This window comes from Oncorhynchus mykiss, chromosome 13 (genome assembly GCF_013265735.2).
Source record: "Oncorhynchus mykiss isolate Arlee chromosome 13, USDA_OmykA_1.1, whole genome shotgun sequence".
Taxonomy (NCBI): Eukaryota; Metazoa; Chordata; class Actinopteri; order Salmoniformes; family Salmonidae; genus Oncorhynchus; species Oncorhynchus mykiss.
Genome location: NC_048577.1, coordinates 40,430,623 through 40,502,457, shown reverse-complemented (window position 1 = coordinate 40,502,457; position 71,835 = coordinate 40,430,623). Strand labels below are relative to the sequence as shown.

General features: G+C 45.6%; 2 protein-coding genes across 3 annotated transcripts; one reads left to right on the top strand and one right to left on the bottom strand.

Annotated features, from left to right (window-relative positions):
- The first annotated feature begins 17,672 nt into the window (after window positions 1-17,672).
- Window positions 17,673-63,120, top strand: LOC110486347 (inactive rhomboid protein 1). 2 transcript variants are annotated; one of them, XM_036941055.1, is made up of 19 exons: window positions 17,673-18,019; window positions 43,576-43,720; window positions 44,182-44,321; window positions 48,134-48,241; window positions 54,712-54,931; window positions 55,141-55,347; window positions 56,028-56,153; window positions 56,430-56,599; window positions 56,836-57,087; window positions 57,210-57,321; window positions 58,142-58,216; window positions 58,397-58,558; window positions 58,688-58,788; window positions 58,929-58,992; window positions 59,094-59,188; window positions 59,533-59,608; window positions 60,276-60,376; window positions 61,533-61,686; window positions 61,940-63,120. In XM_036941055.1, the coding sequence occupies exons 2-19, from the start codon at window positions 43,604-43,606 to the stop codon at window positions 62,357-62,359; spliced, it is 2,700 nt and encodes an 899-aa protein (XP_036796950.1). In that variant the 5' UTR covers window positions 17,673-18,019; window positions 43,576-43,603; the 3' UTR covers window positions 62,360-63,120. The 2 variants fall into 2 exon arrangements, with proteins under 2 accessions (XP_036796950.1, XP_036796951.1); XM_036941056.1 differs by lacking the exon at window positions 48,134-48,241 and having other exon boundaries at window positions 17,674-18,019.
- Window positions 63,121-63,600: 480 nt separating this feature from the next.
- Window positions 63,601-66,222, bottom strand: aanat-2 (arylalkylamine N-acetyltransferase; the record flags this gene model as incomplete). Its single annotated transcript, NM_001124257.1, is given in 4 exon segments — window positions 63,601-64,837; window positions 65,015-65,169; window positions 65,528-65,768; window positions 66,021-66,222. Coding segments are annotated over 3 exon segments (627 nt in total). The 3' UTR covers window positions 63,601-64,531.
- Window positions 66,223-71,835: the final 5,613 nt, after the last annotated feature.

Here is a 71,835-nt window from a genome sequence, read left to right as displayed (position 1 = left end):
CTGTAGCTATATCAGAGGTAGACATTAGTCCACAAAGAGCCCCCTTCCCATCACAGGGGCTGCCCTAGTCATAGGCCTACCTAATGTGTTATAATCTGTATCTGATCAAGGGTTTTTCAACAGTGGTTTGGGTTAAAATTATGTTTGATTCTAGGGAACGTACCTTGCCCAGGAATGCTTTAGCAAACTTATACAGGGCTGGTTGAAGAACTCTTCTCCAAGCCTTTGTTGGTCCCCCTCCTTGGAGAAGTACTGACTCTTCACTGTCCCTGGTCTGACATCATCAACATCACTGCTCTCATGGTCATGGACGGTAGACCTCACCTGCCTCAGTGACACGCCCCTTTTTACTTGGCTCTCAGCTCACTGGTCACCATAGCAGCACCCACTCGTAGCACGTGCTCCAGCAGGTATATCTCACTGGTCACCCCCAAAGCCAATTCCTCCTTTGGTCGTCTTTCCTTCCAGTTCTCTGCTGCCCATGACTGGAACAAATTGCAAAAATCTCTGAAGCTGGAGACTCACATCTCCCTCACTAGCTTTAAGCACCAGCTGTCAGAGCAGCTTACAGATCACTGCACCTGTACATAGCCCATCTGTAAACAGCACATCTATCTACCTACCTCTGTGTTGTTGTATGTGTCGAATTGCTACGCTTTATCTTGACCAGGTCGCAGTTGCAAATGAGAACTTGTTCTCAACTAGCCTACCTGGTTAAATAAGGGTGAAATAAATAAACGGATACTTGTGTCCTCTTTCGCCCTGACATGCTACATTGCTTGATGTACCTGAGCTTGTAATCGAGTAAAAATAGCTACCTAGCCAGAGATAATTATAACTCTTTCATCTGTGACCTAGCTTGTTAAACTAGACATGTTTTTTGCCTATAAGGTTAAAAGCATTTTTGTTTTGTTGCAACGATGTAGGTTTGTTGAGGCACATTTATGTTAACCAGTATGCAACATCAATCATGTCCGTTTCCTATGTATTAATCTGAAATTGGGTTTGCACCCACAAATGATTTGATATAGGAAATATTTGTCAAAAACCGGTTTGGCTTGCTAGTTAGCTAGCTGTATAGCGTGTGATGCTGGGGCTTCTGCTGAGTTGATAACTAAATGGGAAGGTGGTAATTACCAGTTGTGAACTCTTAAATTCTAGTTAAATTCAACTTCTTGAGAAACGCCGATTGGCTCATGTCAACCATCGACAAAAAGTCCAGCTATCACGCTCGCAAGCAAATTATAGTGTTAAAAAAACACATTAATAGATTACTTTCTATAAATACTATTTTGTTGTTGCATTTTACTGCCGAAAATGCTGTTATTGAGACCGTTTCCTTAATATGACGTCAGAGTTCAGCATGTGTGAGAAATCGGAGCTCGGGGATGGTACACGAGTTTTCCGCTGGTAGACTCGTTGGAGGTTCGTTCAACTGGATTTTTACCAGTGTGGTAAATACCAGATGCCCACTTGGTTATAAACGCAGCATTTTCTTTTGACTCCTGTTAAAGATACCACACACATCAGATTAACAAATTCAATCCAAAAATGTATTTATAAAATGTGCTCTCTTATATAGAGAATTTAATTTATGTGAAGTAAATTATGTGATTGAATGGAGGGGGAAAATATGTTCTAATTTCCACTTATTTTTCCCATTCTACTTCTTCATTTTCTTTTTGTTTCTCACATCAACTCACAAAAGAAAATCATTATTTAGGCTACCTTAGCTACATTAACAAGTGGTTGTGCAATTTTACATTGTAAATCTTTGCTCACAGGCACAGCAGATCATCGTTACTTACAGGGGACCTATAGGGGATGTTTCAAATTAGTGACTTGACTTTTGTCAAGGATGATTGTTGAGTTTCCCTTCACAATTTCTCTTTGTTCACAGTGAATACCTTCCAGCTGTGTTGCTTGGACTGCCAGCGAGACTCAAAGCAGGTGACTGGGGCGATGGATTCACAATAACATCAGATTGTGTCAGCTTCCTGTTATTTTATGAATATTTTGTCTTGGCCATGTCTGAATGAGAATATGTCTGTTAGCTGATCCTGATAAGGTAATGGCCTTTGTCTGGTTACGTTCATAACATTCATAGTTATTGACCCATGCCAAAGTTATTTAAACTTTTTTTGTGGTTTGCTGAACACATTCCATGGATTTCACTTCACATTGCACACATTTAGAGCATCTGGATGGCTCCCTAGAGATGGCATTTCACTTTGCTACTCTCAATTTGTTTTTGTTTTGTATTATCTCAATCGAAACATTACAAAACATTAAGAAAAACCTCCTAATATTGAGTTGTACAATCTCAAAGGGGAATTTCGTACTGCATGTAGTAGACCTGGATCCACTCTTTCCTCTTTCTGCCTTCTCATTTGACACAACTTCATTGGGAAAACAGTGCTGGTTTAATAAGCGGATATAAATAGTTCTGATGTCCTCGTGCCTGCCCGCCCGTGCCCAGGAAGAGGGCTGTCTGCACCAGGCAGCTTGGCCCCAGGCTGTGTTGACCAATGTGCCAGTCTGGCCGTCTATAACAGAATGTGACACGAGCTTGAACACAGCATGGCACACTGGGAATGAAGTACAGTACAGAAGTCTGTCCATTATCCTCGTGTTTAAAATGTTTTTGTGACACAACAGTTTAGGAAGCCTTTCAGAGGTAGTGATATGAAATGAGCTATTATTTTTGAATATGCCATGGCATTTCATAGTCAGGCGGTATGGTCCGGTATGGCGTCCCAGCAAAATAAATAGTGGAGGTACACCATACTGCTACAACATGAGCCTGTGACATAATTAAAACCAAATGTCAACAGAACTGTATGCTGTTACACCCCTTTTTTATCACGGAAGTCAGAGGCATGAAAAATGAGGGAATGGACTTGAAAACGTGTGGTAGCCTAAAGCTTACGCTCCAAAATGCGATGTGGTTCGATGAGAACACGGACATTTTGGCAAGGCAGAGATGAGTGGGCGACACCGACACACGCACGGACAGCAGTGGAGGCATAAATTCTGGCCTAATGACAATCACCAAAATATCATCACACTTTTTGGTCTTTTATGTAATAGATGTCTCTTTCCTTTCACCGCTGTTTGGAGGCTGGAAATATGTTGCAAGTGAATGAACGTGCGCTGGTAGCCTAGTAAAGGAGCCCTTTGAAGTGATGATTCGACAATCAGATGAAAACACCATTTATGCCACAATAAAAGGTTTATACATTTGAAATGATTCATCTTTATGAATAGGCCCACAGAGATCCTATTGAATTAATAGGGATTCTATATGTAATTCTATGATTAGCTCCATAAAATGTTTGGTACAGGCCTATGAGTTCCAGTACTGGGAAGAAATGAATTCTACTTTCAGCCTACCTCCCACTTTCAGTATTACTCACTGAAAACTGCCTGCAATAACAACAATTCTAGAAAATAGAAACAGCAGATGATTTGAGAAAGATGTGGTGCTTCAGTATTATGATGCAGGGTCACTTTCCACTCCCTTTTTGGATTTCACATTCTTCTAGGACTTAACTTTGCAGGATGAGAGTGGGCCCCATGTTGGCCAGGTTTGCTTGACATTGTGTGATGGTTAGTAACTCTGATGGGATTGACAGACTTTGGGGTTTCTAGCTTGGTCCCCCATGCCTCTGCCCTGCTGTACGGTTCTGTCATCAGCACCAGCCAGACCCTGCTCCCAGCCGCCTGGTCTACCACCTTCTCCTCCTGCTCCCCGAAGACAGCCTGCTCAGCTGCTCTAAACCAGCACAGGAACACAGGAGTAGAGGGGAACATGGTGGAGCCTGTGTCCCATGGTTCAGTGACAGGCCCGTCTGAAGCCTTTCCAAGGCAGGCCTCTTGCACTTAAGGGAGAGGGAAGTGGTCGCAGTCTGTTACCAAGCAACAGGCTGCTAGGATCAAGCTGGAGAAGAGGGAGAGAAGACCCAGAGCTGAAGGCGGTTACTGCACCTCCTAGAAAACAAGTCCATTTAAATCAGTTGTCAGTCAACTGTCAGGCCCATCATCTGTAGTGAGGCTGATAGACTGGGAGATGTGGAGATGTGTGGCCTTAAGGACTAGGTTTATTTACGCTAGCCCATATCGTAGTTGATCAAATTATGGGAGTTAAGTGATCTTGGACTAGCAGTGTATGTTCTTTATTACATCTTTCCTCATATTAAGGCTGGCCTTTCTCTCTAGTTTTGGTCTGTTGCCACTCCTGAGAAAAGATGATACTGTATATTTCAATCGGAGAAATGCAATGCATGGTTGAGTGGTGATGTACTAACTGCTGATCTCTGCACCCCAGCAGTGCCTCCCTGTGTGGATCAGTCAGTCAGTCAAACGTTTTGGAGGCCTGCCAGAGACAGCAGTGTGCTTGTGGAGTGGTGGTCTTATGTGTAAGCATGGCAGAAATAGGTGAAGGGCATACAGGAAGTTGCCAGTGGGGGTAAGTTGATATCAGTAACTTAAGGATGGCATAAACATTCCCAGATCTAATATTTGCATGGCTCGTTTTTATGATGTCATGGCAGCTGTCCTGTAGTACTTTTATCACTTGCTCTTGTGTGACCAAGTGATCAAATTGTCCCGAGTTAGAAGATATGTGGAGATCTGATTGGTTTTATTGAAGATATCATCGTTATCAAGAACTTTGATTTTATTCTCTCTCAATAATTTGGGAATGTATACTGGGCTATTCCACGGTAATGGAATAACAGAATGAGACTTTGATTATTCACTTTAATAGTACGCCAAACAAAAAACATTGATTGCGAAGTTAAACAAACCATACAACTCTATGCACAAGGACTAGTTTGAACAATTTCCACTGAAAATTGTACAAAAACAGACTTACCAAACTTTACATCTGAACTGTTTGAGTAACAGAATGACGACACAATTTCCCTCAGTTCATGTGACGTTTTCCAAACTCCCTGTTAAATGTTTACTCTGAATTAGGATTTAAAGATGTCTGCAGAAAGAATAGGGTGTCAGCTATGATAAAACACATTTTGGTTATTGAACTACAGTAAATTAAGTTGATTAACATCTGGTTAGAGAATGATGGCAGGGGTCTTTACTTCAACATTGTTGTGTTTTAATGTACTTCTTACTACCTTTTAAGACTTGTTCTGCCAGATGTTTCCTAAGACCCCTTCAAAAGCCTTGGCTTATTCCTAATTCGTTAGAATGACAATGGTTGAAAAATGTATATACAGTGCATTCAAAAAGTAATCAGACCCCTTGGCTTTTTCACATTTTTGTTACGTTACAGCCTTATTCTAAAATGAATTAAATCGTTTTTTCCCCTCATTAATCTACACACAATACCCCGTAATGACAAAGCAAAAACAGGTTTAGACATTTCTGCACATCTATTAAAAATAAAAACTGAAATATGACATTTACATAAGTATTCAGACCCATTACTCAGTACTTTGCTGAAGCACCTTTGGCATCGATTACAGGCTCGAGTCTTCTTGGGTTTGACGCTACAAGCTTGGCACACCCATTCTTCTCTGCAGATCCTATCAAGCTCTGTCATGTTGGATGGGGAGCGTTGCTGTATAGCTATTTTCAGGTCTCTCCAGAGATGTTTGATCGGGTTCAAGTCTGGACTCTGGCTGTGCCACTCAAGGACTTTCAGAGCTGAAGCCACTACTGCGTTGTCTTGGCTGTGTTCTTAGGGTCGTTGTCCTGTTGGAAGGTGAACCTTCTCCCCAGTCTGAGGTCCTGAGCACTCTGGAGCAGGTTTTCATCAAGGATCTCTCTGTTCTTTGCTCTGTTCATCTTTCCCCCAATCCTGACTAGTCTCCCAGTCCCTACCGCTGAAAAACAGCCCCACAGCATGATGCTCCACCACAATGCTTCACCGTAGAGATGGTGACAGGTTTCCTCTAGACGTGACGTTTGGCATTCAGGCCAAAGAGTTCAATACTGGTTTCATCAGACCAGAGAGTCTTGTTTCTCATGGTCTGAGAGTCCTTTAGGTGCCTTTTGGCAAACTCCAAGCGTGCTCTCATGTGCCTTTTACCGAGGAGTGGCTTCCGTCTGGCCACTCAACCATAAAGGCCTGATTGGTGGAATGCTGCAGAGATGGTTGTCCTTCTAGAAGGTTCTCCCATCCCCACAGAGGAACTCTGGAGCTCTGTCAGGGTGATCATCGGGTTCTTGGTCACCTCCCTGACCAAGGCCCTTCTCCCCCGATTGCTCAGTTTGGCCGCGTGGCCAGCTATAGGAAGAGTCTTGGTGTTTCTAAACTTCTTCCATTTTGGCACCCTTCCCCAGATCTATGCTTCGACACAATCCTGTCTTGGAGTTCTGCAGACAATTCCTTTGACCTCATGACTTGGTTTTTGCTCTGACATGCACTGTCAACTGTGGGACCTTATATAGATAGGTGTGTGCAAATCATGTCCAATCAATTGAATTTACCACAGGTGGACTCCAATCAAGTTGTAGAAACATCTCAAGGATGATCAATGGAAACAGGATGCACCTGAGCTCAATTTCGAGTCTCATAGCAAAGGGTCTGAATGCGTATGTAAATAAGGTATTTCTGTTTTATAATTTTTTTTATACATTTGCAAAAAATTCTAAAAACCTGTTTTCACTTTGTCATTATGGGGTAATGTGTGTATATTGATGAGGAAAATTTTTTCTTTAATCCATTTTAGAATAAGGCTGTAACGTAACAAAATGTGGAAATAGGGAAGGGGTCTGAATACTTTCCGAATGCACTGTATGCCTTAATTTCTAAAACACAGACTATTAGCTTTCATTTGACACCAAATTTGATATGCTCATATGAACTTCACTTATTAGTGCTCATAGTTTTCGGGGGGGTTACATGGAAATGCCTTACGTTTTTATGTGGCGATAGAGAAAAGGGTAGCTGGTCATTATCCAAAAATAACAGAGAGCGCAATCATTTTGAGTACGTCAATTCCTTGCCTTACTTTAGTACTTTGACTACATCAACATTGCAAATCAAACACTTCTATGCCTTGAGGGCAGCATGTTGAAGTTATTGGAACATCATGTGTGGCCAATGTGGAGACCAGGTGTCATTTAATTCCTATTGGCGACAAGTCTGTGACTGACTGATGGTGAGCTGAGGTGGGAGCCAGACACAAACCCCCAGGGCAGCTCTGGTAGTAGAGGCCAGGGATGGTTGGATGACTCTGTCATATATCTGATCTGATGGTCTGGCTGAGGCCATCGTTGCCATGCTCTGGCTCTATCTGTTGGCTCGGTTATCTGTGTTTCCTGTGACTGTCAGCAGTGTGGATGGGCTCTGGGCCGGTCCTGGCAGCTTGGCAGTGCCACTGATGAGTTAAATGGGCTGGGTGGGTAGTGGTGGGTAGAGCTTGGCTGTCCTTTTGAATTCTGGCCTTCTTTCATCTCTGAAGTGAACATAGCTATGACGATGCTTCTTTGCAGGGATGCCAATGACCTGTCTGTGATGCACAGATGGTTGGTCTCCGTACAACAACTAGAATGTATCACCCAGCGCAAGTCAGCACAGGCTGTCTAAATATCTAATAGCACTGTGACTCATAGCCCCCTAATTGCACTGAACAAACATATAAATGCAACATGTAAAGTGCTGGTCCCATGTTTCATGAGCTGAAATAAAAGATCCCAGAAATGTTTCATACTGTATGCACAAAAATATTCCCCTTCACAAGGTTCACCTGTGTAATGATCATGCTGTTTAATCAGCTTCTAGATATGCCACACCTGTCAGGTGGATGGATTATCTTGGCAAAGGAGAAATGCTCACTGCCAGGGATGTGAACACATGGGATGGGATGAGATCTTTTATTTCAGCTCATGAAACATGGGACCAACACTTTAGATGTTGCGTTTATATTTTTGTTCAGTATACTTAGGATTTACTCAAGCATATTTGAAGCCACTAACCAATCATAAAGCCATAACATGAGGGTTGTATTCTAGTCCATTAAGAATACAGAATACAAATAAATTTTTGTTTTTCATTGAAAAAGGTTTTGCTACGGTGTTCCCTACTGAACATGACCCAATAGGAATTCACTCTGACCCACCAGTGACTTTTGCTGTTTGTAAAAGGTGTTTGGAAGATGTATTGCTCTCATAGAAATCCCCTGAAGCTGTCGATGCAGGCATCTCTGTAAGACAACATATTAACTGTGCTTTCACATGGTGCGATATGTAATGATTTACCTATTAAATGTTTTAAACAGACAGATGGCAACCCTCTCATGTTTCAGTGGAGCACCTGCTTGGCTTAGTGTGCTCAGTGTACCACACCAAGGAGAAGGAGCAAAGCCATACTGTTTGGGAGTATTAAATCCTGCATGCTTTTCATTAGGCTTCCCCCTATGCCAAATGTATATTATATTCATACTACACTGAACAAAAATATAAATACAACATGTAAAGTGTTGTTTCATGAGCTCAAACATTTTCCATACGCACAAAAAGCTTATTTATCTCTTATTTATCTCAAATTGGGCAGAAACTTGTTTACATCCCTGTTAGTGAGCATTTCTCCTTTGGCAAGATAATATATCCACCTGACAGGTGTGGCATATCAAGAAGCTGATTAAACACCATGATCATTACACATGTGCAACTTGTGCTGGGGACAATGAAAGGCCACTAAAAATGTGCAGTTTTGTCACACAACACAATGCCACAGATGTCTCATGTTTTGAGGTAGTGTGCAATTGGCATGCTGACTCCAGAGATGTTTCCAGAAAATTGAATGTCAATTTCTCTACCATAAGCCACCTCCAATGTCATTTTAGAGATTTTAGCAGTCCGTCCAACCAGCCTCACAACTGCAGACCACACGTAACCAAGCCAGCCCAGGACCTCCACATCCAGCTTCTTCACCTCCGGGATCGTCTGAGTCCAGCCACCCAGACGGCTGATAAAACGGTGGGTTTGTACAACGGAAGAATTGCTGCACAAACTGTCAGAAGCCGTCTCAGGGAAGCTCATCGGCATGCTCGTTGTCCTCACCTTGGCCTGACTGTAACGACTTCAGTGGGCAAATGCTCACCTTCGATGTCGAACTGACACGCTGGAGAAGTGTGCTCTTTACAGATGTATCCTGGTTTAAACTGTACTAGGCAGATGGCGTTGTGTGGGTGAGTGGTTTGCTGATGTCAACATTGTGAACAGAGTGCCCCATGGTGGCAGTGGGGTTATGGTATGGGCAGGCATAAACTACGGACAATGAACATTATTGCATTTTATCGATGGCAATTTGAATGCACAGAGATACCGTGACGAGATTCCGAGGCCCATTGTTGTGCCATTCATCCGCCGCCATCACCTCATGTTTCAGCATGATAATACACAGCCCCATGTCGGAAGGATCTGTACACAAATCCTCGAAGATGAAAATCTCCCAGTTCTTCCATGGCCTGCATCCTCACACATTAAGCATGTTTGGGATGCCCTGGATCGATGTGTGTTCCAGTTCCCGCCAATATCCAGCAACTTTGCACAGGCATTGAAGAGGACTGTTACAACATTCCACAGGCCACAATCAATAGCTTGATCAACTCTATGCGAAGGAGGTTAACTCTTTTGTTTTTATGCAAAGGCTATTGGCTGGTGGTTTTCTGATGCATTCCCCAACCTTTTTAAAAATGGTATCTGTGACCAATTCATGTGAAATCCAAAGATTAGGGCCTAATGCATTTATTTTAATTGACTGATTTCCTTACATTAAATATTCTAAATGGTTGCATTTATATTTGGTTCAGTGTATTAACTCTCTCCACAGCAGGTCATCATCCCTCACATTACTCTTTACGGACAAACACCATGAATTAAGCACGGCCATAACCCATTTAGAAGAGCAGAGAGCCGACAACTAACAGTATACAGACTTGAGTCCAACGTTAGACTCAAAGGAACTATGATGAAAATAGCTGCTGCAGTACCACACAATGTAAATAAATCATAACTAAACCCCAACATGAAGTTTTAAGGCAAGTAGCCACAACTTTAGAACACAGTGTTTTCTGACACTGCCCCTTCTGTTCGCCTCACTGAACTTTTGCTAAATTTAACCTATCTCTGTCAGCTGACAAGCAGTTCCAAGCGTTACTAATCAGAGGCTCCATAGTCCTGCACTACTGTACTCTAGTTTTCCCTCCTCTCTCTCTCGTGCGAGCTGTCTCGCTCTCGCGCGCTGCCTCTCTTTGAATATTGTGAATCACAGAGTATTGGTGGTTTCATTCAGTTAGTAGTGGCTTAAAAATGGTATTTTGCTACAGTGGCAGGTCAATGGCATGCTTGCTGCTTCTTCTTGGTTGGATAGACTTGCATTTTTCAGAGGACAAAACTGCAGCTGAGTGAATCAGTGCTTCAGAGAGAAATGCTAGAAACATTTAATTGAATTCACTTGAGCAGTAATGTATTTAGGTTTCTCTCCATTAAATAGGTACATTGATTCTACATTGAACGGGTGGTGTCATGTTTTACTGAATTAAACTACTACTTCCAAAAAACGCTGTATGTCTTTCACAAATGCTGTTTGTTTAGGATCATAGTCTGTTTTCTGTGTTTGAAGTGGTTCTCCATGCTGTTATTCATCAGCTACAGAAGCAGTTGCGGCTACCCAAGTGATTTTGGCACATAATCATATCAACAGAGCTACCTGTTTGTTTCAGTTGGCATCAGACTTCTTCTTCAGAACATTCCATGGATTCTAGCCCAGGTGTTCTCTACAGCGCTCAATCACCTTCATCAGCAATCCAGCCATGTGTTGATCTTTCACCTGTTAATTAAAAACAGTCACTGAGGTCTCTTGTTACTAATTGATGAGAAGAAGCCGTGTGCGAGGCCTTTGGATGACGGCAGAGCCTAATCTTCATCTGCCTCCTTTCTGTTTGATGGGATTAATATTTAATAGAGGATCATGAATGTTTCACGCGACTCCTTTCTTGTGTGATGCAACAGAGGTGTCAGGTGGGTGCAGGTCCTCAGTGGGAGGGAGAGGCAGGATTACTGCTCAACAAGAGTCTCCGAGAGGCCCCCGGCTGGCTCCGCCTAACTGTCAGAGACAAGCTTGATCAGAAACATCTGTCCAACCTGCTCACATTTAGTCACTCAACTTTGTGTGGTTCTCAAGAAAGCGGCCTATTCTGATCAAACTAGAGATACAGAAACTGGGAAGTGGGAGGTATTTTCAGTCTCATCAAGAGGCTGAGTGGGAATCGAGAAGTTGAAAGAGTTGTAATGAAAGAGGAGAAAAAGACAAAGGAAATGACTAAAGACCCTATGCTGTCACTGTAGCTGCATAATACTGACCCTTAGTCACTGTTTAACATGTGGTTGTGGTTTTACAACTTAGCTGTATGTGCAGATATGGCTTAAATCAGGTTTATTTGCCTACCGGGCTCAATAACAACAAAATATTAACATCACCTCGCAAGCTTCTCAAACAATATTATAAGCAAAGCACACACGTATCTGTTGCTCAGGGATAATAGCAATTGTATGTGTCATTGATTGAGCGAGCGAGGCCATAGTTTTACAAGGAGGATGTTTTCACACAAAGGGGCCTCTCCCCCTTAGCATTGAGTTTCTTGGTGTAGCCTGATAACAGCGTCCTTGTCTCCAGTCACACCTGTAGCCCTCCTGTTTAAACAACAGCCATTAGGCCAGGCAGGCAGGTGGGGGAAGCAAGGCTGTCTGCAGCCCACAGTCGGCTGCTAATGCTCTGATCATAGCTAGGGAATCGTCACATTCTGTGTGTCTGCAGCCAAAACTGTTTTTTGTTTGTTCTTTATTTTACCTTTTGGAGGCCTCACTCTGCTCTACTTATCCAGCTGCTCAATGTGGGAATGGGATGGATGGTTTTCTCCTTGTTTGGTTGTTTGATCTGAATGCAACCTGTGGCTGCTTAGTTTGTGTTCTTTAGGTCTATTATTAATGTGTTATAAACTGTGAGAATGTGAGATTTCATTGGGTTGGAATTCAATATACAGTATAAAGTACCAGTCAAAAGTTAATTCAACGGTTTTTCTTTATTTGTACTATTTTCTACATTGTAGAATAATATTGAAGACATCAAATCTATGAAATAACACATATGGAATCATGTAGTAACAGTCTTGAAGGGGTTCCCACATATGCAGAGCACTTGTTGGCTCCTTTTCCTTCACTCTGCCGTCCAACTCATCCCAAACCATCTCAATCGGTTTGAGGTCGGGTGATTGCGGAGGCCATGTCATTTGATGCAGGACTCCATCATTCTTCTTGGTCAAATAGCCCTTACACAGGCTGGAGGTGTGTTTTGGGTCATTGTCTTGTGGAAAAACAAATGATAGTCCCATTATGTGCAAACCAGATGGGATGGCGTATCGCTGCAGAATTCTGTGGTAGCCAAGCTGGTTAAGTGTGCCTTGAATTCTAAATAAATCCCAGACAGTCACCAGAAAAGCACCATCACACCTCCTCCTCCATGCTTCAAGGTGGGCACCACACATGCAGAGATCATCTGTTCACGTACTCTGCGTCTCACAAAGACAAGGCGGTTGGAACCAAAAATCTCAAATTTGGACTCATCAGACCAAAGGACAGATTTCCACCAGTCTAATGTCCATTGCTCATGTTTCTTGGCCCAAGCAAGTCTCTTCTTATTATTGGTGTCCTTTTAGTAGTGATTCACGCAGTGTCTTCTAAACAGTTGATGTTAAGATGTGTTTGTTATCTGAACTCTGTGAAGCATTTATTTGGGCTGCATTCTGAGGTGCAGTTAACTAATGAACTTAATGAACATATCCTCTGCAGCAGAGATAACTCTGCGTCTTCCTTTCCTGTGGCGGTCCTCATGAGAGCCAGTTTCATAATAACGCTTGATGGTTTTTGCGACTGCACTTGAAGAAACTTTCAAAGTTGTTTAAATTTTCCGTATTGACTGACCTTCATGTCTTAAAGTAATGATGAACTGTCGTTTCTCTTTGCTTATTTGAGCTGTTCTTACCATAATATGGACCTGGTCTTTTACCAAATAGGGTGATCTTCTAAATACCACCCCTAATCGCCACAACACAACTGATTGGCTCAAACGCATTAAGAAGGAAAGAAAATCCACAAATTCACTTTTAACAAGGCACACCTGTTAATTGAAATGCATTCCAGGTGACAACCTCGTGAAGCTGGTTGAGAGAATGCCAAGAGTGTGCAAAGCTGTCATCAAGGCAAAGGGTGGCTATTTTGAAGAATCTCAAATAAAAAATATATTTGGATTTGTATACATTTTTTTTGGTTACTACATGATTCCATATGTGTTAGTTCATAGTTTTGATGTCTTCACTATTATTCTATAATGTAGAAAATTGTTAAATTAAGATAAACCCTGGAATGAGTAGGTGTGTCCAAGCGTTTGACTGGTACTGTATATACAAAAGTCAACTTTGCCGAGTATCACTGTATTGGGTACTTGTTGAGATGTCTCAGTGGCAGCTGGTGTATGGGTTACAGGGCAGGGCGTATGGAGGGTGAAACATTTGACAAGTGAGCTGACTTTGGGACTTGATGGAGCAGAGGCTGTGGCTTTACATTGAACGTCACAGCCACTGAGAGTTGATTGTCGATAAGTCATTTTGACAGGCTCTACCCTCAAATCAAATGTTAATGCGAGTGAAGCGAAATGCTTGTGCTTCGAGTTCCGACCATGCAGTAATATCTAACAAGTAATCTAACAATTTCACAACAACTACCTTATACACACAAGTGTGAAGGAATGAATAAGAATATGTACATATAAATACATGAATGAGCGATGGCCGTGCGGCATAGGCAAGATGCAGTAGATGGTATAGAGTACAGTATACACATATGAGATGAGTAATGCAGGGTATGTTAACATTATATAAAGTGGCATTGTTTAAAGTGACCAGTGATAAATTTATTGCATCCAATTTTGTTGTCCTTGATGATCTTCTTGACCTTCCTGTGACATCGGGTGGTGTAGGTGCTTTGAAGACTGTCAGCCTGCCAGTCTCTCCGATGCCTCCACTCCCCCAGCCTGTTTTATGTATCCGTTTTCCCTACCTGAATGAGAATGGCTTTAACCCATGAATGAACCATATCTTCACTGTACTGCTTGCGTAGCCCAGGAATTATTCTCTCTCTCGCTGCTTTAGCTTAGCCTCAGAAACGATGGTCCTTCCCTCCATTTCTGTGGTTGGCTGACACAGGAGGAAATAGTTGTGTTATCCGTCTGACAGTGTTCCTTTGCTTAAACATGGCCTTTGTAGCTCAACCCTTTTATCTGTGTGTGATTGATGGAGCTTCAGGGGAGCTGGAGTGCTCTTAGAGGTCTGGCGTTGGCTGTCTAATCGCTAGTTGCCTATGCCCTGGCCTGGCCTCACCTCTTTCGCACTTCCCCCTTCTCCTCGACCCCGGTGAGAGTTCACCGTTAGTCACAGCTACTTCATGGTATATCAATCAGAAACTCCCTACGCTACCTCACAGGCCTTTAATGTATGTATTGAAGAGAGTTCTGTCATTTGTATTTTACTTACTCACAAGGTATATCAGAACACATACAGTGGGAAAGGGGATACCTAGTCAGTAGCACAACTAAATGCATTCAATTGAAATGTGTCTTCCGCATTTCACCCAAACCCTCTGAATCAGAGAGGTGTGGTGGGCTGTCTTAATCGAGGTCCACGTCATCCGCGCCCAGGGAGTAGTTAGTGTTGGGGGTTAACTTCCTTGATCAAGGGCAGAACGGCAAATTTTCCCAAGGATTCGATTCAGCGACCTTTCGGTGTCTGGCCCAACGCTCTTAACCGCTAGGCTACCTGCCGGCACAAAGCTAATAGAGGCTCAGAAGCATACATTAGGTTTGCCAATGTTTCTGACATTTTTCTTTATAGGCGGAAAAGGGCAAAAATGTTCAGTAGTCGTGCCACTTTCGAGGTGTTGCAAGGTTACATTGCCACTCTCCTGGCGTGACACCAGCCATGTGTGTCTTGTGGTCAGTTCTAGGAGCTAGTGAGTCAGTGTTTTTACAGGGGAGGGAAGACACTGCTAGGCAACCTGTTGCTTTTCATGAATATGTGTCGACTTCAGCCAGGGACAGCCTCAGGGCTTCCAGACTCTCTGGTCGAGAGAGAGTGTTTGGATGGAGAAGTGGAGCCAGAAAGCCATGAGGGACGGGATCCCAGGCTGAGGTAACCCCTGCCAGGAGAGGAACTTGCGGCTACTGTACCCAGCAGTCTCAATCTAGAGAAACCTGCTAGCGCTGTCATTATCTCTGGAACCTCCTGCCCCCGTATCAGACTCCCCACTCTAAAGGCCCAGAGTGGATATGAGCTTTCACTGAGAACATGGAATTGAATGGTCTTTACATTAGAACCAACAGACTTTGTTCTCTGAGGAGCACTTAGAAGCTCCAAACAACTATTCCAGGACAAAAACCTCCCTTGGATTGAATTAAAGAACAGAGAGTACTTTGAATATCAAATTGTTCATTTGATCCACACTGTAATTGTAGGTGATCGTCTGCTACAGATTGTTAATAGCTGACATGAAAAACAAATCCGACCTGGAAACAGGGAAAACACATGGCTGCTTAAAAGAGGTTGGGTCTACATAAGAGTTTCAGCCACTCTTGGAGGAAAATGGAAGTATCTCTATAAACAAATGCATTCATGAGACAGCGTATAGGGAGGAGGTCAAAGACATGGCAGTGTGGTGCCAGCGCAACAACCTCTTCCTCAACGTGATCAAGACAAAGGACATGATCATGTACTACAAGAAAAGGAGGGCCGAGCACGCCCCCATTCTCATCGACGGGGCTGCAGTGGAGCAGGTTGAGAGCTTCAAGTTCCTTGGTATCCACATCACCAACAAACTATCATGGTCCAAACACACCAAGACATTTGTGAAGAGGGCACGACAAAACCTATTCCCCCTCAGGAGACTGAAAAGATTTGGCATGGGTCAGCAGATCCTCAAAAGGATTTGTACATCTACACCTTCGAGAACTGCCTGGTATGGCTACTGCTCGGCCTCCGGCCTCAATGCTCTACAGAGGGTAGTTTGTACGGCCAAGTACATGACTGGGGCCAAGCCTCCTGCCATGCAGGACCTCTACACCAGGCGGTGTCAGAGAAAGGCACTAAAAATCCCCAAAGACTCCAGCCATAGACTGTTCTCTCTGCTACCGCATGGCAAGTGGTACCAGAGCACCAAGTCTAGGTCCAAAAGGCTTCATAACAGATTCTATCCCCAAGCCATAAGACTGCTGAACATCTAATCAAATGGCTACCTGGATTATTTGCATTGACCCCCCCCCCCCTTTTTTATGGTGCTGCTACTCACTGTTTATTATCTATGCATAGTCACTTCACCCCTACCTACATGTAGATATTACCCCAATTACCTCGACTAACCTGTACATTGGCACATTGACTCGGTACCCCCTGTATATAGCCTCGTTATTGTTATTTTATTGTTGCTCTTTAATTTTTTTTACTTAAGTTTATTTTAGGAAATATTTTCTAAACTCTTATTTTTCTTAAAACTGCATTGTTGGTTAAGGGCCTGTAAGTAAGCATTTCACTGTAAGGTCTACCTACACCTGTTGTATTCGGCGCATCTGACAAATACAATTTGATTTGATTTGAATCAGGGCTGTAAAAATATGAAAGAACAAGACCAATTTTGTCTAACAAACCTGTGTGTTTTTCTGGTTTTCATGTGTCTCTCTCAGGAGTAAAATGGAGTGGCGTATGGGAACAGGGTCCGTGGGTTGGGAAAGGAAGGCACATGAGGCTTGGAGAGTAGAGTGAGTAATCATGAAGACATGCTCGTATGTAGCGCCTGCTCGTATGCCCATCAATGCCTAACTAAAACTCAAGTGATAGAATACTTTAGAACCGTACGCAGTCGACAGTACAGATGTTATTCTATACAATTACCGTGGGAATTCATTAGGCTACAGTAGGTCATTATAGGACAAGCTGCCTAAGATAGTAATTTATGTATCTATTTTTAGAGGTGTCTAGGCACTTGTCCATGGAATTTACCAAACACAGATAGGATGTGGTTTGAGTTACGTCAGCTTCTAGGTTCAGTTATCGAAAAGGATGTGAAACAATGTCACATGACTGCTCTCACAACAGAGACCCTTGAGACAAGGGACCATTGCATGTCTATGCAGAGTCATTCTGTCCACATCTGTTATTCATTAACATGTTATAGGACCATTGTTTTATTTCAGTTTGATTAAGGCTTGAAACATGCTTTACAAATAAAGATGTTGTGACTGGGATATAAAGAACAGATATTGAACAGATCTGTTGAAATGATCATGGCTTTACTTTAACTACAAAATCACTAGCCTACAAAGGTATGAAGAGGGGTGTACTAATAAGTGTGCTAATAACCTTCAGTTTCAGTTGACACATGATTCAACTATTTATTGATCACTGCTGGTCAGGTATGTCCTATGATGTCATGTCATATGATTTCTCTGGATGGGCCAATGTCTGGGTAGTGCCAAATGAGAGCGTACATGATTTGTTACGATCCTGTCTCTTTAATATTTTTAAACTTGATCTCTTCTTAGTCACGCCCGTCAGCCGGTTAGCGCCGAGCGCGGCAGTGGCTGCCCATGTAAACCGATTGGCTGGTGGGTTTGACAGTCTTGTCCTATGCTCAAGGGCGGGGTTCTCGGTCGGTGAAACTGAATTACCGGCCGAAGAAAACTTACCCTTGTTGAGCCTTGCGGTGTGGGAATGCGCTGGACACTGCCTGTGAAAATAGGATCCCCATAGACATATCTGGACATGTTTGAACGTTTTGTCTCTAGTTCCAGGATATAGAAAAGGACTATTGTTTGACTCGAAATAAATTATTATTTTTCCTTCTCAGAATGAAGTGACATCACATTTCAGTAACTGAGATCTGAAATCTTTACAACCAGATTTTTTCTCCGCAACGGGAAACATAGGATTTGATTTTGATAAGGGTAAGTGTATTTGTACACTACATGAATATGCTGGGTTTAGAGTGCTAGGCTATATAGGATTTAAAACATCAGAAATAGAATGTTAAGAAGACGATCCGGAATAGGCAATCTGTCCCTCAGTCTCGTGTACGCACAGTATGATCGATAGCCTACACCGGGATCGATAGCCTACTCACACGATCCAAAGGGAATGTATCGAACGAATTGTACTATTTGATATTGGAACCTGTTTTGAATTTCCTGGTTCACATGCATCTGTGCTGTAGGTTGCAAAGATCTACGTGTATCGCTATACAATATAAGACCTGTCATACGTTTTGCATATTTGTGATTGTGAATGACAGCTTGTCATCACCTCAATACCAGTGCTTCTATTCTATAAATGTTTGTCATTTCCGCGAGCGCCTATAGGCTTCACGACAGTCCGGCATGTTCATTTGTAGCATAGTAGCACGCCCGGTCTGTAAAGGAGCACATAGCAATGTATTACTACATAATATGACCGCTATTACGCAGGCTTACACCTGAGGTATTTTGTCAGGTGATGAATGTAACAGTTCTCCTCTGATAATGTTTCTCCTGGAATAAGTGGGTTCAGGTGTTTTCTAAGCAAAATCATTGGAATACAATTATTATGGCCGTACTCTTTCACCTTGTACTCCAACGATTGTTCATGCCGCCCATTATCAATATTCTGTTATGAACTATTGATAGCTATTGTTAGGTAATTGATTGCTTTGTTAACATTTTCATACACGTCATGAATGCAATGCCACTGTTTAGACTCCACAATATAGCACAGGCGTCTGCCTCCACTGTGCTACCAGATCAATGGACACTGTACTATAGCCCCCTGTCTGCAACAGGAATGAGAGATGTATTCAAATGTGCTGAGTTATTTTGGCAAAGTGAGAGGAGCAGCAGGCCAGGCAGGCAGCACATGGCCACCCAGAGGATCATCATGAGGGCTGATGTCATGACACAGATACAGCAGGCAGGGCCATGATGTGTGATAGTGACGATCATGTTCATCCTCTCTTACCGGTCCAACTGGACTGGAGGTACAGGGAATGTTTCTACTGAGAAAGAGACTGTGTGTGTGTACAGTATGTAGCATGTGTGGAGGAAGGTGTGTGACATTTTCTGTGCCGTACAATCGAGAGAGAGTATTCCTTGGAAAAACCGAGGGGTTCTGGAGCTGGCATTGAAGGGAGCAGGTGGGAATGGGCTAGCCAGGCCAGTGTTGGTTGATTGGTATGTGGGTGTAGCAGGGAGCTGCTGAGGGGGCACACTGGACTGTAGTCATGCCCACATGAGTCATGGTGCAGTATCTGTCTATCTATCAATCAGTCTTGCTAAGTGTGCAACACTCACTCTCTCTCTCTCTCCATGTGGTGTTGTTTTCACTTGGGTTACTGGGTTGAACCGGGTTCACCCTCAGGAGTCCTGTTTTGAAACCAAGGTGCCAGACTTGTTTCGGTCTTGTTTTTTAAAATCTTTACCCCTCAGGACACTAGCATGGTAGCGTGCATGCATCTCTATTATATGTAAGGCCTTCTAAGGCAGCCATGAGGTTGTGTTCTGTGTAGGTGTTTGTTCTAATCACCTCGTGATGATCATGATGAAAAGCTGACCAGACTTCAGATGTGTCATGGTCATGTCAGATCCTCTGCTGCTCCGTCCAGTCGATGAGATGATGCAGCCCCTTGGTACGAAAAAAAAAGCAGTTCCTGGAATGATCTTCTTGTTTAACGTGGTCTCAGAGCATTTCGTATGATTCTGTACGTAAACCCAAGACACTCTATTTAGTATGACATGTTACATTTGATATGGTATGTAATTCATTTGTGGATGTCCATCATCCATTTCGTACAATATTTTACGAATTTGCAAAACGTACAATATGTTACAAATATGTTACCGACACGCAACCTTTGGGCCCACCTACCTATCGCCGACCAACCACCCTCCTTTCGTTTTTGCCTTAAGTAACTTTTATCTTATGTAACCATACCAAACATAACATATCATACATTTACTATGTTACATCTAGTCTATAAGACCAGTCTGTCTTGTTATGAAACTACATTGTTCTCTCCCATGGCCTTCAGGTTTTTATCCTAGCCTCTGTACAGTTCTCTCTCTCTCTCTCTCTCTCTCTCTCTCTCTCTCTCTCTCTCTCTCTCTCGCTCTCTGTCTCACTCTCTGTCTCTCTCTCTCTCTCTCTCTGTCTCTCTCTCTTGTTCTCTTTGTGTGTGTGTGTGTTGGGGGTCGACCGATTATGATTTTTCAACGCCGATACCGATTATTGGAGGACCAGAAAAGCCGATACCGATTAATCCACCGCTAAATTTTTTTTTGTATTTGTAACAATGACAATTACAACAATACTGAATGAACACTTCTTTTAACTTAATATAAATACATCAATAAAATCAATTTCGCCTCAAATAAATAATGAAACATTTGGTTTAAATAATGCAAAAACAAAGTGTTGGAGAAGAAAGTAAAAGTGCAATATGTGCCATGTAAGACCCCCGAGCTGACAAGGTACAAATCTGTCGCTCTGCCCTTGAACAGGCAGTTAACCCACTGTTCCTAGGCCGTCATTGAAAATAAGAATTTGCTCTTAACTGACTTGCCTAGTTAAATAAAGGTGAAAAAAATCAAGAAAGCTAAAGTTCCTTGCTCAGAACATGAGAACATATGAAAGCTGGTGATTCCTTTTAACATGAGTCTTCAATATTCCCAGGTAAGAAGTTTTAGGTTGTAGTTATTATAGGAATTATAGGACTATTTCCCTATATATTTCATTAACCTTTGACTATTGGATGTTCTTATAGGAACTTTAGTATTGCCAGTGTAACAGTATAGCTTCCGTCCCTCTCCTCGCTCCTCCCTGGGCAGCGAACCAGGAACACAACGACAACAGCCACCCTCGAAGCAGCGTTATCCATGCAGAGCAAGGGAAACAACCACTGCAAGTCTCAGAGCGAGTGACGTTTGAAACGCTATTAGCGTGCTAACTAGCCATCCATTTCACTTTGGTTACACCAGCCTCATCTCGGGAGTTGATAGGCTTGAAGTCATAAACAGCGCAATGTTTGATGCACAACGAAGAGCTGCTGGCAAAAGGCACGAAAGTGCTGTTTGAGTGAATGTTTACGCGCCTGCTTCTGCCTACCACCGCTCAGTTAGATACTTAGATACTTGTATGCTTGTATGCTCAGTCAGATTATACGCAATGCAGGATACGCTAGATAATATCTAGTAATATCATGAACCATGTGTAGTTAACTAGTGATTATGATTGATTGATTGTTTTTTATAAGATAAGTTTAATGCTAGCTAGCAACTTACCTTGGCTTACTGCATTCGCGTAACAGGCAGTCTCCTTGTGGAGTGCAACAAGAGGCAGGTCGTTATTGCGTTGGACTAGTTAACTGTACGGTTGCAAGATTGGATCCCCCGAGCTGACAAGGTGAAAATCTGTCGTTCTGCCCCTGGACGAGGCAGTTAACCAGTTCCTAGGCCATCATTGAAAATAAGAATGTGTTCTTAACGGACTTGCCTAGTTAAATAAAGATGAAATTAAGGTGTAAAAATATTTTGTTTTACAAATCGGCAAAATCGGTGTCCAAAAATACCGATTCCGATTAATCGGTCGACCTCTAGTGTGTGTGTGTGTGTGTGTGTGTTTGTGCTGAGCACATACTTTTCTAAATCACCCCAGGCTGCCTGCTGCGGCTTCAAAAGGCCTCGCTACATCATGTGAGACCCAGAGATTATAATCATGTAGTGATGACTATGGCGTGCTATAATGCCATTGGGATGATGTAATAGCTAATTATAATTGCTCTCTTATTAGTAATTATAGTGTTAGTATTAATCAAATTAATATCAATTGTTGAAGAGAAGACATTTTCAACCACAGGCATATCTGTGGTTGAAAATTCTTTACCCTTTTGGGTTAATTGTAGAGTTAGTGTTGGCACACACACCCAACAATCTGAGTTATGTATGTGTATCCATATCTCAATTGAGGATTCCTCTGTTTGTGGAAGCATGCTTGCAGTTGTAAAATATAGGGCAAAGCAACAGTATCTCTTGTCTTGCAGTTAAACATGTCAACCAACTTGGTGAGCAGCTTTAGGAACAATAAGCTGTCACGCCCTGACCTGAGATATCTCTGTTTTCTTTATATTTTGGTTAGGTCAGGGTGTGACTAGGGTGGGTACCCTAGTTTTTGTATTGTCTAGTTTTTTTGTATGTCTAGAGTTTTTGTAGGTCTAGGTGATTTGTATGTCTATGGTGACCTGATATGGTTCCCAACCAGAGGCAGCTGTTTATCGTTGTGTCTGATTGGGGATCATATTTAGGTAGCCATTTTCCCTTTGGTGTTTGTGGGATCTTGTCTATGTGTAGTTGCCTGTCAGCACTCGTCTGTATAGCTACATGTTTCGTTTTGTTATTTTGTTAGTTTGTTTAGTGTTCATTCTTTTAATGAATAAGAATGTACGCATACCACTCTGCGCCTTGATCCGATCCTTATAACGAACGTGACAGAAGATCCCATCACAAACGGACCAAGCAAGGTGGCCAGGAGGAGCAGACATCATGGACATGGGACGAGATTTTGAACGGTAAAGGATCCTGGACGTGGGAGGAAATCATGGCTGGAAAGGATCGCCTACCATGGAAGCAGGTGGAGATAGCGCAGGAGGAGCGACGACGATACGAGTGGACACAGCTAGCACGGAAGCCTGAGAGGCAGCTCCAAAAAACATTTTGGAGACCTGAGCCAACTCCTCGTGCTTACCGTGGGTAGCGTGTGACTGGTCAGACACTGTGTTACGCAGTGATGCGCACGGTGTCTCCAGTTCGCATTCATAGCCCTTTGCGCTCTATTCCAACTCCTCGCATTTGTCGGGCTAGAATGGGCATCCATGGATGGATGGTGCCGACTCAGCGCTCCTGGTCTCCAGGATATCCTGCGCCGGCTCTGTGTCTCCGGCACAGAGTGTCTCCGGTGCGTCTGCACAGCCCAGTGCGTCCTGTGCTAGCGCCCCGCACTTGCCGGGCTCAAGTGAGCATCCAGCCAGGACGCATTGTGCCAGCTCTACACTCCAGTTAGTTTGTTCAGTGTTTGTTCAGTTTGTTCAGCATTCTTTTTATTTGTTTTATTTTACCCCTTTTTCTCCCCAATTTCGTGGTATCCAATTGTTTTAGTAACTAGTGTGGGTCTCTGTGAGCTCACTAGGGCTCAGGAAAGACGAAGGTTGAAAGTCATGCGTCTTCCGATACACAACCCAACCAAGCCGCACTGCTTCTTAACACAGCGCCATCCAACCCATCCAAGCCAGCCGCACCAATGTGTCGGAGGAAACACAGTGCACCTGGCAACCTTGGTTAGCGCGCACTGCGCCCGGCCCGCCACAGGACTCGCTGGTGCGCGATGAGACAAGGATTTCCCTACCGGCCTAACCCAGACGACGCTAGGCCAATTGTGCGTCGCCCCACGGACCTCCCGGTCGCGGCCGGTAACGACAGAGCCTGGGCGCAAACCCAGAGTCTCTGGTGGCACAGCTGGCGCTGCAGTACAGCGCCCTTAACCACTGCGCCACCCGGGAGGCCCTGTGTTCATTCTTTTAATAAATAAGAATGTACGCATACCACGCCGCGCCTTGGTCCGATCCTTATAACGAACGTGACATAAGCGGGGTGTTCTTGCTCAGCAGATCAGTAAAGAGTGTTCCCACTACGGCAGACAGATAGACGGGGATTTACAAGCATGGCAGGTATAGTGGCACTGAAGAATAATGGCGAGAGAAGAACAATTTACTGCCTATGCGCTCTCTTTGATCTGGGCCCCATTGGTGCTTGCTCAACCACTACCGTCAATAACTTTGATGTGCTTGTAGTCGGCCTGGGGTTTGTGTCAGATTGTGTCAAGGCTTCAGGAATGCTTGATAATCAAAAACAGACCACTCTTTTCAGACATTGCAAAAATAATTTGTCGTGTCAATCTATGAACCGTGGAGAATATGCCGTGGTGATTACGCTTTATGTGGAATACTTGTGAAGAGGAAGATGTTTTCCTCATGCTGTCAGACACTGAAAGCCTTTCTATACATGCAAGCAAAGACACAAACCTTCACATTAGTTCCCAACAGTCACAATGAAAAAGCCTCATCAAAACCAACCCCCCACCATTTTGTGTCGTGTGAGGAGTTGGCGTGGCCATGGTGGCTACTTGTTTGTATTCACAATCGTCCTCCCTCGGGTGTCTTGAGTTTGGCCGTGTATGAATAAATGGAACATTGCTTTGGTCTGTGAGTTTCCTGTCAGTGTTCAGGCCTTGATTATGTGTCCCAGGAAAGCAGCCGTGAAGCAGCTCACTGTAACCCTCCCATTACATCTTGGAGGTGGCATGTAGGGCCTGTGCTGCAGAGGCTAGGTCCGGCCGACAGACAGGACTGCAAACTCAGTCAGATGTGATGTAATGCTATTTCAGGTCTACCTCTGGTCTCCAAGGCTCTGTCTGCCAGCAAGCCATTCTGCCTGCTCCTCTCTCTCTCTTAGTCCCTATGTTAGCACCTCATCTATCAAAACTCAGCCATGGCCTATGTTGGGATCCACAGTCAGGAATCCCAAGAAACTCAAATACCCATGTCTCCTGTTATGACTACAGGGCAGAATGTGAATTTCCTTTAACTGAATATGGGGATTAATATAGATTGTTTTATGTTATTATTTGTTTTAAGCTGATTTTAGGTAGGGATTAGTCTGATGAGATGATATTTAGGGCATGGTCCTTGCTGCTGGGGTTTTTATGGATTCCATTGGTTGTTGTTCTCAATGGGGTGGCGTCTGGTCTGAGACTGGTTTACCCGGCGGCACTCGTCATTCTCAGGACTATGGGAATGTTGTGGGTGCTCCCACCAAGCAGACCAGAGCTCCGAGGAGGAGGAACTGCTCTGTGTATTTTCATCTTCTGGCTCTGTGTCTGTAGACAGAAACTATAAGGGTGTTTTTCTTTTTCACAGATAAAAAGAAGGGGTCCACAGGATTGTTCCATAGCTGTTGGCATGTGGATAGTGCAGCTCCTGTGTAATATCTCATAACACAGAGTTTACACAACAAGTCAGAATCTCTAGTCTAATTCAGATCCTGACCTGTGTAGTATCTCATATCACAGAGTTTACACAACAAGTCAGAATCTCTAGTCTAATTCAGATCCTGACCTGTGTAGTATCTCATATCACAGAGTTTACACAACAAGTCAGAATCTCTAGTCTAATTCAGATCCTGACCTGTGTAGTATCTCATATCACAGAGTTTACACAACAAGTCAGAATCTCTAGTCTAATTCAGATCCTGACCTGTGTAGTATCTCATATCACAGAGTTTACACAACAAGTCAGAATCTCTAGTCTAATTCAGATCCTGACCTGTGTAGTATCTCATATCACAGAGTTTACACAACAAGTCAGAATCTCTAGTCCAATTCAGATCCTGACCTGTGTAATATCTCATAACACAGAGTTTACACAAAAAGTCAGAATCTCTAGTCTAATTCAGATCCTGACCTGTGTAGTATCTCATATCACAGAGTTTACACAACAAGTCAGAATCTCTAGTCTAATTCAGATCCTGACCTGTGTAGTATCTCAAATCACAGAGTTTACACAACAAGTCAGAATCTCTAGTCCAATTCAGATCCTGCCACTCAAAACAGATAAAATATAAGCCTGATTTTTTAAAATGGTTGTCAAATGGACAGTTAGTGGAACTATTGTCAGTCTTGTTCTTTTTCGACAGGAGTCTTGAGTGCGGGACTAAAAATAACATATACCACATTCAGCACTTTTCCTCAAGCTTTTTGCTAGGAAGTGACCGTTCTAATGTACACCCACAACGTCCATTATTGCAAAATCCTCAAGAGAAATCTTTGTTCTTCAGCTTTCAGTTAGAGCCCATTAGTACAGGTCTCTACTGTCAGACTGTCCATAGTGTTAGATTCCTACACTCACTATCTCTTTAAAAGACTGAATGGCCAGACACACACAAGGATTGGAGAGGGACAATTATAGTTACTATCCCAGGACTGTTACAGTTGAGAGCACATCTTTTTTAAATAGGGCGGCCTGCCTTCTCCGACCCTATCTTTGGCACAGCAAGCCGTCAGACCCTAGTGCAGGGATCATCAACTAGATTCAGTCACAGGACGATTTTTTCTTGAGCGGATCAGGGGGGGGCGGAACATAATTACAAATCATTTGTAGAATGCAAATTGACCGCAAGAAAGCCCAAACAAAAATGATACAATGACCATGAGTTTCACTATCGTGAATAAGTTGAGTGAGAAAGTTCCAGACGCAGAAATATCATACCCCTAAGACATGCTAACCTCTCACCATTACAATAACAGGGGAGTTTAGCATTTTTGCGGGGGGGTGATATTTGTGCATCTGTAACTTTCTCACTCTTCATTATTCACAATACCTTCAGGACTATCCGTAATCATGGTAGCATCAACATTAATGTAGAAGCGTTTAGAAACATATTCTATTCTTATTTAGAATAAAAGTGACTCCAATGACACAATACATTATTTACCATTCATTTCTATTGGGCACAAAATAATCTGAAACACAACCAAAACAAACAGCAAATGCATCCAAAAAGTTTGTAGAGTCACAAGCTTGAAGTAGTCATTACGTGCCATGAATATGGAACCAAATACTAAACTTTTGACTAACTTAATACACATATAATTGAATTTGTCCCAATACCTTTGGTCCCCTAAAATGGGGGGACTATGTACAAACAATGCTGTCATAACTGTTTACCCTCAAATTAAAGCTGACAGTTTGCCCTTAGTCATTGAATCATTTCAAATCCTGGAGTACAGATTCAAAAGAAGACAAAATTCTTCACTGTCCCAATAATTTCAGAGGGGACTGTATTACTCTCTACTGTACGTGGGAATACTTTGGAACAGATTTCCATAATGAAGATCACTTGGAGCTGATTTGCTGGTGTTTTTACAGTCCTTTATGTCCAACAGCAAAAACTACTTTTTTGCTTGGTCAACTTGGGGGGTTAACCCAAGGGTTAACCCTAACCCTAACCCAAAGAAAATCACGCAAGGACCAAATTCGGGCCATGGGCCACCAGTTGGGAAAACCTGCCCTATTAGTGTATCACGTGGTAAACTCAAGTAGACTGTTCCCCTGCATGGAAGAGCACACAGAGTCATACACAGTAATATCTGGACAGTCTCAACCAACAGTCCACACCACCACCTCCATCACATACCTTGGGCCCAACTCACTCTGTAATGGAGTTTCCAAGAAATGAGGGTGTGCTTTTGGAACAGCTCTGTGACTTGGCCTTGCCTGGCCCTATGGGAGGAGGTGGATCCAGGAATGACTAATGATAACTGACAGGGAGACCACTTGGATCACTCTGAGTGCACTTCACATTGTACTGAAACTTGAAGCACACTGCTAACCTTGGACAGAAGGTTTGACATTTCCAGTTTCAATGGACCATCATGGTCCCTTACTTGCTGTAAGGGAGCGTGTGCCTTGGCTGTTCTTGTTAAAGCACTCTGAAGTAGTGAAGTCGTCCAAGTGCTACAGCACAGGAAGGTTCTGTAGTTGAACTGTTCTGTTGTGTTTTAAGATCTTTGTGTCACAACGATTGAAATTGGTAATGAAGTCATCCTGTACTTCTACTTGTCCAGTTTGCTCTCCTGTTCTTGTCTGCTGCTGTCACGTCCTGACAGTAGTTCCTTTTTTATGTCTCTGTTTTAGTTTTGTCAGGGCGTGAGTTGTGATGGGCATTCTAGGTTTTGTATTTCTATGTGTTTGGCCTGGTATGGTTCCCAATCAGAGGCAGCTGGCAATCGTTGTCTCTGATTGAGAACCATACTTAGGTAGCCTGTTCCCACCTGTGTTTGTGGGTAGTTGTTTTCTGTCTTTGTGTGTCTGCACCAGACAGAACTGTTTCGTTTGTTTCCGTTTTTTTTGTTCTAGTGTTCAGTTTCTTTATTAAATCTACCATGAACACGTACCACGCTGCACCTTGGCTTCACCTTCTTCCACCTATGACAACCGTTACAGCTGCCTGTGCTACACTTCAGATCCATGCCAACTTTTCCATCCGTTGGCCAGTTGTCAGTGGTTGTGCTTGGCATTGCCTTGTGCCAGGAAGATGATGTAAAGCCTACCAGTGATGCCAGTGTTGCCACCCAGTTGATCACGTCACACACTGCAATAATAAAGCCGTCTTCTGGATTCTTCTGGTTGCGAGCACAGTAGTGAAGGACATTTGCATGTAGAGCAGCGATTCAACAGAAAAAGAAATCAATGAATAGAGTCTGTCAGGTTCTTCAGTCTGGGGACGTAACCCAGATACAGTGAGTCAAGTTGGTTCTGCTGCTGTAGGGGTTGACTAATGCACACTCATCACCACCACTCTGTCTCTCCAAATTACTCTGTCACACCATAACCTGTTACCTGACTGATGAGGGTTTATTTGGATTATCTCACAATGACGAGCACACCTGGGAAGCTGGGATATGTGTCATTCCCTTGTCCCCCCTTATCTCCCCTGTCAACACATTACGCTCATCTCTGTGGAGGAGTCTGTGTTTTCCTCAGCCCAATCTACAGGGTGACGACCGAGGAGGCTCCCTTCAGCCTACTGTATCCCCCATGGGGTCTGCCCCAGCCTTCCTGTGCCTGTGTTTGGGACTTTCCACTACTCTCTGTGCAGCACAGCTGGCTGCAGCAGGCCTGCCCGCCCCTGCTCTCTCTCCCCGACCCCTCAGACCTGAACCCTGGCGGGCCTCCCTTCTGATGATCCCCCAGGGCTAGCTTCACTTCCTCAGAGATTACTTGATGATAGAGAATCCTATGGCACCTTATCAGACTAGGGAATAAGATGTAAAGATACAGGTGAGGGGCTTGTCTGAAACAGGTCAATCAAATGTTATGTGTGAGGGAGATTCCAGGGCATGTGAGAGCTGAGAGAATGACCAAATGTAGCTTAAAAAAAAGAAAAGAAGATCACTAAAACAGAGATTATTAACTTATTTTTCTCCTCTTCATCTAATACAGTGCACATATGAAATACTGAGTGATATGAAATAGAGACATAGCGTCTAAACCGCTTCGACATTGTCATTGTAACGTTTGTATCTTATTTTCACGGTCTGTTGACGGTGCTCTGGAGACTATGATGCAGTGTATCAACCACAAAAATACTCACTTGTGCTATTTATCTCTATTAATACAAAGTTACACAGGACACCAATATTTGAGTAGAGGCTTTAATAAGGAACCCTCATGAACTCCAGGCTTAGAGGTTTACTCTATAAGGGTCGGAAGTTCAGAGAAAGAGATCATATCAGCATAGCATCAGTATAGTTGAGAGTGCTGCTTCCCCCCCCCCCCCCCCCCCCACACACACACACACAGCAACTAGTTTGGGCAGAGTGTACATGTTGAAGTTGATGAATGTGGGGACTTGTAAACAGGCAGTCTGGGTGGCTGGCTGCCTGGCTGGTTGCCTGGCTGTGGGAATCAGTGCACATGTTCAAGGTGGAAGTGGAGCACCTGTCTTAGAACACCGCATGGCAACAGCGATACACCTCGAAGACTCAACCACAGGAAGAACATCACTTCCTCTTTCTACCTTTGGATTTGACTATATTGCTGAGTCTCACCTGTTCCGCTTTTATCCTCTTATCTCCCTGGATATCTGCGATTTATTACAGATGAAAGGGATTTAAACGTTGGAGGGTTATGAAACTCACCCTGTTGTGTCTGGGTTAGACAGAGAGACATAACACCAGAGGGATATATATATATATATATATATATATATATATATATATATATATATATATATATATATATATATATATACACTATTGGTCAAAAGTTTTACAACACCTACTCATTCAAGGGTTTTACTTTATTTTTACTAGTTTCTACATTGTAGAATAATAGTGAAGACATCAAAACTATGAAATGACACATGGAATCATGTAGTAACCAAAAAAGTGTTAAACAAATCAAAATATATTTTATATTTGAGATTCTTCAAATAGCCACCCTTTGCCTTGATGACAGCTTTGCACTCTTGGCATAGTTTTGATGTCTGCACTATTATTCTACAATGTAGAAAATAGTAAAAATAAAGAAAAACCCTTGAATGAGTAGGTGTTCTAAAACTTTTGACCGGTAGTGTATATGTCAAAGGTAAATGGGTTTGTCTGGTTGGAGTCACTCTGTGTAGAAGATTAAAGATCCATAGTACACATCCTCAACAGCTACTGTGTAAGTGACTGTAAATGTGTTGAATAGATTGAGACCTCAGATTGTTGCCCCCAATTGTTGAATTGCCTTGTTGCCATATGGAGACAGGTACTACATAGCAGCAGTGTGCTGTAGTAGTCTGTGGTTCATCTATGGCCCCTGCTGTGATGGGGATTACAGACCCTGTTTGTTGTGATGCTGGTCAGGAAATCAATTCCTTCGATCTGCTTGTGTGTATTCTGTGTGTTATTTCTCATTTGTGTACACGTTTCACCAGAAACCGCCCGTCTGCTGAACCAGTTGAGGTCACTTCCTTCCATACAAGAATGTTCTTGGTTTGAGGAAGTGATACCGTGAAGAGTACGTTGTTCTTGAATACATAATTGACTCACTCCAAGCCCAATACATATTTACTCACTCCAAACCCAATACATAATTGACTCACTTCAAACGCAATACATAATTGACTCACTCCGAACTCAATACATATTTGACTCACTCCAAGCCCAATATATATATGACTCACTCCAAACCCAATACATATTTGACTCACTCCAAACCCAAAACGAATGAAAATTAGAGAGAATAGAGAATTGTTAATTAACCATAAAGGTCAAGCAAATCTGTATGAAGGGATTAGAAGAGGCTTTGAATCATATTACAATCACTGTAGAATTCCCTTCGGAATAAAACTAATTACCAAGTAGTGAACGTTTTAATATAATATATGAATGAAAGATTTAGTAGTAAATGGATAAATTAATGAATCCATGGGATTATGAATGTCATTAAATTAACCTTTCAGTATATGCCTATGTTTTTAGGACATAATGGTGAAGCTAGTTTTCTCTGACGGTTTGTCAGAGCTGGGTTCAAATAGTATTCAAAGACTAAACCTGAGTTTAGTAAACAAATACTGTTTGGTCTGATGGTGTGGCAGTTGATCCCTCACCCCAGCAGACAGACAGACAGAGGGTGGGTGTTCCTACCAGTCCCTCCCTGGCCAGTTTATCAGGAGGTTTGACCTCATTGGCTTTGATTGGAGATCAGAGGGCTGATTTGGACAGGCCAAATGCCCATTCTTTCCCCTGACTAAATCCGTGTGTAGTCTGGCTAATTCCTTTGTCCCAGAGCAACAGGCCACACTTCGTCTGCTCTTCTCAATAGAGACAACAGCTTAGATTTCACACTCCATGGAGATGCCAGATGGCGCTGACGGGACAGGACAGAGGCAGGAGGGAGGGGTGGCTGTTGTTCTCTACTGTGGTATTTGGAGGGGAGGGATGCCTCATAGCCGGTGATGGGATGAAATTGATTAGTGTGTGTGTGTTGTTTCTGTGGCTGTGCGCAGTGAACGCTGTGGGGAAGCCTCCCAGACAGCAGTGTGTTTCCTGCTTTCCCATTCGGAGGTCTCTTCAGCTCCTCCTCTCCTCTCCACTTCCTCCCAGCACATCTTAAATAAGCAGTCATCTGACCTCCCCGTGCTGGTGGTCTTTCAGGGAGGATGTGAGGTCACGCTGTTGATGGCGTCTCTTTGTGAAGTATTTTTACTCGTGTTGATTGGCCAGAGCGTGTAAATAAACCTAGGAGTGCCCACAATGAGTAATATGGTGGTGACAGGCCGTATCACCTCCAGAATACACCAGTCTGAAGGACTTCATAACAAGATACGCTGTCTGTCCGATACAGCTGGAGTCTGTCCACATTTACTCCCTCCTAACCATGATGGGGTTAACGAACTCAGGGCACACAAAGGTCCTTAGCTTAACACAGAACTTGCTGACACCCCAGTTTTGATCGATAAAGGAATGAATCCTTCAGTCAGCCTGGTTTTCCCCTTCCTTCCCTCACGTTGAGGAAGAATTTTGGATCAGTCTCCACAACAATGACCCTCCTTCAGCCCCATGCACATCATCAGCCTGATGCCCAGCACACAATGCAACCTATTGTAGGCGGGAGCGATTCAGGCTGATATCATGCTGGAAACTATTTAGATGGGGATCACATGTTGTTTAGTCATGCTGCTGCTGAGTCCCCTCTTAGCTCACTTGGCTAACAGGAAGGGCAGCTTCTGACTGCTTTCTACAGACAATAAGGCGCTTGTTTAGCTAGTTTGGGGATGCATCTGGGAGCCTCTCTTCAGGGGATAGTAGTGGAGGAGAGAGATTCTGCTTTGAGTTTGTTTTCCTTTGTTTTGTTAAAGCTGCCCTGTCTCTCAAGAGGATGTAAATCCATACAGACACTTCAATGTCCAACGGTGAGAGGTCAAGAGGTCAAACACGCAAAAATGTGGTTTCAGATTTGCATGCTGTGGCTCACCCAGTGGTTTCCCTTGCCCTGTCAGGCCGGTTTAACAGCAGTGTTTTGAATTTGTGAATAAGTAAACTGTCAGTGCAGAGAGCGGAGAGACAGTTTTTCATTTATACACATGTAATTACTGTGATTTATTATGGAGTGTAAAAGTGTCATGTTAATCTATCATGTAATATTGAGTAATGTTATTACTTGAATAACCCTTTGGCATTTTCAGTAACAAGTTATGCTATTGTCGTTATGTAGTCTAATATTTAGTTTGACAGAAGATGTTACGTAGTCTAATATTTAGTTTGACAGGAGACGGTGTCAGCATTGTTCTACTGTAAACGTTATCTTGTTAAACCACTCAACCTCAGTTAAACCAACCCAGCTTAAAAGGTTCATGTTGATAAATGGTCATGGTTGAATTAGTCCAATCACACACCTCCTCTGTGTTTTCAACCTTTGACCCAGATCTCCTAGTTCCCGTTAAAATTAGGTCATGTCCCTATAAGATGAGGTCACGTCCTTGTAAGTGTCATGCTCATGTTCATTTTATTATCTCCATTCTTTACTCTGCTCTTTGTCCCCACAGCATTCCTACCCATCTCCAGGCTGTTAAATACTGGAAACTCATAGATATACCTATTACAAGGCTGTTATACAGGCTACATGGAGTAGCTGTTGTCATGGTCACACCCTGTCCTCCAGGCTGCAGTGGTCTGGGGGGGGGGGTGGATGTCAGAGGGGCCCTGAATCTAGGTGGATGTCTACTCCCACTCTCTCCCCAGGTCACAGGCCTTTCTGCGTGGGCACACTGGGTTGTCTGCTGGGGGAGATAAGGAGAGTTTCCATGCGAAAAAGTACCATCTGGGGCCCTGGCATGATAGCAGCAATCTCAGGGACTTCAGGCTCGGATAAAACACCCTCTCTATTCCCACCACATCTCAGACTTGAGGAGGTTGTATGAGTGTGTGTGTGTGCATTCCCTAAGAATCAGCTAATGTAATCACTGTCCATGCACAAGAAGACACGATATTTGATTGTGTTAAATCAAATTGCATTTACTTGTCTTAGAATAGTATAAGGCATCTGGCCCACGAGGCAAGTTTAGAGTCGTCTCTCTTTATATGAGATGTACAAACACTGGCATGTGTCCAGACAAGATACAGATTTACAGGATATGTACCAACCATCTCAAGTGCTGCTGTGGATTAGGAGTGGAGCTTCAGTAAAATGGGCACGCTAAAGAGTTGAGCTAAGAGGGGCACGCTAAAGGGTTGAGCTAAGAGGGGCACTCTAAAGAGTTGAGCTAAGAGGGGCACGCTAAAGAGTTGAGCTAAGAGGGGCACGCTAAAGGGTTGAGCTAAGAGGGGCACGCTAAAGGGTTGAGCTAAGAGGGGCACGCTAAAAAGTTGAGCTAAGAGGGGCATGCTTAAGAGTTGAGCTAAGAGGGGCACGCTAAAGGGTTGAGCTAAGAGGGGCACGCTAAAGAGTTGAGCTAAGAGGGGCACGCTAAAGAGTTGAGCTAAGAGGGGCACGCTAAAGAGTTGAGCTAAGAGGGGCACGCTAAAGAGTTGAGCTAAGAGGGGCACGCTAAAGGGTTGAGCTAAGAGGGGCACGCTAAAGAGTTGAGCTCAGAGGGGCACATTAGAGAGTATTCTCTCTCGTATGCAATCTGGTTTCCGCTCAGGTTATGGATGTGTCACTGCAACCTTAAAGGTCCTCTCTTTATCTAGTGTTGTGGTGTCTCTTGTTGTGATGTGTGTTTTTGTCCTATATTTATATATTTTTAATACCAGCTCCGTCCCCGCAGGAGGCCGCTTGCCTTTTGGTAGGCCGTCATTGTAAATAAACATTTGTTTTTTAACAGACTTACCTAGTTAAATAAAGGTTAAATAAAATAAAAAAGAGTTGAGCTAAGAGGGGCACGCTAAAGAGTTGAGCTAAGAGGGGCACGCTAAAGAGTTGCGCTAAGAGGAGCACGCTAAAGAGTTGCGCTACGAGGAGCACGCTAAAGAGTTGCGCGCTAAGGAGTTGCGCTAAAAGGGGCACGCTAAAGAGTTGAGCTAAGAGGAGCACGCTAAAGAGTTGCGCTAAGAAGAGCACGCTAAAGAGTTGCGCTAAGAGGAGCAAGCTAAAGAGTTGCACTAAAGAGTTGCGCTAAGAGGAGCACGCTAAAGAGTTGAGCTAAGAAGAGCACGCTAAAGAGTTGCGCGCTAAAGAGTTGCACTAAGAGGGGCATGCTAAAGAGTTGCGCTAAGAGGAGCACGCTAAAGAGTTGAGCTAAGAAGAGCATGCTAAAGAGTTGAGCTAAGAGGGGCACGCTAAAAAGTTGCACTAAGAGTGGCACGTTAAAGAGTTTTGAGAAAAGAGACAGTAAGTGTACTACTGTAGTCACAGAGTGCTATGGGCCAAGTGGTTCTTTCTCTCTCGGTCTCTCTCTCTCTCTCTTTCTCTTTCGCTCTGAGAGTGTGTGTGTGTGTGTGTGCCATGCCAGCTCCAATGGGAAATACACAGTGAATTATTCACAAGTGTAGAATGGTTTAATAATTTATCTGTTGAATTATCCACCCTTGCAATAATATTTCACCCCCTAAAGAAAAGTGGAGAAACCGTTTTGCCTGGGCAGAATTTACTCAACTTCAAGTGAACTGAATCAGTAGACGTGGCAATTCAGAGCTAATTCCTCTCCCTGATATAAAACACATCTCACCCTTTTTTTCATGTTGATTTGCAGAGGAAGATATATGCACTGTTTTCTCAGTGTATTCATTGGGATGTTGCCTGCTCAACTTTTTAACTTGCGGTTAAATATGCTGTATATGAGGCAGGAGGGTGTTATGAGTGTGATGAACTGCATAACACTGTCACTGTACAGTACAGTGCACATCGTACTGTGAAGTCACTAGTGAGATGTTAAAAGGATGCGGCCATCATTTTGCCAGTTACAGTAGTAGCATTTGCCGTTATATCATCCTACAGTACTTGCTACTGCCTTGATATCTAGCATGTCTGCCATTATGTAAGCTTGTCTATAGTCTATCTCCAGCAGGACGTTGGCCATTGAAGTTCTATAAATAGACTGTATGCACACAGAACAGCGTCAGAGACTTACTTATCCTCTCATACATAGTACCTATGGCACTAGATCTTAGCATACAGTCAATACTGTTTGGACAGCAGTAGCAGAGGTTTTTCCCATGCACCGTATGTAGCACGTTCACACTCACTTTGGATTGAAAGCCACTCACTTCCAAGTGTTGACTTTGCACTATAAAATCCCCCCGTGGTGTGTGTGTGTGTGTGTGTGTGTGTGTGCGTGCGGTGAGTGCGTGTGTGTGTGTGTTTTCCCGGACGGTAGGGCGAGCTGGCCTTGTTGTCTGAGTGAGCAAACAGGGGGAATGGAATGAGGTTCCACCAGATAGGCCTGTCATGCCAGTTCCCCCCTCCCCTCTGGCCCCTCCACAGCCATGACACTGGATCCCTGGGTCAGCTGCAGAGGGTATTCCTGTTGTGTTTGTGTTTTAATGTCAGACGAGGATGTTTCGGGGTGACAGCCTGTCACTGTGTCAGTTTGCCTTAGGCTAGACACACACTGAATCTTAATGGTGCGGGGCGGGCCGGACACAGGGCGGCTCCTTGGCCTCCGCTACCCAGGCCTGGTCTGCAGCTATGTGGAGTATTTCCTTCCATGTAAGAGGAGTATACCGCCAGGCCATACTCCCAGACTGAGGAGAGGAACCGGAGCTGGACCCTCCTTCCTTTTCCCCTTAAAAAAACCCTGGTGAAAATCCCCTTGTCATCCCAGCGCCGTGTGCATGGATACCACGTGGTTGAGAGTCACACTGCTCTGTTAGTCATCAGGGAGAAGGTGTGAAGGAGGGAAAGAGGGAAAGAGAAACAGAGAGTTGCGTTTACACCCTTGGTTAATTCACAGAGGCAACTCTCGTCTGCGTCCAAACTCTGCTTCCACAATCAGCGTGGTCACCTGGTCTTGCTGTCGCTCCTCCAACACGAACGTTGTGTTGATATTCTTAGTCCTTTAATCTGCGTCTGTTTCAGAAGTCATCCCAAACTCCCAAACTAAGAGACTGCAGCTTCTGTCAGCTTCTTAATGGGTCTCGCTTTACAGTGGTGTGTGTGTGTGTGTGTGTGTGTGTGTGTGTGTGTGTGTGTGTGTGTGTGTGTGCTATTTAAAGATAAAAAGCAGCACCATGCTGTAATAAATGCCCAGATGGGCCTCAGATGGATCAGGTGTTACACAACACTGAGGCCGTTGTTATTAAGTGCAATTGATTCACGGTCTCTAGATCTCCCATCTAGGTCCATTGCCAGATCAGATGCGTGTTCCAATTGCTTAGCACGTTCCTTATCCATCCAAACACACTTGAAGGATGAGGTCTTGTTGGGCTCCTTGGCAGTAACGACGTTGTGGGAGTGTTGTTGCCTACGGTGCATGCAGATTGCAGCATAGTAAGCCTATAGAGTCCTATGAGGAGTGAGGTCAGTGTTTGGGTAAGAGAGTGAGCTGCTCAATGGCATATTTTCCTCCCATTATTTCCTTTATTTCAGGCTTTGCATTGCTTTCAACATGTAGTGAGGCAGGCGGACTGCAGCCATGATGGATAGGTTGCATTGTTGTTAGTGACAACTCCAGCATGGGGAAGGTCAACAATACCAAGAAGAATCTCTGTTTTTATCCAGGTTTACGGTATTTATGGTGCATATTCTGTTAGGTGGAAAGGGACATGTTATGCGGTACTAAAGCGAAGTCATTGTCTTATAGTTTTCCATAGTTTATCTTGGGTCATGAGTAAGCAAGTGTGTCACTCATAAAGAGGGAAGAATACAATTATACACAAAGACATTTAGAGAAAACCAAAATAAAGTGATTGAGGTTCAGCTACAGAGGACGAGAGAAAGATAAAGATATATTTGGAGAAATGCTGGGTAAAGAGAGAGAGGAAGCGAGAGAGAATGAGAGAGCAAGGAAGCAGAGCCTTGGGTCAGGATGTTCAGTTTCTCAGGAAGGAAGTGTCCAGCCTTCTCAGTACCCAGATTAATGAGATCATCCATCATGGCGCCTGCCTCGGCCTGCACGCCAGCATCTCTCTGTTTCTCTTCCTCTTCCCCCTACGCCCATCCTGCCTCCCTCTGCCCAGCCTGCCTCATCTACCCAGCCTGCCTACCTCTGCCCAGCCTGCCTCATCTACCCAGCCTGCCTCATCTACCCAGCCTGTCTTTCTTTACCCAGCCACCCTCATCTCCCCAGCCTGCCTCCCTCTGCCCAGCCTGCCTCATCTACCCAGCCTGTCTTCCTTTACCCAGCCACCCTCATCTACCCAGCCTGCCTCCTTAGCCTCAGCTCTGCCCCGCAGCCAGCTGCACTGTCTTCAGCTCTGTCACTTACAATAAGACAAATCATTTTCCTGTGACTGTCCGCACACAGGGCCTACTGAAATGACACCCCACTTTTTGGTCAAAAGTAGTGCACTGTATGGGGAATAGGGTGCAATTTGGGACATAGATGTCCTGTCCTGTACATGGAGCAGCCAGCCCAGACACTGGCTGAACAGACTGGTTAGACTTGATGTGCTTTCTCCAGCAATGCTGCTCACTTTCAGAATCACATTTTATTCACCAGGTACATTTACACATAACTCCGAATTTGACTTGGTGATATGGTGCTGCTAGTGATAGACAACATTTAGAGACAGAATACAGGCAACCGAGTTCATACGAAGTTTACATGCATTATATACAACTAGGTAGAGTGAGCATAGCGCTATAAGATAATGAGCAGATTTATAAATATACAGTGGGTATACGGTTGATATACAGTGGGTATGCGGTTGATATACAGTGGGTATACGGTTGATATACAGTGGGTATACGGTTGATATACAGTGGGTATACGGTTGATATACAGTGGGTATACGGTTGAAATACAGTGGATGTACACATTTACATTATCAGTATGAATATATCTAAATGCAGAGAGATAGACGGAGTGCAATGCAGTTATTTTAGTGCAGTTATTTTATGTGCTGTTCAGAGATGGCTTGATGCGGTGTGCAGCATAGGGTGTCCTTTAGTGTCCACAGTCCTTTAGTCTCTATGCGCCAGATGGCTGGTTGGTGAGGGCCACAGTCCAGGGGAAGAAACTTTGTGGCGGGAGGTTTTGATCAAGAGTGACCTGAACCGCCTGCCAGAGGTAAATGTTTGGAGTGGGGGGGACCGGGGTGGGAGGAGTCGGCGATGATCTTTCCTGCACGCTTCCTTGTCCTGGAGGGCAGGTGTCAGCCTATAACCCGCCATGCGGACAATGCGTTGCGGTTTACCCTTGCAGTGGGCAGACCCAAACCAGACGGTGATGGAGGAGGTGAGGATGGACTCAACGATTGATGTGTTAAACCAGATCAGGATTGCCACTGTTGTGTCTTCTTGGTGACCGCTGTGATCATGTCCTCCCACTTGAGGTTGCGGGAGATGATGTTCCCCAGGAATTTGAATGATTCAGCCCTGCTAACAGCTGAGCCAGCGATCTCGAGGGGGAGAGATGGTGGGGGGCTGTTCAACTGAAGATCATATGGAATGTTGCTGTGGAATGTTCCAGTGACAGTTTATTATGAATTCAGGTTATGTCCCTGGATGGAGGTCTTGGGAAACATACTGTACAAGACCCATTTAAGAAATGTATAATGTTTCACTTCTATTTCCAAATCTGGGCTGGCATTAGATGAGAGAGGCTGCTGACAAATGCATTCCTGCACACATGGATAATGAAATGGATGGATCATGTTGTCTTTTTCTATCGATTAGATCTTATGTCGAGCGGTGTTGAGTATCAGGAAGTTAGGGCTACCAGTTTGAACAGATAACATGAAGATTTTTCAGTGGAACATTTGTTTCTGCTTAGCAGGCATCAAAAACAGGGCTATATTTAGAATGTGGATAACGTCAAACAGGATGTGTCAATTAAGGAAACGTTGCTGTGAGATCGCAGCGGGAGAACCAGGTCCTGTTGAAAAGTGAACCGTGAGAATTAGCCCCTGCCCTCGCACACCTAAACCCCTTCCAGACAGGCAGCTGAAAGAGGCAGTAGTGAAGGAAGGCAGTCACATCTACAAGGCTCCTTGCAGCCCCCAGCCCTCCTCACCACTGTTTGTCTTCAAGCTGTACCTGTTACAGCTGGGCCCTCCATTGTCAATACTCACTGCCTCCCTGTGCATGACTGGCACCCATTTACCAAGTCATTATATTAATAGATGGCCTAAAAACCTCATCCAGGGTGTGTGTGTGTGTGTGTGTGTGTGTGTGTGTGTGTGTGTGTGTGTGTGTGTGTGTGTGTGTGTGTGTGTGTGTGTGTGTGTGTGTGTGTGTGTGTGTGTGTGTGTGTGCGCGTGCGTGGGCATATTGTTGGTGCCGCTTGCACATACACCAACAATAGACCTACATGGCTCCCAGGGAGGTAAAACACTGTGGTTGAGCCAGGCTGTCAGTTTGATAACCTGAAAGCCTCATGGACGTCTCTGTCCTACCCTGCACCTGGAGAGACCCGGGTCTGTCCTCTGGGTTTAGTCTGCCTGTCAGTCTTCCCCGCTAATGGAGAGCAACAGCAACACCAGAACGTAAAAACACAGTCAATCGAGTTTGTTGTAAATGCATCTCATGGTTGAGTAGGAAGCGTTCGTTTCTCACATGCATTAGCCTGGAGTTGAAGCATCAGCAGGAAGCTAATCTTGCAGTGTGCATGTTGCAAGGATGGGAGTGGGTGTTTTCCTTCTTCAGATGTGGATCTGGAAGATAAAACAAATCTCTTTAAAGGGCCCACAGATTAAATCACGTTAACCTCATAGTCGTGGGAAGTAGGGGTGCTGACGGTGCTGCAGCAACCCCTGAAAAATCAGAATTTTAAAAAGTATCTATAAAAAAATATGTCCACTTGCAGCGCCAGCGCGGGCAAAAAGATTTATCCAGCCCCACCCCCAAAATACTTCCCGCGGCTATGGTTAACCTTAAGAATGCTGAGTGCAGACAGACAGACAGAAAGACAGACAGACCTGCAGACAGACAGACAGAAAGGAGACAGCTGTCTGTCTGTAGGTCTGTCTGTCTGTAGGTCTGCCTGTCTGTAGGTCTGTGTCTGTCAGTCTGTAAGTAGGTCTGTCTTCAGGTCTCAGTGTGCCAGTCGCGTCAACCACCTGGCCTCTCTCAGAGTTACACTCAAGAGTGTGTACACAGGGTAGTAAGGATGAGAGGAAAGCCAGGCAACAGGCAGGAGGATTTAAGTGGGTTGGCCGTAGGAAAACCGCGGGGAGAATCTGAGGCGCCAACGCCCCCAGTGTTCACTACAAACCCAGGAGATAGTGGAGCGTAGATTCAGCAGGAGACAGAGGCTGAGTCCCAGGTCAAACACACTACAGTCACGGCTCCTGGGCCTGGAATCAAATGAGACAATTAGGCTCCCATCCCTCGATACAATCGGCAGAACCAGGGCATATGCCTCTGCTGTGTTGGATCACTAAGCACTAAGATCCCTAGAGTTTGTCGTTAAAAGCAAATTATGGGAGCTGTGGCTTCGGGGCTGTCTGGGCTATAGAAGAGAGGGTTTGTGTGTGTGGTTCTGGCAGCAATGTTGTAGTGGGTGTTTTGTACAAGTGCAAAGGCTGAAGACAGACAGGCTGAAGTTTCCCTTCTCCAGGCGTTGGTTGCTAGCTGGTCTAACAGAGCTTCACCTGGCCCATGACTCACCCCAGTAGGAGACCAGGGGAGGCTGTCACTACGCCTTATACCCCCGGTCAGAAAACCTACAGTCATGACCTGTACCGTCACTAGAAGTCTAAGCTCATATGGAGCTGAGTGACCGTGCTTCGAAATGTGTAATCTTGTGATATTTTCTCTGCACAGAAGAACCTGGTTGCAAGTCAGTGAGGGTGGTCTCCCCCTCTTTCCTCCCTCACACCTCCCTAACCCACACACCCTAGGCAGGCCTGCTTGGTTCCCATATGGCTCAGCTAACAGCTAATCCTGGCCAGTCATCACAGCCCAGAGCTCCTGACCAGACATAAAGGCTGGGGTGGTCGGACAGCATTCCACCACAGAGCCCTCTCTACACTCTGTGCAGTGGGGCAGAATGTCTCAGCATGGCGTCCATGGGTGAAGTGACCGACCTCTAGTTGGCTCTGTCTTCACAGTAGCTAGCTATTTACCACAAGCTTATGGACTTGTTCAGTACGCGCGCTCTGTGTCCGACTTGGGTTCAAATAGTATGTATTTTCTTTCAAATATTTGCTGAATTTGATTGAGCCTACACGGAGTGCCATATTGGCAGGGTTTGCACTTTTGGTACTATTCCCTTGGTTCCATTGCACCAGGCGAGCTCAATTCAACTCAGTTAAAGTATTTACATAAAGCAAATACTACTTGAACCCAGTTGTGTGTTGCAGACCATTTTCACACATGATTGGACAGGTCAGGATGGGACTGACTGCATGTGTGTCCTGCTGTGAACCGATGGCTCGTGAACACCAGCCATCAATGATGGCTTGGCTGACTGGGACCAGGCTGCTGTTACTAGCAGTGTGGTTGACCTCACCTTCTCTCCTCTCCTCTCTATCCGTGGACAGGGTCCCCGGCCTGGGGTTTCACTCCTGCCTCCCTCCACTGCCCTCCATTGTCAGCCTCGCTGGCTCTGTGGCAGGATTTATGTTTCATATGAACACTCCCATCATCACTTGGGCTAAAACAGGAGCCTGCAGTGTGTTAAAATGCAACGCAAAGCAGATGTGCTTGACATTGCCATGGACTTTCCAAGGACCTAAAGCTCTGTAACCATAGAAGGGGAATGCGTGACCCTGTATGACTGCTGCCAGCCCGCTCATAGCCCCCTGATGCTGCTGAAGTGAAAGCACAAGACCACATTAGGGCCCTCATCCCTCGTCTTGTCAGGCATTTGAGCAATATGGGAGTCTGCGAAAGACCATTATCATGTGACAAGTGAGGAGAGCGTTTTTCCTCACATTCACAGGGTTTCATGACAGCTTCTCTGGTAAGGAACTACCCAATGGCGCACTCTTCAGTGTTTTTCTTGGTGGAAATAGTCTTTATTTACGCCTTCATGTATCTCACCGCGGGAATGATGGTTTCAGTCTTCCTATGATGCCCCTGGGGAGAATGTCGCAGAGCACTTTAAGACTGCCACCCTGGTGTTTGAAGGACACTGTACTATCTTACCGTAATCAGCAGTGAGGATAATAACAGGATATTACAGACAGAGAGATAAGTGAGACTGTGAGAGAACCCAAGCTGAAGTGAAGGATTGTTGATAACGATGCTTTAAGGATGAGGAGGTTTCTCTGACGGAGGCCGGCGAGGTTCATTGCACCACCTGTGGCGTCGAGGCTGCGTCATGGGAAGAGACCTAGCAGTTTAGGCTCTCCCACAAATGCCTGGCGGGGGATAGGCCTAGAATAGGGCAATGTATAACAACAAGGTGGGATTAAATTCAGTTAAATCTCTGGGATTTTTAGTCCTTAGATCATAAACTTCCCCTCTCCCCCTGCACAAATATTTATTGCTTTGTTAAGTGGTTCCGTGTGCTTCTTTCTGGGTAAGAGCAAACAGCTGTGGTCTGGTAATCTCTCCATTTGGCGCTCTTCTAACTGGTTTTACGATAGCAGTACAGACCCTGTCACATGGGGTGACTCAAGCCTCTTCAGCACCATCTTGTGTAATGACTCTGCAACACAAGCTATTCAAATCAAAGTTTCAAATCAAATCATTAGCGGGATGCTCTCAGGCTTTCATTTACGAATTGTTGATTCGTCTTTTAAATGAAACTCCTGAGGGACGATGTGATTACATTTGAAGGATGGATATGTATCAATCTCATTTTTCCCTTCATCTCTCTCTCTCTCCCTGTAGGTGGGAGGCGTGGGGTGGGGTTGGGAGCATGGCTGAACCACGCCGTGAGAGCACCAGCAGCCTGCAGAGGAAGAAGCCTCCATGGCTCAAACTGGACATTCCCACTGCTCAGGTGTCCCTGGATGAGCCACCCACCTTCGTCCAGGTATAGCACACACACTCTCTTTCCTTCTCTCTCTCTCTCTCTCTCTCTCTCTCTCTCTCTCTCTCTCTCTCTCCCTGTCTCTATCTCACTCTTTATCCATATCGTTCACTTTCTTTTTCTCTCTCTTTCACTCTCTTTCTTTCTCTCTCTGTCACTCACTTTCTCTCTCACTCACTTCCTCACTCACTCACTCACTCACTCACTCACTCACTCACTCACTCACTCATTCAATCACTCTCTTTATTTTTCTCTCCCTCTGCGTGCCTTTCCTTGTATCCCACACTTCTTCTCTGGGTCTCTGTCTCCATTCTTCTCCCTGCTTTCTCATTGTCTCTCCCACAGTGTTGTGTTGTGGTCTGTTGTAACTGTATGTGAATCTCTGCATGCAATATGGCTCTCATTGTGTGTACTTCATCTCTGTCTCTTCCCATGCCCCCCCCCCCCCCCCCCCCCCACTGCAGCCGGTGAAGCGCCAGGGTTTCCTCCGCAGTATCAGCATGCCAGTGGAGCCCTCCCACCTCCGGTCCCCACCTCGCGACCTCTTTGACCCTCGCCGGCCGCCCCTGCTACGCCAGTCCTCCATCACACAGACCATCAAGAGGTAAGGGGAACATATCAACGCTCTGGAGCTACTGAAGGACACCTTGATTGGTTAGATCATGGTTGTGACCCGGAATCGTATGACCTCCATGGGATTTGGTTATCTTTGGTGTTGAGCAGTGGGCCCACTGAAAATATTTGATGATGAAATTGTCATGATGGTGTGAAGTAAGCAATGTTTTAGTCACGGATGGCATGTTTTTGACCAGTTTGTGTTACTGTGGGCTACTTGTGTGTTGCCAGTAACAAGGCATGAGACCATAATGTCCGTTTCTCTGCCTGATTGCCCCCGCCCACTTCAGCTTGGCGGTTTGATTGCATATTGATTTTTACCAGACACCTGTATTTGTTTGACAGGACAGACTGTTTGTGGTGTGTTTTATCAGTGCCTGTCTGGGTCTGCAGATGGGCTCATACTACAGGGTATAAAAGTTGAAATCACTGTGGCTGTGATTGTGTGCATTGATTCTTCAACAGTCTGAATGAATGAGTTGGGAATCCCTCTGCATGCCTGGTTCTTCGTCTGGTCAGTGTGTATGATTCTAATGCATGTTCAAACTTCATTTCCCTTTACAATTTCAATGCTTGCAAAGCTTTACTCCATTTTGCACTATTTCTGTTTTTATCGCTTTTCTAGATGCTGTTTCTTGCTCACCACCTCTTCTTCTTTCCTCTTTCCTTCTCTTTTTTGCCCTGCCCTATCTTCCTCCTCCTCTCACCTTCCTACCCTCTCCCCCTGCCCTGTCCTCCTCCTCCTCTCACCTTCCTACCCTCTCCCCCTGCCCTGTCCTCCTCCTCCTCTCACCTTCCTACCCTCTCCCCCTGTCCTCCTCCTCCTCTCACCTTCCTACCCTCTCCCCCTGCCCTGTCCTCCTCCTCCTCTCACCTTCCTACCCTCTCCCCCTGCCCTGTCCCCCTCCTCCTCTCACCTCCCTACCCTCTCCCCCTGTCCTCCTCCTCCTCTCACCTTCCTACCCTCTCCCCCTGCCCTGTCCTCCTCCTCCTCTCACCTTCCTACCCTCTCCCCCTGCCCTGTCCTCCTCCTCCTCTCACCTTCCTACCCTCTCCCCCTGCCCTGTCCCCCTCCTCCTCTCACCTCCCTACCCTCTCCCCCTGCCCTGTCCTCCTCCTCCTCTCATCTTCCTACCCTCTCCCCCTGCCCTGTCCCCCTCCTCCTCTCACCTTCCTACCCTCTCCCCCTGTCCTCCTCCTCCTCTCACCTTCCTACCCTCTCCCCCTGCCCTGTCCTCCTCCTCCTCTCACCTTCCTACCCTCTCCCCCTGCTCCCCCTCCTCCTCTCACCTCCCTACCCTCTCCCCCTGTCCTCCTCCTCCTCTCACCTTCCTACCCTCTCCCCCTGTCCCCCTCCTCCTCTCACCTCCCTACCCTCTCCCCCTGTCCTCCTCCTCCTCTCACCTTCCTACCCTCTCCTCCTCCTCCTCTCACCTCCCTACACTCTCCCCCTGCCCTGTCCCCCTCCTCCTCTCACCTTCCTACCCTCTCCCCCTGCTCTGTCCTCCTCCTCCTCTCACCTTCCTACCCTCTCCCCCTGCCCTGTCCCCCTCCTCCTCTCACCTCCCTACCCTCTCCCCCTGTCCTCCTCCTCCTCTCACCTTCCTACCCTCTCCCCCTGCCCTGTCCTCCTCCTCCTCTCACCTTCCTACCCTCTCCCCCTGCCCTGTCCCCCTCCTCCTCTCACCTCCCTACCTTCTCCCCCTGCCCCCTGCCCTGTCCTCCTCCACCTCTCACCTTCCTACCCTCTCCCCCTGTCATCCTCCTCCTCCTCTCACCTTCCTACCCTCTCCCCCTGCCCTGTCCTCCTCCTCCTCTCACCTTCCTACCCTCTCCCCCTGCCCTGTCCTCATCCTCCTCTCACCTTCCTACCCTCTCCCCCTGCCCTGTCCTCATCCTCCTCTCACCTTCCTACCCTCTCCTCCCGCCCCCTGCCCTGTTCTCCTCCACCTCTCACCTTCCTACCTTCTCCCCCGCCCCCTTCCCTGTCCTCCTCCACCTCCCACCCTCCTACTCCCACCTTCCTACCTTCTCCCCCTGCCCTGTCCTCCTCCTCCTCCCACCCTCCTCCTCCCACCTTCCTACCCCCGCCCCCCGCACCCTGCCCCCTGCCCTGTCCTCCTCTCACCTTCCTACCCTCTCCCCCTGTCCTCCTCCTCCTCTCACCTTCCTACCTTCTCCCCCCACCCCTGCCCTGTCCTCCTCTCACCTTCCTACCCTCTCCCCCTGTCCTCCTCCTCCTCTCACCTTCCTACCCTCTCCCCCTGTCCTCCTCTCCCTCTCACCTCCCTACCCTCTCCCCTGCCCTGTCCTCCTCCACCTCTCACCTTCCTACCCTCTCCCCCCGCCCCCTGCCCTGTCCTCCTCCTCCTCTCACCTTCCTACCCTCTCCCCCTGTCCTCCTCCTCCTCTCACCTTCCTACCCTCTCCCCCTGCCTTGTCCTCCTCCACCTCTCACCTTCCTACCCTCTCCCCCTGCCCTGTCCTCCTCCTCCTCTCACCTTCCTACCCTCTCCCCCTGCCCTGTCCTCCTCCTCCTCTCACCTTCCTACCCTCTCCCCCTGTCCTCCTCCACCTCTCACCTTCCTACCCTCTCCCCCTGTCCTCCTCCTCCTCTCACCTCCCTACCTTCTCCCCCTGTCCTCCTCCTCCTCTCACCTTCCTACCCTCTCCCCCTGTCCTCCTCCACCTCTCACCTTCCTACCCTCTCCCCCTGCCCTGTCCTCCTCCTCCTCTCACCTTCCTACCCTCTCCCCCTGTCCTCCTCCTCCTCTCACCTCCCTACCTTCTCCCCCTGTCCTCCTCCTCCTCTCACCTTCCTACCCTCTCCCCCTGTCCTCCTCCTCCTCTCACCTCCCTACCCTCTCCCCCTGTCCTCCTCCTCCTCTCACCTTCCTACCCTCTCCCCCTGTCCTCCTCCTCCTCTCACCTCCCTACCTTCTCCCCCTGTCCTCCTCCTCCTCTCACCTTCCTACCCTCTCCCCCTGTCCTCCTCCTCCTCTCACCTCCCTACCTTCTCCCCCTGTCCTCCTCCTCCTCTCACCTTCCTACCCTCTCCCCCTGTCCTCCTCCTCCTCTCACCTCCCTACCTTCTCCCCCTGTCCTCCTCCTCCTCTCACCTTCCTACCCTTTCCCCCTGTCCTCCTCCTCCTCTCACCTCCCTACCTTCTCCCCCTGTCCTCCTCCTCCTCTCACCTTCCTACCCTCTCCCCCTGTCCTCCTCCTCCTCTCACCTCCCTACCTTCTCCCCCTGTCCTCCTCCTCCTCTCACCTTCCTACCCTCTCCCCCTGTCCTCCTCCTCCTCTCACCTCCCTACCCTCTCCCCCTGTCCTCCTCCTCCTCTCACCTTCCTACCCTCTCCCCCTGTCCTCCTCCACCTCTCACCTTCCTACCCTCTCCCCCTGCCCTGTCCTCCTCCTCCTCTCACCTTCCTACCCTCTCCCCCTGTCCTCCTCCTCCTCTCACCTCCCTACCTTCTCCCCCTGTCCTCCTCCTCCTCTCACCTTCCTACCCTCTCCCCCTGTCCTCCTCCTCCTCTCACCTCCCTATTCTCTCCCCCTGTCCTCCTCCTCCTCTCACCTTCCTACCCTCTCCCCCTGTCCTCCTCCTCCTCTCACCTCCCTACCCTCTCCCCCTGTCCTCCTCCTCCTCTCACCTCCCTACCTTCTCCCCCTGTCCTCCTCCTCCTCTCACCTCCCTACCCTCTCCCCCTGTCCTCCTCCTCCTCTCACCTCCCTACCTTCTCCCCCTGTCCTCCTCCTCCTCTCACCTCCCTACCTTCTCCCCCTGCCCGTCTCCAGCAGCAGAAGGGTGCACTTTGAGCGGATTAACACAGTGCCCGTTAAGGGTCAGCGGGCATCTCGCAGCGGCCCCAGGAAGCATCACTCTCTCTCCAGAACCCTGCTCAGGTACTGCAGGGCAGAGGTCAGGGGTCAGAGGTCAGACTGGGCCCAAAGTACACTGGCCAATGAGGACAGCACTTCCTGTCTGATTACATTACAGTAGCATACAGTAACATACAGTGTGCAACCATGAGGAGCCAGAACATCTTGTGATGGGGGGAGAGGGAAGGTTTAGCTAAGTGTTTACCCCACCAGTGTTTGTGTCCTAGGTTATGTTGGTGGTGGCTCAGATCTGGAGAGTACAAAGAGTATTAAGTGCAGAACAGAGAGAATTATCAACAGAGTGCAGGCTCTCCGTAAGACAGAATACTGCATCAGGCATAAAGGCACAGCTTGAATGAACTGTCTTCCATTGCCTATAGCTATAAGCCTCTTCAGGGGGGCTGTTGTTTTCTCTCTGTGCTATGACTGGTGTTGTTATATGACTCACCACATTGACACATCTGACTCACACGGAATTGGTCATAATAAAGGGTCCTAACACAGGGACCTGCCATTTTCCTGGAATACACAACAACCACCGCATTCCATTGTGGTCAGGCCAAAGACTAAGCAACAATAATGTCGCCTCAGACTTTATGAATCTCTGTCTGAGTTAGGGACCATGGAATACATGTCCACTGATTTGATGTTACAGTCACTAAAAGACCATAATTGCGTTTGACTGAGTCTTAAAATAACCTGAGCTGCTCTTTAAACTAAGCCATTCTCGTTAGTTTGTGTATTGCGGCAGGGTTGGGTTAGCGTGGCCTTCTGCAGCACCTGATTAGATTAGACTGGCAGAGGCAGAGAACATTGTATTGTCATCCTTATTGAATGTACAGATTATATGATTCAGTAGAAAACAACAGCTTACAGAAAAAAAGAGGCAGAGAGAGAGAGGGGCAGAGAGAGGGGCAGAGAGAGAGAGAGAGGGGCAGAGAGAGAAAGAGGGGCAGAGAGAGAGAGAGGGGCAGAGAGAGGGGCAGAGAGAGAGAGAGAGGGGCAGAGAGAGAGGGGGGCAGAGAGAGAGAGAGAGAGGGGCAGAGGGAGAGAGAGAGAAAGGGGCAGAGAGAGAGAGAGGCAGAGAAAGAGAGGGGCAGAGAGAGAGAGGGGCAGAGAGAGAGAGGGGCAGAGAGAGAGAGAGAGGGGCAGAGAGAGGGGCAGAGAGAGAGGGGCAGAGAGAGAGGTGGGCAGAGAGAGAGGGGGGCAGAGAGAGAGGGGCAGAGAGAGAGAGAGGGGCAGAGGGAGAGAGCTTGATATTGAGAAAGGCCGCCAAAGGCAGACTTGGCTCTTAAGAGAAGACAGACTATGTGCTCACTGCCCACACAATGAGGTGGAAACTGAGCTGCACTTCCTAACCTTCTGCCAAATGTATGATCATATTAGAGACACACATTTCCTTCAGATTACACAGACCCACAAAGAATTTGAAAACAAATCTAATTTGATAAGCATATGTTTCCCATGCAACTAAAAAAGAGAGAGAGGTAGAGCGAGGTAGAGCGAGGCAGAGGTAGAGAGCGAGAGAGGGGGCAGAGGAAGAGAGCGAGAGAGGGGGACAGAGGAAGAGAGAGAGAGAGGGGGACAGAGGAAGAGAGAGAGAGAGGGGGCAGAGGTAGAGAGCGAGAGAGGGGGCAGAGGTAGAGAGCGAGAGAGGTTGGCAGAGGAAGAGAGCGAGAGAGGGGGACAGAGGTAGAGAGCAAGAGAGGGGGCAGAGGTAGAGAGCGAGAGAGGGGGGCAGAGGAAGAGAGCGAGAGAGGGGGACAGAGGTAGAGAGCGAGAGAGGGGGCAGAGGAAGAGAGCAAGAGAGGGGCAGAGATAGAGAGAGAGAGCCGGACAGGTAGAGGGGGAGAGAGAGAGGGAGAGGGGGAGAGGGAGAGGTAGAGGGGGGGAGGGAGAGAGGTGCTCCACATGTTCCATCAGGCAGAGGTCTATTTATAGCCTCTGAGGTCACGGATGCCAGGCTGACACACTCTGATGACACGCCACGACCTGGAGGACAGGGCAGCTGGTCTGGAATGCCAGAAATTCAATTGTGTCACTAACAGACTGATAGAGATAGTACATCCATCCACAACCCAGAGGAACACAGGACACAGTATTTCAAAAGATCTGTCCATATTACCCAGAATAATCCTTTACATGCAACAGGTACAGTAGGTGTATAGTGGGCTATAATAACTGTTGCTAGGGAGTAGGGCTTGGAATTGCCATGGACCTCATGATACGATATTATCATGATTCTCACAATTCTGTATGTATTGCAATTTGATACTGTGATTTCATTGTGTTTCAATGTTCCAAATATATTGCTCACCATATGTCTTCTGCAGAGGGACAAGAGAGAGCCATGAGAAAACAAGTTCGGTGGGCAGTTGTGATAGTTACTAATCGGAATACCATTTTTGACGATATATCGTATCAACTATCGCAATATTATTTTACACCAGAGTTCCAAGTATTTGTCCTTCACAGCTGGTTCTCCCTCTTCTTTTCAAACAGGGAGACTTTTTGTTTTCAGCACTTTTATCTCCATGACTGACCCAAGCTCGTTTCCCCTTGTACCTCCGCAGAAGACAAATGGTGAGCAATATGTTCGGAACGCCGAAACACAACACAATCAAATCAGCTCCATGTTTGGTTTGATGTTACTTAAAGGAGATTTGGCCATTTAAAAAAAACATTACTTCCATTGATTGTTAGCTTGTCAAATCAAATCAAATTGTGTTAGTCACATGCGCCAAATACAACCGGTGGAGTAGACCTTACTGTGAAATGCTTACTTATGAGCCCCTAACCAACAATGCAGTTAAAAAAAGAAATACAAATAAGAAATCAAAGTAACAAGTAATTAAAGAGCAGCAGTAAAATAACAATAGCGAGACTATATACAGGGGGGTACCGGTACAGAGTCAATGTGCAGGGGCACCGGTTAGTTGAGGTAATATGTACATGTAGGTAGAGTTAATAAAGTGACTATGCATATATAATAACAACAGAGAGTAGCAGCGGTGTAAAAGAGGGGGTGAGGCAATGCAACAGCCATTTGATTAGGTGTTCAGGAGTCTTATGGCTTGGGGGTAGAAGCTGTTTAGAAGCCTCTTGGACCTAGACTCTGGTACTGCTTGCCGTGCGGTAGCAGAGAGAACAGTCTATGACTGGGGTGGCTGGAGTCTTTGACAATTTTTAGGGCCTTCCTCTGACACCACCTGTAATAGAGGTCCTAGATGGCAGGAAGCTTGGCCTCAGTGATGTACTGGGCCATCCTTAATACTCTCTGTAGTGCCTTGCGGTCGTAGGCCGAGCAGTTGCCAAACCAGGCAGTGGTGCAGCTGTAGAACCTTTTGAGGATCTGAGGACCCATGACAAATCTTTTTAGTTTCCTGAGGGGGAATAGGTTTTGTTGTGCCCTCTTCACGACTGCCTTGGTGTGTTTGGACCATTCTAGTTTGTTGGTGATGTGGACACCAAGGAACTTGAAGCTCTCAACCTGCTCCACTACAGCCCCGTCAATGAGAATGGGGGTGTGCTCTGTCCTCTTTTTCCTGTAGTCCACAATCATCTCTTTTGTTTTGATCACATTGAGGGAGAGGTTGTTGTCCTGGAACCAGGCGGCCAGGTCTCTGACCTCCTCCATATAGGCTGTCTCGTTGTGGTCGGTGATCAGGCTGTTGTGTCATCGGCAAACTTAATGATGGTGTTGGAGTCGTGCCTGGCCGTGCAGTCATGAGTGAACAGGGAGTACAGGAGGGGACTAAGCACGCACCCCCAAGGGGCCCCTGTGCTGAGGATCAGCGTGACGGATGTGTTGTTACCTACCCTTACCACCTGGGGGTGGCCAGTCAGGAAGTCCAGGATCCAGTTGCAGAGGGAGGTGTTTAGTCCCAGGGTTCTTAGCTTATTGATGAGCTTTGAGGGCACTATAGTGTTGAAGGCTGAGCTGTAGTCAATGAATAGCATTCTCACATAGGTGTTCCTTTTGTCCAGGTGGAACAGGGCAGTGTGGAGTGCAATAGAGATTGCATCATCTGTGGATCTGTTAGAGCGGTATGCAAATTGGAGTGGGTCTAAAGTTTCTTGGATAATAGTGTTGATGTGAGTCATGACCAGCCTTTCAAGGTACTTCATGGCTACAGACGTGAGTGCTGCGGGTCGGTAGTCATTTAGGCAGGTTACCTTAGTGTTCTTGGGCACAGGGACCATGGTAGTCTGCTTGAAACATGTTGGTATTACAGACTCGGACAGGGAGAGGTTGAAAATATCAGTGAAGACACTTGCCAGTTGGTATGCACTGACCAACTGGCAAGTGTCTTCACTGATATTTTCAACGTCTTGGTAATCCCTCTGACCTTGTGAATGTTGACCTGTTTAAAGGTCTTACTCACATCGGCTGCGGAGTGCGTGGTCACACAGTCTTCCGGAACAACTGGTGCTCTCATGCATGTTTCAGTGTTATGTTCCTCGAAGCGAGCACAGAGGTAGTTTAGCTAGTCTGATAGGCTCCTGTCACTGGGCAGCTCTCGGCTGTGCTTCCCTTTGTAGTCTGTAATGGTTTGCAAGCTCTGCCACATCCGTCAGGGCCGATGTAGTACGATTCGATCTTAGTCCTGTATTGCCGCTTTGCCGTTTGATGGTTCGTCGGAGGGCATAGCGGGATTTCTTATAAGGTTCCTTGAAAACAGCAGCTCCTGTCTTCAGCTCAGTGCGGATGTTGCCTATAATCCATGGCTTCTGGTTGGGGTATGTACGTACAGTCATTGTGGGGACGACGTCATCGATGCACTTATTGATGAAGCCAATGACCGATGTGGTGTACTCCACAATGCCATTGGAGGAATCCAGGAACATTATTCCAGTCTGTGTTAGCAAAACAGTCCTGTAGCTTAGCATCTGCTTCATCTGACCACTTCCTTATTGAGCGAGTAACGGGTACTTCCTGCTTTAATTTTCGCTTGTAAGCAGGAATCAGGGGGATAGAATTATGGTCAGATTTGCCAAATGGAGGGTGAGGGAGAGCTTTGTATGCGTCTCTGTGTGTGGCTAAAGGTGGTCCAGACTTTTTTCCCCCTCTGGTTGCACATTTAACATGCTGATAGAAATTTGGTAAGACCGATTTATGTTTCCCTTCATTAATGTCCCCGGCTACAAGGAGCGCCGCCTCTGGGTGAGCGTTTTCCTGTTTGCTTATGGCTGAATACAGCTCATTGAGTGCCATCTTAGTAGCAGCATCAGTCTATGGTGGTATGTGGACAGCTACGAAAAATACAGATGAAAACTCTCTAGGTAGATAGTGTGGTCTACAGCTTATCATGAGATACTCAACCTCAGGCGAGCAAAACCTTGAGACTTCCTTAGATATCGTGCAACAGCTATTATATAGAAAAAGACAGTCTGCTGCCGTCTTACCAGACGCCGCTGTTCTATCCTGCCCATAAAGCGTATAGCCAGCCACCTGTATGTTGATAATGTCCTCGTTCGGCCACGACTCCGTGAAGCGTAAGATATTACAGTTTTGAATGTCCTGTTGGTAGTTTAATCTTCCACGTAGGACGACAATTTTATTTTCGAAAGATTGCACGTTTGCTCGTAGAAGTGGGGGTTTATTCCATCGCCTACAAATTCTCAGAAGAATCTGGGTCTGTTCCCGGGAGAGCAGTATATCATTCACGTCGGGAGCCCGACTCGTTAAAGGAAAAAAGTCCGTAGCGGCTAAAGTTAGCTGAAGTTTTTAGTGGATGTTTAAAGAGAACTGAACTGTAGATTAGTTTATCCTGGCCCATAGACTACTTTCAGTGCAAGGAACCAGGTTGTAAAATAGTTGTAAAACTCCTTTAACGGGGTCAAATTGTAATACAATAGTCCATTCCAAAAATCTCTTTATTCTAAAGTTAGTCATCTGGAGGAAATGGACAGATTTTCTTCCAGCAACAGAATGCCTCCAGCATGCTTTGAGAGTGGAGAAAGTTCAGTCTTTTACATTGATTGAAATGTTTGACTTTATTACTGTGCTGTAATGCTGCAAAGGCAGGCAAAGTAATACAATATACACCGGACCCATGAGAGAGACGGTGTGTGTGTGTGTGTGTGTGTGTGTGTGGGGGTGGGTGGGTGTGTGTGGGTGCGTGTGTGTGTGCCTGGACTGGAACATGTCCGGGCTTATTCCCTCTCTCTGGCTGATGGTCTATTACTAGTGCAGTCAAGAACAATTAGTCATTTCTTCTTTTCCTGGGAAGTGTGGCGTTATCGGTCCATTGCATGTTTGCCCACCCAGTCTTCCGAACAGGGCTTTGAGGAGGGACATCTAATAACAGTGCTAAATCTCTCTGGCCATTTACTGATGCACTCTGTTCTAGATAGCTGGAGTTAACAGACTCCCTCTACGAGAGAAGTACTGCGGAACTAGGTGATCAGAGAGAGTTCTGTGGGTAGGGTGGAGTTTATGAGATGAGATGTGTGCTTCCCGCGGACTGAGTGGCTGGTGTTTGTGGTGTCAGGGGCACAGCGGACTGGTTCGGGGTCAGTAAGGACGGCGATGCCACTCAGAAATGGCAGAGGAAGAGTCTGCGCCACTGCAGCATGCGCTATGGTCGTCTGAAGCCCCAGGTGATCCGGCAGATGGACCTGTCCAGTCAGGACAACATCTCTCTGACCAGCACCGAGACGCCCCCGCCCCTCTACGTACCCTCCTCAGCACACGCCTTTGGCATGCAGAAGGTATATAGTATAGTACTTTTGTACTTCAGTGAGGGTTTCATTGTGGATCTTGATAACATATGTTTGGATGTATCAATATTTGTCTCCTGTGGTACCCACAGTATTTTTTCAATTAGAATCTCGGTAAATTATTCGACCACAATCCAGTTTCACAATATACACTCAGTCCTAGATAGCCCGCTCCTAACCGATGTGTCTGTCATCTTCAGATCGTGGACCCGTTGGCGAGGGGGCGTGCGTTCCGTATGGTGGAGGAGGTGGACGGTTACAGCGTGCCCCAGACCCCTGTCACCCCCGGCGCCGCCTCCCTTTGCTCCTTCACCTCCTCCCGCTCAGGCCTCAACCGGCTGCCGCGGCGACGCAAGAGGGAGTCTGTCGCCAAGATGAGCTTCAGGGCAGCAGCAGCTCTGGTTAAGGTGAGCTTGCTGTGTGACGAGACATTCTATTGAAGGAAGTGGTTTATTATTTTAGAGACTGTAAGCTGCTAAAGCCCTCTACTGTACTGTACACACAGATCCAAACCATACCCACCCAGTACCACTATGACCAAACTCTTCCCTTAATCGATAAGGTACCCTCGGTGAAACAGCATGGCCTGATCAGTTGTGTGGAATCAGTCAGCCTCCGGCGTTCTAGAACAACACCGAGTTCCATCGGGGCGGACACATTTATTTCCTAAAGGAGACATTATCTCTGTGTTGTGTTGTGTCATTCAGTGTTGAGGGAGACCACTATGTGCTGTGTTGTGTCATTCAGTGTTGAGGGAGACCACTATGTGCTGTGTTGCATGTTCAAGAGCAGCAGTGCTGTGCTTAGGACTACTGTTATGAAAGAGCTTACCGTTTTGGAAGTGCAAGAGTGACGTGGAGGAATGAACGAACATGGCTCCTCAAGCTCTGATATGCCTACTATGCATGTGTTATAATTATGAGGTACTGTCTCCAACATTTTCTGACATGCAAAAATACACTCAACTCAATGTTAGTGTGTGTGTGTGTGTGTGTGCCGGTCAGATCCGTATCGTCCTGCTGTGCTAGGTGACAGCTTATGGTGTGTGTTGTGTTGTCATGTGTGTGTGTGTGTGTGTGCGTCTCAGGGGCGCTCCCTGCGGGAAAACGCCACCCTGCGGCGGATGCAGAGACGCAGCTTCACCCCTGCCAGCTTCATGGAGGAGGACGTGGTGGACTTACCTGATGAGCTGGACACATCCTTCTTCGCCAGAGTAAGGACATGTCCTCGTCTACTCTGTAGTTAGAAACTCATCTCAGGCCTCCATCTAAAAGAGAACATACAGCACCCCCTGGAGGTCTCTAACAGAGTTGCAGCTTGGGATAGAGTCTAAAGGCCTGTGATTGGCCGACCAGTTAGTGTGTGTTTTCATTAGGACCAGGAGTTCTTCCTAAACCATGTGTGAGCTGACCAGGGAACTCTCCTGTGCCTAGTTCCCACCCACTACTGTTCTCAGACCTGGCCTACCCCCTCCCAATCCCTCCCCCAGGACTGTCTGATGCAGGAGGAGTTGTCCACGTACGCTGACGAGGTGTTTGAGTCTCCGTCGGACGCGGCTGTGATGGATGTGGTGCAGGAGGAGGGCAGTAAGCTGGACGAGACGGAGCTGACCGGCAGCGCTCTGGACAAGAGTGAACTGGAGAGGAGCCATCTCATGCTGTGAGTCAGGCACACTCATCATGACAACAAGTACACCGAAACATCTGAAATTACTACAGTATCTTTGGTTTCCTGTTGCCAATATCCAATACACCAGAGCATCTCAGTGAACCATTCAGTTGTGTTGACACAGTGTTCGGTTTAAAGAGAACCTACACTCTCCCCACGGGTGGTTCTGTGGTGGGTTCCTCTTTAAACTGACTTTACCCCTCCTCTCTGTCTCCCCTCCCTCCCAGGCCTCTGGAGCGAGGGTGGCGTAAGGCCAAAGAGGGAACCCCAGGACCGCCCAAGGTGCCCTTGCGGCAGGAGGTGGTGAGTGTGAACGGACAGCGACGGGGGCAGCGCATCGTTGTGCCCGTCAAGAAGCTGTTCGCTCGGGAGAAGAGGCCCTACGGGCTGGGCATGGTGGGGAAGCTCACCAACCGCACCTACCGCAAGCGCATCGACAGCTATGTGAAGAGGCAGATAGAGGACATGGATGACCATAGGTAATGGTCTCTAAGACCATGCTGAGGCTCAGCGTGTTTAATACATGAGACCCTCGGTGTAGAGTAGAGCACTTCTGTGTTTAAACCGTTCTTTTCTAATATGGACATTGTGTTTTCATCAGGCCTTTCTTTACGTACTGGATCACCGTTGTCCACTTGCTGATCACCATCCTGGCTGTCTGCATCTATGGCATCGCCCCCGTGGGCTTCTCCCAGCACGAGACGGTTGATTCTGTGAGTACCACCTCACTTCAAAATCAAATCAAAGTTTATTGGTCGCGTACACAGTTTAGCAGGTGTTATTGCGGGTGCAGTGAGATGCTTGTGTTACTAGCTCCTAACAGTGCAGTGAGATGCTTGTGTTACTAGCTCCTAACAGTGCAGTGAGATGCTTGTGTTACTAGCTCCTAACAGTGCAGTGAGATGCTTGTGTTACTAGCTCCTAACAGTGCAGTGAGATGCTTGTGTTACTAGCTCCTAACAGTGCAGTGAGATGCTTGTGTTACTAGCTCCTAACAGCGCAGTGAGATGCTTGTGTTACTAGCTCCTAACAGTGCAGTGAGATGCTTGTGTTACTAGCTCCTAACAGTGCAGTGAGATGCTTGTGTTACTAGCTCCTAACAGTGCAGTGAGATGCTTATGTTACTAGCTCCTAACAGTGCAGTGAAATGCTTGTGTTACTAGCTCCTAACAGTGCAGTGAGATGCTTATGTTACTAGCTCCTAACAGTGCAGTGAAATGCTTGTGTTACTAGCTCCTAACAGTGCAGTGAGATGCTTGTGTTACTAGCTCCTAACCGTGCAGTGAAATGCTTGTGTTACTAGCTCCTAACCGTGCAGTGAGATGCTTGTGTTACTAGCTCCTAACAGTGCAGTGAAATGCTTGTGTTACTAGCTCCTAACCGTGCAGTAGAATTTCAATCAAATAATCCTAAACTAAAATCAAGAAACGTCTGAACGAATCATTACAGCTTTACAATGGCCTTACAGTCGTTTTGACCTTCTATTCCATCCTTCCAGGATCAACTTGAAATATGAAATGTTTCCCTCCCCAGGTTCTAAGAAACAAAGGTGTATATGAAAATGTCAAGTTTGTACAACAAGAGAACTTCTGGGTCGGGCCCAGTTCAGTAAGCACATTCACATTGTTCCCCTTTTGTTCATTCAAACATTCTGTCGCATGACCAGATATGTCCTATCCTTTCAGTTTGGAAGGTACTTATGTGAGCGCTTTAACTAGGCCTGATAAAGGGATGGTGTTCTATGTGTCTATTCCTCACTGTCTGCATGCCATCTGTCTCCCTCGTTAGGAGGCTCTGATCCACCTGGGGGCCAAGTACTCTCCCTGCATGCGTCAGGACCAGCAGGTGCACGACCTGATCCGGGACAAGAGAGACATAGAGAGAGACTCTGCCTGCTGTGTGCGCAACGACCGCTCCGGCTGTCTACAGACCTCAGAGGAGGAGTGTTCGGTGAGTCGTGAGTCCCTGAGCCGACCTATTCTCTCTCGCTCTCTCTCTCTCACTCTTTTGTACTCTACCTCCACAAAAGAGCTATTCAGGGGTCAATATTTTTTCCTTTCGATCTTTGTTTTGCCTCAGAGTACTCTGGCCGTGTGGGTGAAGTGGCCGGGGCATCCCAGCACCCCTCAGCTGGAGGGCAGAGACAGGCAGTACGGCTCAGTGTGCCATCAGGACCCCCGGTGAGAGAACCACTCTGACATTCAGCAGTGCGCCGTCACACCCCTCATGCTACTGTTGTTGCACTGTGTGCTTATTGGGACCACGGACTGAACTGTGTATCCATACTAATATTTCATCAATATTTTTCACCCCACAACAGGATTTGTCTCGAGCCAGCATCGGTGGCACCGCATGAATGGCCGGACGACATCACCATGTGGCCAGTGAGTATTGTGTAACCCCGTTGGTCATGATGAGAGGGTGAGCGGTCAGAGGACCTGTCAATCAGTCAGTGTCTCCTTGTTACCTCTGGCTGTGTTTTTAGGTTTGCACCAGGTACAACACAGGGAACCACACCAACCTGCCTCACATAGACTGCACCATCACAGGCCGGCCCTGCTGCATCGGCACAAAAGGGAGGTGAGGAGAGCCTACATACAAAACCAAACATGCAAACAGTCACGCCACACACCACACACACATTCCTGGGAGTCTATTTACTATCGACACTGTGGTGTTGATTTGCCTGTGTCTGTGGTACATGTAGATGGATGCTTAAACAAGGCAGGGGGCTGCATCTCAATAATCTACATGGACTTCCTCTCCCCTCTTGCCTTCATCTGCACTGATCTGGTAAAGCAGCAATATGTAAGCAGTGTAGTGGTCACCGTGTGTCTTGTTCATGACCTATCAGTGCACACGAAGGGGAGGAGTCAAGGGAGTGTGTGGCCACGAGGTCATGCTGTGGTTCTCCCATTCCTCAGGTGTGAGATCACGTCCAGGGAGTATTGTGACTTCATGAAGGGCTACTTCCACGAGGAGGCTACTCTCTGCTCCCAAGTAAGTAAGCATCTCTCTACTCAATGAATATCGGACTATTTTGTTGCGTTAGGATATTGCCAAGTCATCTTCAGTGGCTAGTTAGTATGATGGGTACGATAACCCGAGTCCTACAAAAGACATAACCCAGACCATAACCCCGGCCCCGTTCCGACTAGGTTAATGAGACAGGCTGAGTCGGAGGCAGCCGTTGAGGAGCAGAGGAAGATCTAAGCTGTCAGAGTGGCTAGTGTTTAATCACCATACAGGGTGCCACACAATACCCTACTGAGTAGGCAAACTGTCCTCACTGTAATCCCCTCTGCTCTGAGCTACAGAATATCCAGGCCACAAGTAAATATATTCACACAGAAGGCTCTTCATTATGAATAGGATGTATTCATTCCACAATATGTGTCAAATGAAAATCCATCCTCTACTACTAGGACTTGCAGTGACATGTTTGTCTTAGAACAGCATGGCAGTAAAATAAGTTATTGTAAATCCGGTGGGTATCTGTATGCTGTTGTGTGTGCGGTTTCGCGTGTGTGCGGTTTCGCGTGTGTGAATGTGTGTGTGTGTGTGTGTGTGTGTGTGTGTGTGTGTGTGTGTGTGTGTGTGAGTGTGCCAACAGAGACAAAGAGAGAGATGGTGTCCTGTAGGTGATGTAGTCTACCTCCTTCCCCAGGTTCACTGCATGGATGATGTGTGTGGCCTGCTGCCTTTCCTCAACCCAGAGATCCCAGACCAGTTCTACAGACTGTGGCTCTCTCTCTTCCTGCACGCTGGGTAAGTGGCTGACTGCCTCTGCCATTTCATCACAAATCCTCTGTCCATTTTAGCAGCATTTAATACATTCGACCAGGACTGTACTGTTAGACATCCCTGGAGCAGCTGTATTATAATGAGGCAGAAGGGTGTCCTACGATTCATTCCATTGGGTGACCAATTATGTGTCCTCTCACTGATTCATTATGTGTCATGTACACTTTCTCCAATAACTCCTTCTTCAAGCGCCTCATTAATGTCTTTGACTTCTTCAGTCAGAATGTCAGTGGTCCCACAGCGCAGATGTCATGAGCCTATATTAGTAGAAGGAGCTGAGTGTGTACACTAACGTGCCACTCGGAGGGAGCAGAGTAGCAGTCCTCCATCTCTCTGCTGCCTCTTATCTGTCTCCTCTGCTCTCCTCTCTCACCTCTCTCTCCTCTCTCTCCTCTCTCTCCTCTGCTCTCCTCTGCTCTCCTCTCTCTCCTCTCTCTCCTCTGTCTCCTCTCTCTCTCCTCTCTCTCCTCTCTTTCCTCTCTCTCCTCTGCTCTCCTCTCTCTCTGCTCTCCTCTGCTCTCCTCTCTCTCCTCTCTCTCCTCTGCTCTCCTCTCTCTCCTCTGCTATCCTCTGCTCTCCTCTCTCTCCTCTCTCTCCTCTGTCTCCTCTCTCTCTCCTCTCTCTCCTCTCTTTCCTCTCTCTCCTTTCTCTCCTCTCTCTCCTCTGCACTCCTCTCTCTCCTCTGCTCTCCTCTGCTCTCCTCTCTCTCCTCTCTCTCCTCTGTCTCCTCTCTCTCTCCTCTCTCTCTCCTCTGCTCTCCTCTCTCTCCTCTCTCTCCTCTGTCTCCTCTCTCTCTCCTCTCTCTCCTCTCTCCCCGGGGTGATTATAAAGGAAATGTCCTCTCTGCAGGCAGTAGCCCTCATTAGGCTTGAGGAGATAGACAGACAGCAGAGACATATTGATGCTGGATAAACTAGAGATCCCTGGTTGGCTGGCTGTGGAGGTGTCTTCTCACAGCAGCCGGATTAGCTGGATCCCTCCATCACATGCAGAGGACATACTCTTACATTCACACGCATACACGCTGTAGGATCCTTCGCATCATGGTGTAACGTGTCTTTCTGTCCCCCTGTAGGATCCTTCACTGCATGGTGTAACGTGTCTTTCTGTCCCCCTGTAGGATCCTTCACTGCATGGTGTCAGTGTGCTTCCAGATGACCATCCTGAGAGACCTGGAGAAGCTGGCAGGCTGGCTGAGGATCTCCATCGTATACATCCTGTCTGGCATCACCGGCAACCTAGCCAGCGCCATCTTCCTGCCCTACAGAGCAGAGGTCTCCCGCCATAACACACACTAACACACACACCTCAATATGTAGGCTTCAATTTGGACAGCTCAGAACACATGACTGGTAATAGTGTCAGATGAGACAGACTAGATGTATGGTTCAGACTTGGGGTGGATATTTCATTGTTTTGTGCAGCTCATAGAATGTGTCTAATAGAATGTGTCTAGGTGCTGAGTATTTCTATGTTGACCTTTTCCACTGACTGACCGGTCCCTCTCTCTCCCCCTCCCTCTGTCAGGTGGGTCCGGCAGGCTCCCAGTTTGGCATCCTGGCCTGCCTGTTTGTGGAGCTGTTCCAGAGCTGGCAGATCCTGGCCCAGCCGTGGCGGGCCTTCATCAAGCTGCTGTGTGTGGTGCTCTTCCTCTTCGCCTTCGGCCTGCTGCCCTGGATCGACAACTTTGCCCACATCTTTGGCTTCATCTCTGGCTTCTTCTTGTCCTTCGCCTTCCTGCCCTACATCAGCTTCGGACGCATGGACATGTACCGCAAGCGCCTGCAGATCATCGTCTTCCTGGTGGTGTTCTTGGGGCTGTTTGCCGGCCTCGTGGTGCTTTTCTATGTGTACCCCATCAAGTGTGACTGGTGTGAACTGCTCACCTGCATCCCCTTCACAGACAAGTTCTGTGAGAAGTACGACCTCAACGCCCACCTCCACTGAGGAGTGGGAAGGTAGCGCCAGAGGAGGGGCGTCAGGTCAAGAGGCATCGATTGGAAGGTGTTATCAACCAATCCTTGTCTCTGTTCTGCCCTATAGTGTGGCTAAAGAGGAGGGGGGGGGGGGTCCTGTACGGAGCTCCCTCTCCTCTGGCTCTGTGAACTGAACTCTGATGACAATATGCTTGTGTTTTTTACTCGGGCTGTCTGTATGAATAAGTAGGAATGCCACTGCACTCCTCATGAGGACTTGCATTAATCACATTCTTTTCACCGCCCCCCCCCCCCACACACACACACACCATTTTCTCTCCTCCACTGACCAATGAGAGAAGGGTATGGTCTATCTCCTTATCTAAGCCCTTCCCACATTTCTCTCTCTCTTCACGTATGAGGCAGGGTTTGGAGGAGTCATCACTGGTACAATAGACAGAAGGAAATATTTCTGTATGTTTTTCAATTTGTTATTTTTTCTAATTTTTATTTTCGTGTTTTTAACACTCACAATCCAGGAGTAGGTTTTGTAATTATTCAGGCAACCTCTCAAAACAACCAGGGACAAACAAATCAGACATTAATACCTTTGGTGCCTTGCTGATAAATGTACCAACTACTGCCATATTTTTGTTACAATACGTTGAGCACTCGAATGCTATCCTTTTATTTGTTTGTTGCTTCTTAAGAAGTAATGATTGATTGAAACAAGGTAGTGTTTTAGCTACCTATCTACTCATATGTAAAGGAATACAACAGTAAAGAAAACGAGAAAAGAAATCCGTCAGTGAAGTCTGTCTGATTTTCTGTGGTGATTGATGCTGCCCTTTACTTTCAGACATGAACATTAGTTACCGTTCGCTAACAATCAGCTTTGTTGAAGGCACCACTGTTTTCGTGATGTATGTCAATGTTAAAGGGAGTATGAGGAGCTATAAAATCAGTGGCATCGTTTCCCTTTGTTGCCTTAGTACATCATAGTGTTAATACGAAAAGATGAGCAACAGCCAAAGAGTTCAACACACCAGAGGACTAATAGGGTTTAGAAAAATAAAATGGTATTTACATCACACTCAGAGAACTCAATAATAGTAGTATCTTAGTAACAGTATCTCAATAACAATAGTAGAGTTAGTATCTCAATAACAATAGTAGTATTAGTAGTATTAATAGTATAGTAGTATTAGTAGTATTAATAGTAGTATTAGTAGTAATACAAACCTCAAACAAGAATAGTACTACAAAGTACGATTTGTGGCAAGGAACATTTAATTTAAATACTCTCAAAATGAAGCATAATTACAATGAAGAATGTTGTGACTGCAATAATTCAATGACGTATACACAAAGTATGCAGAAACTCGACATTGCATCTCAAACATATTCTGATTCTGTCTTCTATCACTAAAAATGTGTTTTTCTTTCTGTTGCTGTTTTCTGAGAAAACCCATTCTTGTCCCCTTCATGCGATGGTGCTTGTCCCCTCTCTATGTTGCAGGGAGTCGGGATGCTGTCTGTGAGGCACTGAAAGATGGTGTCTCGGAGCCTGCTGGTGCTGCAGCTGAGATTGATGGGGCAGTGCCTTCTCTCATGGAGCACCTGTGGTTGCAACCTGGTCTCAGAGCATTTCATATGATTCTGTATGTAAATCTGAGATAATCCATTTAGTATGATATGTTACGTTTGGTATGGTATGTGTTGATTGGTAGATGTCCATCACCCATTTCGTATGATATTACGAATTACAATTCATATTATATGTTCAGAATTTGCAAAACATATAATATATTAGGATTTTACAAAACGTGTAATATGTTGCGAATTCTAGCTAGGTTGGCTAATGTTAGCTAGCTCGCTAGGTTAGGGGTTAGAGTTAAGTTTATGAGATTTGAACTCGCAATCTTTGCTAGATGTTCGTTTTACATGCCCACCCTCCTTAAGTAATCATCTGTCTAATGTAACCACACCAAATGTAACCTATCATACTAAATGGAGTGTCTCGAATTTACGTACAGAATATTATGAAATGCTCTGAGACCAGGTTGATGCGTGGATCTGTCTGTCTGCTGTAGTGTGGTCTGGACGGTCAACTGTGATGACCAGAGTCTATGTTTACATAGTGGATGAGTTCCAGTGCTTGGGTTGATGTGATTATGAGCGGGGTGGTGACGGCCGGCAGTGACTAGCAGCCGCTGTTCCGCCGTGCGTAGGCCGCTCCGCCGATATGGTACTCCATCTCCTGGAAGGTGAGGTTGGGCACGGTGATGGCAGAAGGCCCCTTTTCCTTGAAACCTGCCTTATGGTAGAAGGGCACCAGGAACTCCTCACAGACCAGCAGGGCCCTCCGGAGGCCTGGCACACATCGCAGGTACTGCAGGTAGCGCCACAGCAGGATGGAACCTTTACCCTGCTGGCGAGCGTGGCGGTGTACAGACAGTACATGGATGTGCACTGCCGAGGTTTCTGGGATATGCTGGGTCATGGCCTCCTGGGGTAGGGAAAGGCAAAGGTAGGGTTAATGACCCGGTATGATCAGGGTAAAAACATGTATTTTATTGATGGTTACCTTTCAGATTGTGAAAAAAATATATCTGTTTTTTTGGGGGCAAAACAATTCCAAATATGCAATGGAGGTAGCTACTGTAAATTGTGGTGTCTGTCTCACCTGCTCCAGTCTCTCTTTGCCCCAGCCTGAGCCGATGATGAACGCCACCAGCTGGCCCTCTTCAAACCAGCCCAAGGAGAGCTCCGGACACTGACTTAGGAAGTTCAGCACCTCGTCAAGAGTGAGTGGACACTCACCAGACACAGAGACGAATGCTGGTGGGAGGAAAGACGAGACACACGGTCAGTCAGTGAGCAGATTAAGCATCTTGGAAGATTAGCAAACAAACCAGGGATTACAGGCTGCTTGTTCACTTATCACAGTTTATTGATGTCATTCACAATCCATTTTTTTGGGACAAAAATCTGTGATAAACACACATTTGGTGTTATTATGGCATTGTCTAGTTTCCTGGGCTATTTATATAGTGGAGACTGACAGCTATTGTCATTATGTGTTAGAAATGATAAGATAAATGTGCATTTTGTTAAGACCCAAAAGCCTCTCTAGTCCAACAAATCCTATACAATCAACATTTTCTGAGTAACCAGTAGAATCTGGAGATATTCTTACCTTCTCTCTCGATCTCGAACACGCTGATGGCGTCCTGTGGGGTCAGGTTCCTGAACTCGCTGGCGGGGAGCGTGTGGCGTCTCTGGGTTCGCGGAATGACCCCACCAACCGGGGTCCTGGTGTAGAAGGGCTTGAGGAATGGAGAGCGGCTGACCTGATGTGTCATGATGGTCAGTTACTGGGCTGGTGAATAATAATGATGAAACAGTCTCTGTACTGTCTTTACAAGTATAGCAGCTCTTTACAAGTATAGCAGCTCTGTCTTTACAAGTATAGCAGCTCTGTCTTTACAAGTATAGCAGCTCTTTACAAGTATAGCAGCTCTTTACAAGTATAGCAGCTCTGTCTTTACAAGTATAGCAGCTCTTTACAAGTATAGCAGCTCTTTACAAGTATAGCAGCTCTGTCTTTACAAGTATAGCAGCTCTGTCTTTACAAGTATAGCAGCTCTTTACAAGTATAGCAGCTCTGTCTTTACAAGTATAGCAGCTCTCTTTCCAGTCTTCTGTTGTAGAGACTACTGTAGATATTTTCTTGGTTAGATGTTGATTTCCTCTTGACCGTTTTTTTGTTCCAGAGTGGTTTGATGATGATAATAGTCTTTGAATCCAACACTAAAAACACATCTGAGGTTATCTTGCTCTGTGCTTTCTATCTGCCTGTCTGTCTCTGTCAACTGACTAGTCTTTCTCCTCACCAGTAGAATAGTACCTGTCCTTATGTCTCAACACCTCCACTGCAAGCGCTTACCCTCCCTGATCTCCTTCTCTTGCTATCTCTCTCTTATTGGCCCATCCCCTGATCTGTCAAAATGGTCCTTCCAAAGAGGGGATGTCTGGGCACGTGAGGTGGACAATTCACCAAATCTGGTGACAAGCATGTTTATGCATAGCAGTGTCTGGGTTAAAGGAAACCATTGTACTCTGTGATATCCATTATGTTAGTGATTGATTGATTCATTCTCTTCAGTGTTCATTTTGTTCAGGGTTTTCTTAGAAAACTCAATTGAAGGCCAGTTTTTAAATCCATTCACTAAGAAATCCATCAAGTTCACAGTTCACACTTTCAAGCCCCATACTGTATGTAAGGGCTACATATATCACCATTATATGATATAGTAAAACATGATTAGTGAAACCTCTGTGTAGGCTTTAAAGAGTTTTGAAGCCTTCATTAAGCTTTTGAAGTTAAAGCTCAAAGTGTGACCAAGATCACCAAGGTTTTATGTCTCTCACATCGATGACGTCATTTTGGCACGCTAACGTCAGCGCCCACGTCGTCCTTTCTGGGCGGCTCTCATGTGCCGGCCTCGTGCTACAATATACCCACGCTTGTATGTCGTGGATCTGGTCCAGAGTATGTGCATGTAGCAAACGTAGCCGATATACTGTAGCTCACATTGTGTTGACACGTGGGGGCCCTTGGGGGTGTGTTTTGGAGGCGGTGGCGGAAAGGGCTGTAGCGTGGCTTCTGGCTTACTGGCGTGATAGGCATGTGTGTGTAGTTCCAAGGGCATGTGGGCTTTCACTGTAACAAACCCAGAGAGAAAGAGAGAGGGAGATTTGGGTGGATTGCTGTAAGGCTGATGTCATGGCTTAGAGGTTTAGCTCACCTGCTAATTAATGAGAATGAAAGCAGCCTGTTTGCTGGGCTGCCTGGAGGAGAGTAAACCTGTTTATATCAACTGGGCCTGGAGGAACGGGGTAGGATGAGTAGGTTACAGAATGACTACTCTTGATGTCACCAGACAAATGAACAGATTTGTAGTCAAAGTAATATGATCATATATGATAATGTCATTCATGTAGCACTATGCAAGTTATTTATGTTGATCATTTATGTAGCACTATGCTAGTTCACTATGGTGATCATATACAGTTGAAGTCGGAAGTTTACATACACTTAGGTTGGAGTCATTAAAACTTGTTTTTCAACCACTCCATACATTTCTTCTTAACAAAATAACGTTTTGGCAAGTCGATTAGGACATCTACTTTGTACATGACACAAGTCATTTTTCCAGAGGCGAAAGAAACACACTCCTATTTAGGCGAGGTGCTGGCTAGCGGACTGGAACACTTCAAAAAAATAAAGGAGAGCCGCACACTAGGAGCTCAGATGTCCAACGTTTCGACAGACAAGCTGTCTTCATCAGGGTACAAGTCATTTTTCCAACAATTGTTTACAGACAGATTATTTCACTTATAATTCACTGTATCACAATTCTAGTTGGTCAGAAGTTTACATACACTAAGTTGACTGTGCCATTAAACAGCTTGGAAAATTCCAGAAAATTATGTCATGGCTTTAGAAGCTTCTGATAGGCTAATTGACTGCGATTGAGTCAACTGGAGGTGTACCTGTGGATGTATTTCAAGGCCTACCTTCAAATGCAGTGCCTTTTTGCTTGACATCATGGGAAAATCAGAGAAAAAATTGTAGACCTCCACAAGTCTGGTTCATCCTTGGGAGCAATTTCCAAACGCCTGAAGGTACCACGTTCATCTGTACAAACAATAGTATGCAAGTATAAACACCATGGGACCACGCAGCCGTCATACCGCTCAGGAAGGAGACGCGTTCTGTCTCCTAGAGATGAACGAACGTACTTTGGTGCGAAAAGTGCAAATCAATCCCAGAACAACATCAAAGGACCTTGTGAAGATGCTGGAGGAAACAGGTACAAAAGTATTTATATCCACAGTAAAACGAGTCCTATATCGACATAACCTGAAAGAGGCTCCAAGATGCTTGCAAGCTGAAGAACACCATCCCAACCATGAAGCAAGGGGGTGGCAGCATCATGTTGTGGGGGTGCTTTGCAGCAGGAGGGACTGGTGCACTTCACACAATAGATGGCATCATGAGGTAGGAAAATAATGTGGATATATTGAAGCAACATCTCAAGGCATCAGTCAGGAAGTTAAAGCTTGGTCACAGGGTCTTCCAAATGGACAATGACCCCAAGAATACTTCCAAAGTTATGGCAAAATGACTTAAGGACAACAAAGTCAAGGTATTGGAGTGGGCATCACAAAGCCCTGACCTCAATCCTATAGAAAATTTGTGAGCAGAACTGAAAAAGTGTGTGCGAGCAAGGAGGCCTCCAAACCTGACTCAGTTACACCAGCTTTGTCAGGAGGAATGGGCCAAAATTCACCCAACTTATTGTAGGAAGCTTGTGGAAGGCTACCCGAAATGTTTGACCCAAGTTAAACAATTTAAAGGCAATGCTACCAAATACTAATTGAGTGTATGTAAACTTCTGACCCACTGGGAATGTGATGAAAGAAATAAAAGCTGAAATAAATCATTCTCTCTCATTCTTAAAATAAAGTGGTGATCCTAACTGACCTAAGACAGGGAATTTGTACTCGGATTAAATGTCAGGAATTGTGAAAAACAGAGTTTAAATGTAGTTGGCTAAGGTGTATGTAAACTTCCGACTTTAACTGTATGTAGCACTATGCTAGTTATTTATGGTGATCATTTATGTTGCACTAAAAGACATGTACAGTATGTAGAACTATGCTAGTTATTTATGGTGATAATTTATGTAGCACTAAAAAACATGTACAGTATGTAGAACTATGCTAGTTATTTATGGTCATCATTTATGTAGCACTATGCTAGTTATTTATGGTGATCATTTATGTAGCACTAAAAACATGTACAGTATGTAGAACTATGCTAGTTATTTATGGTCATCATTTATGTAGCACTATGCTAGTTATTTATGGTGATCATTTATGTAGCACTACAAACATGTACAGTATGTAGAACTATGCTAGTTATTTATGGTGATCATTTCTGTAGCACTAAAAACATGTACAGTATGTAGCACTATGCTAGTTATTTATGGTGATCATTTATGTAGCACTAAAAACATGTACAGTATGTAGAACTATGCTAGTTATTTATGGTCATCTTTTATGTAGCACTAAAAACATGTACAGTATGTAGCACTATGCTAGTTATTTATGGTGATAATTTACGTAGCACTAAGAACATGTACAGTATGTAGAACTATGCTAGTTATTTATGGTCATCATTTATGTAGCACTAAAAAACATGTACAGTATGTAGAACTATGCTAGTTATTTATGGTGATCATTTATGTAGCACTATGCTAGTTATTTATGGTGATCATTTATGTAGCACTATGCTAGTTATTTATGGTGATCATTTATGTTAGCACTATGCTAGTTATTTATGGTCATCATTTATGTAGCACTAAAAACATGTACAGTATGTAGCACTATGCTAGTTATTTATGGTGATCATTTATGTAGAACTATGCTAGTTATTTATGGTCATCATTTATGTAGCACTATGCTAGTTATTTATGGTGATCATTTATGTAGCACTAAAAACATGTACAGTATGTAGAACTATGCTAGTTATTTATGGTCATCATTTATGTAGCACTAAAAAACATGTACAGTATGTAGAACTATGCTAGTTATTTATGGTGATCATTTATGTAGCACTATGCTAGTTATTTATGGTGATCATTTATGTAGCACTATGCTAGTTGTTTATGGTGATAATTTATGTTAGCACTATGCTAGTTATTTATGGTGATAATTTATGTAGCACTATGTTAGTTATTTATGGTGATCATTTATGTGATATTTATTTTGTGCTGTATGCAGCTAATACACATGTAGAATATTACATTTTATTTTTATGGAGTAATTGATCATTTTACTGTTACATTTCTACCAGGGCAATCTGTAAGGTGCAGCTTTTGTCTGTTAGTTTCAAAATAGTGAGGTTGCCAGATGAATTGTAAAATGGCAGCATTTCTTCACATAGTGACTGAAATGGACATTAATCCCCAAACAATATTCATTGAGTAGTTTACAGCAAGCAATAAGATTATGAGAAAGCTAAATCATGTCACGCCGCCCATTTCTTATCAGTTATTAGTATAGCCTTTCATTACTTGTCATAATGTTTACATTAAGACGATATTGTAGACAACAAGAGAACTTTGCCCATGTCAACATTACTTTAAAAAAAAAAAGATAACCAACCCCCTCCCGCCATAGCCTTATCCACACAGGCTTAGCAAAGCCATAATAGCTTTAACACCACTGAATGTGGAGTAACTCGGCTCTGTAGACCACTGCTCTACCAAAAAGCATTGTCTGTAGGATTACTTTAGAAACGGATGGTGAAATCTCTATTTCCAGCCAACAGCTGCGTCTTTCCAAGACAATCACAATGAGAAAATCCCCACTTGTTGGGCTCACTGGATATTAGGCCTAGAGCGTATGCACGGATTCTGTTTTTTTTATGATGCCGTGATTTTTTGGGGATCCACCTAAAGCTCTTGTCTTCCTAATCTCACTAGTTTGCTTGAAAAGGGAAGAGGAGAGGAGAGTAGGGTCTCACTGTTGTTGTCAGGAAGGTAATTATCTCAAGGAGCACTCAAACCTCTGAGCTGCAGCTTCTAGCCACTTTAAATGAGAGTTGAGGAGGAAATTATGCTGTGGTGACGTGCAATGGGGGTTTGGGAGGGCATATCATGTTCTCACCTATATGTTTTCCATGTGACATCATGTCCTTGTTTGTTAGTGTCCAATGTTTTGGATTACACTCAGATACATAAGACTCCATCTTACAAAGTTGTTGACGAATATCATTATATTCCTAAATACTTTGATAACCTAAAATGATGGATCACTGGATCAGGATGTGACAATACAATCAAGAAGTAATGACAGAATAATAAGAACACTATAATGTAGTGTTACAGAATGTTCTGTGTGTTTGTGTGTGTGAAGTTGTGTTTGTGTACACTACACTATCAAATTGATCAGAAATACAGTGTAGACATCGTTAATGTTGTAAATGAGTATTGTAGCTTGAAACGGCAGATTAAGCATGGAATATCTACATAGGCGTACAGGGGCCCATTATCAGCAACCATCACTCCTGTGTTCCAATGGCACGTTGTGTTAGCTAATCCAAGTTTATAATTTTAAAAGGCTAATTGATCATTAGAAAACCATTTTGCAATTATGTCAGCACAGCTGAAAACTGTTTTGCTGATTTAAAGAAGCAAGAAAACTGGCCTTTGAGTATCTGGCGCATCAGCATTTGTGGGTTCAATATCAGGCTCAAAATGGCCAGAAACAAAGACGTTTCTTCTGAAACTCATCAGTCTATTATTTTTCTGAGAAATGAAGGCTATTCCATGTGAGGAATTTCCAAGAAACTGAAGATCTGGTACAACGCTGTGTACTACTCCCTTCACAGAACAACGCAAACTGGCACTAACCAGAATAGAAAGAGGAGTG

Bases quoted from the DNA above. Each gene is read 5' to 3' on its own strand.
- LOC110486347 (XM_036941055.1), top strand. From the start codon at position 43,604: ATGGCTGAACCACGCCGTGAGAGCACCAGCAGCCTGCAGAGGAAGAAG. The intron at 59,189-59,532 runs GTGAGGAGAGCC...CCCATTCCTCAG, and splicing joins TGCATCGGCACAAAAGGGAG to GTGTGAGATCACGTCCAGGG. The intron at 59,609-60,275 runs GTAAGTAAGCAT...CTCCTTCCCCAG, and splicing joins AGGCTACTCTCTGCTCCCAA to GTTCACTGCATGGATGATGT.